This window comes from Hordeum vulgare, chromosome 5H, assembly GCF_904849725.1.
Source record: "Hordeum vulgare subsp. vulgare chromosome 5H, MorexV3_pseudomolecules_assembly, whole genome shotgun sequence".
NCBI classification, from domain to species: Eukaryota; Viridiplantae; Streptophyta; class Magnoliopsida; order Poales; family Poaceae; genus Hordeum; species Hordeum vulgare.
This window is the reverse complement of record NC_058522.1, coordinates 480,426,230-480,498,318: the sequence shown is the minus strand read 5'-3', so window position 1 is coordinate 480,498,318 and position 72,089 is coordinate 480,426,230.

The following is a 72,089-nucleotide window of genomic DNA, read 5'->3' as shown; positions in this document are numbered from 1 at the left end:
CAATGAACTATTCATGTGCCAAATATATGTCGACAAAATTATTTTTGGTTGTACTAGCAAAAGTTACAGTGATGAATTTGCCTACATGATGGGTGAGGAATATCAAATGTCCATGATGGGGGAGATGAAATTCTTCTCAGGTCTGCAAATTCGTCAACAATGCACTCGCATCTTTATTTCTCAAGAGAAATACCTCAAGGATGTTCTCAGGAAATTCGGCATGCATGAATGCAAAGGTGTCAAGATACTGATGCCTACCAACGGCCACATCTGTGCTGACGAAAATGACATAGATTTTGATCAGCAGGTATATCATTCTATGATTGGCTCTTTGTTGTACTTATGTGCATCTAGGCCAGACATTATGCTTTGTGTTTGCATGTGTGCATGTTTTCAAGAAAAACCGAAGGAATCACACCATAAGGCTGTGAAACATATTCTTCGATATCTAGCTCACACACCAGCACTAGGATTATGGTACCCTAAGGGCTCAAATCTTCACCTCGTTGGATATTCTGATTCTGATTATGCTGGTGAACGTGTGGATCACAAGTCAACATTACACACATGTCATTTCCTCGGACAATCTTTAGTTTCCTGGTCCTCAAAGAAGCATAACTGCGTATCACTCTCCACTGCTGAAGGTGAATACATTGTTGCTGGATCTTGCTGTGCTCAACTGCTATGGATGAAGCAAACCCTCAGAGATTACAACATCAACATGAAGAATGTGCCCCTCTACTGCAACAATGAGAGTGCAATCAAGATCGCCTACAACCCAGTACAACACTCGAAGACCAAGCACATCCAGATTCATCATCATTTTCTTCGTGATCATGTACTCTAGGGAAATATCATCATAGAGCATGTAAAGACTGATGGCCAGCTAGCAGATATATTCACAAAGCCCTTGGATGAGAGAAGGTTTTGCAAGTTGCGGTGTGAACTAAATATCGTACAATCTTCAAATGTTTTGTAAACATGCACACATCCTAACACTTCTGCAAAATTGATGACTTAGATGTGCAAGACACGAAGTAACGATTTTCTTCAATCAATGGAGAATATCATTCTAAGTGTGAAGAAATTAATGAAGAATTTGGTTCTCAGGGCCCTACGACAATTGTATGCGGTGCCTGAAATCATCATTCTTATACGGTGGCTCACGCCACCACCAAAATTTGAAATTCTTAAAATCAGAGACTTTTCACAAAATCCTTAAAAAAATTCAAAGTCTTCAAAATTTTCAAATTCTTCAAAAACATTCTATGATGATGTTCATTGACTATATATTATATATTCAGCTTTTAATGTCCTCAAGAGCATTCACTTATTGCTAAGTCTTCAATTAGGTATTTCTTCTATGTGAATGTTATCGGACCCGTCTACCCTCTATGCTAAGCTCAACCTAGTCTATTCTCAATTCTTCATATGCGTTCTATTTGACACTTGTTCAAAGTCCTCACCGAGTCCTTGTCAGTTGAGGACATTGCAAACAAAATCCTCAAACTTCAAATTTTTTTAACATTACCTCTATAACTTCACCCACTACTCACCGTAGGATAACCAAAATCTCCACCACTTTGATCGTGGGAAGCACGTGTCATGTGGAGACGAAAGGGCAAGGGCAGTTTCGTCCGAAGTTTTCGCTTCACACCGTTTTCACCTGAGATATAAATAGCCCCTTACCCCCTTCATTCAAAAACTCCTCACTCCCTCTCGAATCCTTCGCTCGAGCTCAAAACCTAGCGCCGCCGCTAGCATCCTCGTCGCCGGTGAGGAACAACTTCACTACCCCGACCTCACCGTTGTCGGACTCACGCCGACTCCGGACCATCTTCCTCCAGCGCCACCGTAGCTGTCTTCACTCGCCAAGTTAAGGCACTGAAGATCTGAGCCGAAGAACTTATGTTTTTTCTTTCCCAGTTCATCGAGTTCTTCATACAGGGTAATTAAAATCTTATTTTACTGTCCCTATTTGATCCATTTATTCTCTTTAGATCATGAAATCAACTTTTCCTTAGAAAATCTCTCAGCTGTGCACACCCATGTCTAGAACACTTGATGAATTTTACTAAGCCCCTAAATTCTTCACGAGATTCCTCAATTGTGTAAATTTTCGAATCTACACAACTCTAGAACCCAAGATCAGAATGCTTAGTCAAATGAAGAATCCAAAGATCTTAGAAGTTTCTTCACAACTTCGTGATCAGTAATGTCTCGAGCTCCCAGTGCTTGCAGTTCATTTGATATGTCAGTGAGGCGTTCAAAGGTATCTTGGCAGCTTTCATTGTCATGCCTCTTGAAGCGATTGAAGATATTGCGAAGAACATCAACACGAGAATCACGCTGGGTTGATACTCCTTCATTTACTTTGCACAGTCTCTCCCAGATAAGTGTTGCTGAGCCCAAAGCACTCACTCTTCCAAACTGGCCTGGGCTTAGATGGCCACAGATGATATTCTTCGCTTGAGAATCAAGTTGCTTGAATTTCTTCACATCAGCAGCAGAGACACTAGCAGAGATGATGGGGACGCCATGTTCCACAATATACGAGAGATCATTATCAATAGCTTGTAGATGCATTTGCATCTTTGTCTTCCAGAAGGGAAAGTTCTGTCCTTCGAAAGTAGGACATGTTGCAGTAACCTTAATCATGCCTGCAGTCGACATAACTAAAACTCCAGGTGGTTAAACCAAAATCACACAGAACAAGGGAGTACCTTGCTGTGATACCAATTGAAAGTGCGTTATATCGACTAGAGGGGGGGGGGGGTGAATAGGAGATTTTTAGAATTTCATCACCGAGGAAATTCCTTTTGAGGAAATTCCTCACTGATGACTAACTTACAGTGGAAACAGTAAAGGATCAGGAGTGCAAAGTTTCACAACAGTAGTTTTTCAATGTGAGGAATGTGAAAAAAGATTGCACAGTGAGCAGGCACGCAGAAAATAGATGAGGATTAACTAGCGTGAAGAATTTGGGGTTGAGGAATTTCAGAGAAAGTCTTTAGCAAATTCTTCAAACAGTGACAGTGAAAGTCATCAACACATAATCTGAGGAATGTAAAGAGATGAGGAATTAGAACCCGTTTCACAGCGAAGACAGTAGTTGATGACCCAGTTCCAACTACTGTGACAGTTGTACATCTAGTTTGGAGCGGCTTGGTATGGAAACCAAAAGACACACAGTCCCGGGACACACAGTCCCTACCGTATTCTCCTTGGGCTAAGGACACACAGTCCTCACCCAACACTCATGGTAAGTCTTCAGGGCAGACTTCCAAATCCTCACAAACTTGGTCACCCCGCGATCCACAATTGACTGCTGGATTGCTCTAGACCATGACGCCTAACCATCTGGAGGATGCACAATCCTCAAACGTAAAAGGCTTCAGTCCCACACAGGAACAACTTCTTCAGTGATGCTGAATCACTTGGTTCTAGGTTTGTGGTTTGGTGTTTGGGGTATTTCCTCACTGATGAATTACTCTCGAAGACTGTGAGGAATTGGGTTGCTCTTATGACAAGTGTTAGTTTCTAACGGAGCAGCCAACTAGCTAATGGTTGTGGGGGGCGGCTATTTATAGACTGGGAGCATCCTGACATGATTTGACACTAATGCCCTTAAATAATATGACCGTTGGTGTGGATAAGACCAATGATGTGGCGTGGCTATCGAAACGGTCGTAACCCTCAACTGTGAGAGTCCTCATGTCACTCGTATTCCTCACTTGAGGCTTTTGGTAGGATTAGGCTTGGGTTGAGCATCATGAGGAAATTCATTCCAAAGTGTAACTTCGACCCCCTTTAACAGTACGGTGTTCCTATTACTCAAGTTTGAAGAAAACAAAACAGAAAGAGTAAATCTTTATGCTTCAAAGTCTCCAGAATGATTTACTTCAGAAAACACCGAATTCCTCAATTTCAATATCTTCATGAGGAATATCAATTTCATCGCAGATTCTTCGCGATTCAATTCTTCAGCTTCGGACCAATTTCTTCAACCGAAGATATACATTTTTAGGGGTCGATATTCATCAAATATTTCAAACTCCTCAGTGACTTATAGATCCTGTGTACACTCATGAACACATTAGATACTTAACCTATAAGTCTTCAAACCACCAAAATCACTAAGGGGCACTAGATGCACTTACACAACACACTGGTCAAATTCCTCAACTTAAGTAATTTTTCAATTTCCTCAAATCTGAGAACCCATATGACCTCTCCAAATTCTTCGCACCTATACTATGTTCACAGGTACAAAATGTCAGCTGATGAATCACTAGGTTCTCATCAACTTTACTCATTTGTAGCATTTCTCGAAGAAACATTACATGTGTCCTCAGATTCCTCAAGAATACAAATTCCTCAGCAAAAACCTTAGCTGAAGAAAATGGAGGAAGACAGAAAACAGAATGGTGGCAACAAACTGGAACAGAACACTGCTAAAAAATCCCAGAGGAGATATATGTTGAGTACTGCACGCTAGATGAAGAAATTCATGCAAAAGAGACCATGGAAAAACGCAAGATAAGGCTTCAAATGATTGAACGCGGATGGGCAAAGGAGTGGAAGGAATACAGGCATGTCACTCCAAAGTATGCCAAGAAGTTTGCCCTCAAACCTCCTTGCAAAAGATTGCCACGGGGAGACAAACAAACAACACATCCCTCCAGCGTAGCCACAATTGAGGACTATCCTGATGAAAAAGACAAGTATTTGTCTAAGCTACAGAAAAAGGCAAAAGTTGTTGTAACACAGTTTAATGAGGATTCTGATGCTGCAGCTGGTGCTGCCACTTGTTCTGCTGCCGAGGCTTCTTCTACAGAACAACCTCAGAAGAAGGTCCTGATGAAGAAACCAGGTTCCAAGACAAAACCCTCAACAACATTGTCAAAAGAGCAAATTCCTTAAAAAGAAGCAACAACGGCTGCCAAGTCCTCAACTGCAGCAAAATCTTCACCTCCTCTGCAGTCACAACTCAGGCAGCATCAAACAGGAAATCTAAATTCCTCAGTACCATCTGCCTCAGGTTAGTTCCCAAATCTTCACGTGACATACTGAAGACAAAGATGACTGCTGGAAGAGGAACATGGCCAAGCCCAAGAAAGGTTGTCAACATCCCTTCTGCGTCAGAAGGAAGTGAGGAATATGATGATGAAACTCTTCAAGCCATCATCAGAAACAAGCAAGAAAGGGTTTCACAAGCTACTGGCAACACCATTCCTCTCGCACTACATCCGAAAGCTGTGCTTAACTTCATCGATCTTTGGTATGAGGATCCAAACACACCTGTTGATGATTTAAAAATTCCACCTAGACTCAGTCACATGGTTACATCATTCATCAATGAAGCAAAATGGAAGGATCAACAAGCCAAACAAGCTCGGGCTGCAAAGGATAAAAAGGAGAAGTACTTGAAGCAAAACATCCTTAACCTGACGCTTGAGAAACTTGTTTCTACTTAGGCAGAGCTGAAAACCCTCACTGACGCATACACAAGTCTTCATGCGGACCAAAAGGGTGTCAAAGTGAGGTTTGTCAAAGCCGCAACTCAAGCAATTGATGAATACAACAGAAGGGTTGCAACCCCAAAGCAACCAACAAATCCTCAACCCAGCTATATTGTGCAACTGGCTGATTCTGATGAAGATGAAGAACGAGCTGCTGATGAAATTACACAGAATATTCATGCCGAAGAATCTGCCAGGCCTGACACTGCTCATGCAATGCCTGATGAAAATGCTCCTTCACCAATGTCTTCAAAGGTGAAGAAAGTGACTCTTCTGTCTGCATTAGACGTGAAGAAAACAAAAGCTGCTGAGAAGAAAGCAAAGAAGAGAAAGGCATCAACACCTTCAAAGTCTTCGGAGAAAAAAACGCCTGAAGACTTTGCCTACTATATCATCAGCTCCAGTGGATGCGACTCCCCTCAGTTTTGCACCATTTGGTGAAGAGCACATCATTCCAGAAAAGGATGAGGAAATGGATGACAATCGCTCTGCTACATCACACCAATAGATGAGGAAATTCAAGCTGATTAAATTCCTCGAGTCTCAACACCCTCCTCAAAACCCAGAAATGGCTAGTGAAGAAAAGGAGGCTCATGAAGACATTGGCAGCAGCACACCTGTTATCCATGATGAGTTTTGGGAAAAGGCTCACCCAAACTCGCCAATGACCACTGAAATTCCTCAAACTCCTGCACCCACTGAAACTCTAACTGGCTCTGAAGAAAAGAGCTCACATGTGAAATCAGCACCAGACCAAGAATCAACTGAAGAAACTGAAAAGGAAACCGTTGTACCTGAAACTGCATCTGCTCCTTTGGCACAACAAATTCTCAAACTGAAGAGCAAGCTCCTGATGAAAATGCCTCATCACAGGATAAAAATACTATTGATGAAACTACAATTGTGGTTGCAAATCCTGAAACTGCAATTATGGTGGACAAAACTCCTCAAGATGATCAACATCGTAATCTTCAACCAAAGCCTCATGAGCCCTTCTCAAAGAGGCCAAAGTTTCTGAAGGAAGACTTCTATGATGAACATCATTTCTTCACTGGAGAAAATCCTTACGATAAGCTTCGTATCAGGCGCAGAAAATTCTAGACCAGAACTCAACTTAATTACTATGCTTCTGTGCTTTGTGGGAAAAGGAAGATATTTCATGACATGCTCATTCCTCATTGTATTATGGAGGAAATTCCTTGCTTCACCCTAGTACTGAGTGTTCTTCACGAAGCAGGGCTACTGCCATTCTGCACAGATGTCGGTGACTGGAATACAAACATTATTCTTCAGTTCTATGCCACACTGCATATCTTAGGTGACCCCAAAAACATCAACTCTTGGGTCCTGGACTGGATGACACAACACACTCACTACAAAGCTCCAGCCACAGAATTGCTTCGAGGTCTAGCTATGTCAATTCCTTCAGATGATGCAATCAACCTGTATGATGAAAGAGAGTTGTCAAATCAGCTCATGGAGGTCCTCATGAAACCTTTGGCTCTGGTCCAACCTCCAAGGACTAGATTCCTAGTGAAGGAATTTAAGTATGTGCCTATAACTGTCTACATAATATTGGCATATTCATCGCACTCGCACCTATCAAAGGGCATGACAAGGAAGAAGGTGTTGTTGGTATCATGAAGAACATCTTGTTCAACGTCATTCATGGCATCAAAATGAACCTTCACGATTTCTTCTTGAGGACTTTGGCTGATAATGCTTTGTCACCATTTGAGCTGAAGATTTATGCGCCTTGGATCATTAGATTCATTAGAACTAGATCCACCATCAACTATCAAGTAGACTATCCGAATCACCTCAGTTATCTGCCGCCTCTCAAAGTCATCAAGAAATCTTTTGAACCAGTTGAGGGAAAAGGCAAGTCAGTAATTCATGAAGGAAATCGTCCACTAGTTGGTCAATTTCGCAAGGCTGCGTCCTACTCCTCATATGATGACACTGACACTCAAGAATCGGATGGCAGAGCAAAACCTCTAAACCCAGATGCCCCAAGGGTGATGACTAATAGAGAGCTTCTCCTCAGTCTTCATCAGAAATTCGATCACAATCATATGTGGATGAAACGCTAGTTTGGCTCTATTGTGAAAACCCTCAATGATACTCAAAATGTTGTGAAGAAAAATCACTATTATCTTCATGAGGTATTTGATCGCACTTGGGCCATATTGTCCCATCTGAAGACTCCCAAGGAACTTTAAGAATTGGAATTCACTCGCGACTTTGATTGGTCATAGCCACCAAAGAAGAAATTCAAGAATATTCCAGTTCCTGACTTGGTGGACAACTCATTTTCTTCATTCCGCACTACTGATTCCGATGAAGAACCTGCAGATACTGCAACTGGCCCAACAAGGAAGTCTGACTCGAAGAATGCTCACGCCTCTTCCTCAACACAGAAGTGAAGTTCTTCATGGGTGTTAGTCCTTAGTTTCATACCTTTTCGTCACTTGATGAAAAAGGGGGAGAAATCCGAGAGTTAGTCTTCAGGCGGATTAAATTTATGGGCTTATAAACTTTATTAAGTTACAAACTCTTGGTTCTTGTGAAGTTTTTGATGTAATGAGTTGTAACTTAAGCCCGATGATGTTTTGCCACTTTTGAACATTTTTCCTTGCATGCTTATTCCTCAAGTTAATTAATGCATGCATGCTGAAATTCGTCAGACACCATTTTTCATCATGCATTCCAAATTCCTCATACTATATGTCAAATGCATGCATGAATTACAAGATAGAGGGGGAGATCTCCATGATATATATCATAAATGTGCATTTGTTGTTCAAACCAAATTCCTCAAAACATGCACATCTTCAGGGGGAGTTTCTTTGTATCTTACCTTCAAATTCCTCAAACTCAGCACATACATTTCATATTATTATCCTCGTTGAAAACTTAACCTATTTGTTATCAACCACCAAAAAGGGGGAGATTGTAAGTGCATCTAGTGCCCCATATTGATTTTGGTGGTTTGAAGACTTATAGGTTAAGTGACTGATATGTTTGTGAGTATACCCATGCTCTATAAGTCGCTCACGAGTTTGAGTTATTCGATGAATATCGACCCCTGAAAATGAATGTCTTCGGGTGAAGACTTTGGTCATTCCTTGAAGACTTTGATCGCAAAGAAATTGCAAAGAAATTGATATTCCTCATGAAGATATTGAAGATGAGTAATTCGGTGTGTCCCAAAGAAAGTACACTGAAGAGTTTGAAGCTTGAAGATTTACTCTTTCTGTTTCATTTTCTTTATACTTGAGTCATAGGAACACCATACTGTTAAAGGGGGTCGAGGTAAAACTATGGAACGAATTTCCTCGTGATGCTCAAACCAAACCTACGTCCACCAAATCCTCAAAGTGAGGAACATGAGAGACATGTGGACTTTCACAGTTGTAAGTTTCGACCGTTGCCGCGCCACACGTCCTGGATCTTATCCACCTAACGGTCATATTATTAAAGGGCATTTATGTCAAATCATGTCGGGATGCTCCCAGGCTATAAATAGCCCCCCCAAAAACCACTAGCTAGTTAGCTGCTCCCATAGAAACTAACAATTGTCATTTAGAGCAACCCAAATTCCTCAGAGTCTTTGAGTGAAAAGCATCAAGTGAGGAAATATCCCAAACACCCAAACCCAAACCAAACCGCAAGTGATTGAGCATCACTGGAGAAGTTATTCCTGTGTGGAACTGACTCTTGTTACCTTTGAGGACTGTGCATCCACCACACGGCTAGGCATCATGGTGTAGAGCATCCAACAGTCAATTGTGGATCGCCGGGTGACCGAGTTTGTGAGGGTTTTGGAAGTCTGCCCTGAAGACTTACCACGAGTGTTGGGCGAGTACTTTGTGTCCTTACCTCAAGGAGAATATGGTAGGGACTGTGTGTCCTTTGGTTTCAATACCAAGTCAGTCCAAACCAGATGTATGATACGTCCATTTTGCATCATGCTTTCATGTTGATATTTATCGCTTTATGGGATGTTACTACACTTCACGGTACAATACTTATGCCTTTTCTCTCTTATTATACCAAATTCACATGACTACTTATAGCATGACTTATCCCATGTCCTTAGGAACAAAAGTAACTACTCACAAAGCATAATCATAATCATGACCAGAGAGGTAATGAGTAGCATCAAATATCTGAACATATAATCTTCCACCAAGTAATCCAACTAGCATCAACTTCAAAGAGTAATTAACACTACTAGCAACCTTACAAGTACCAATCGGAGTCATGAGACGGAGATTGGTTACAAGAGATGAACTAGGGTTTGGAGATGATATGGTGCTGATGACGATGTTGATGGTGATGAGTCCCATCTGATGAGAGGAGTGTTGGTGATGACGATGGCGACGATTTCCCCATCCAGGAGGGAAGTTACCCTGGCAGGATCGTCCTGCCGAGGCTCTAGATTGGTTCTGCTCAAGTTCCGCCTCGTGGCGGCGGCGAATCCTCCGAAAAGCCTCCTCCTTATTTTTTATGGAACGAAACCCTTCTTGTAGCAAAAGAGGGGGGCCAGAGGGCCAAGTGGGAGCCCACAAGCCCCCTAGGCGTGGCTAGGGGGAGGCCGCGCCTAGCAGGCTTGTGGCCTCCTGCTGGCGCCCCTCTGGTACTTCTTCGGCCCAGTATTTTTTATAAATCCCAAAAAATTCCTCGTTGATTTTCACGGCTTTTGGAGTTGCGCAGAATAGGTATCTCAAACTTGCTCCTTTTTCAGGCCAGAATTCCAGCTGCCGGCATTCTCCCTCTTCATGTAAACCTTGCAAAATAAGAGAGAAAGGGCATAAGTATTGTACGGTGAAGTGTAATAACAGCCCATAAAGCGATAAATATCAACATGGAAGCATGATGCAAAATGGACGTATCAACTCCCCCAAGCTTAGACCTTGCTTGTCCTCAAGCGAGAGCCGAGATCAATAAACATGCCCACATGTTTAGAGAGAGATGTGTCGACAAAACAAGATACGAACATGCAGGCATCATGATCATTGTCAGAACAACAATACCATCATATGATCTCTATGCTAAAGTGGCAATTCCTTCACAAAGTAAAGCATGGATCAAGAACCTTACCGAGAATTAACAACCGATAGCCTTTAGTCATTGAAGCAATTGCAATTTATCACAACATCGGAAAGAGTCAAATAAGAGCTTGTAAAGCAAATCCACATACTCAATCATCCTTTTGTCTTCTACAATTGCTACAACTCACGTAGTACTCATGAGATCAAAGTTTCAGTCGGACACAGAGAAAGATAGGGGCTTATAGTTTCGCCTCCCAACCATTTACCTCAAGGGTAATGTCAATAATAATAATTCATGAATACTTACTTCCAAGTTGTCATAAGAATATAGATCTTTCCCTAGCATATGACGTTAGCCAAGATAAAGGCGAAATAAGGAATTAGTGAAGATCACCATGACTCTTTCAAGCGCAAAAAGTAAAGGTACAAGATAGGCCCTTCGCAGAGGGAAGCACATGTTGTCATGCACTTTGAGGTTTGGATGTGTGTCCTCTTAGTGTGGAGGACCGTCAATTTATATTGCCTCATGTGATAAAGAACTTTATTATGCAGTCTGTCGCTTTTATGCCTTCCTCATCACAGGTTCGTACAAAGCTTATTTTCCACACACTAATAGATCATACATATTAGGGAGCAATTTTTATTGCTTGCACCGATGAAAACTTACTTGAGGGATCTTATTCAATCCATAGGTAGGTATGGTGGACTCTCATGGCAAAACTGGGTTGAAGGTTTATGGATGCACAAGTAGTATCTCTACTTGGTGCGGAAGTTTGGCTAATATGAGGTGGAAGCAATCGTCACATGCTAAGGGATCTCTAGTCATATAACATTGTTCGGAACCAAGCAAACACAATTCATTATGTTGCCTTCCTTGTCCACATTTACTTCCAAGCATGCAATAGTTTAGTGAGTGTTCACAATCATAGATGGTGTTAAGGATGATATATTTATATGTGAACCTCTCCTTCTTTATCACTTCCTATTAATTGCAACAATGACAAAGGTCTACGTTTGTCTACCCTCAACAAGTTTCAATCATCATTCTTTTAATATGTGAATCCATCACTTCCCATAAGATCATTACATGATCTTTCATGCTTTTGTTCTTTTCTCATTCTCTTGATCATGGCATGAGGCAAGTCCCTTCAACTAAGACACTCTTTATTATATGGCTCACGAGCTCGAATACATCAGGGGTGACACAAAGCAAAACTCAAGCCTAAAACACTAAGACCTTTATTCTACTAGAGAAAGATAAAACCAGAAAGGAACAAACTAAAACAAAGGTAAAGGCAAAAGATGTGATGGTGATATGATACCGGGGCAACTCCCCCAAGCTTGGCACCAGCCAAGTGGATTGCCCATACCCATGATTAGTTGTCTTCCTTTGGAGGTGATAGTGATGGAGTCGTTTTGTCCTTTGATTCCAAGAGGGCCATCAATCTTTGATTTATACCTTGGAGATCTGTGATATGTTTCTCCAGCAAAACAACTTCACGAGTGAGATAAGTATTGCGAGCACGAGTTGTTTCACAAAACCTCAAGAGTTCAATCAAGGATGGAGACAGTAGGTGGAGGTAGGGTTGGAGGAAATCTACTTCTTCAACTTCTTCCTTGTTGAACACGGATTGTACTTCGTCCCACGCTTGATTCTTCTCCTTAGTTTTGCCCTTGGCTTCCGTGACTTCCACTCTTTTTAGATCATCATCTACTTCTTCATAGACTTGAGGGAAACTGTTCTCCCCGACAGATTCCTGAGACGACATCCTTGCTCTAAATCTGCGGCAGAAAACAAGCTCAAAACGAAAATAGAGGAAATTTGTGTGATACGAGGGTCAGACCTTTTGGGAGAATATATAATGATTTTTTTTCGACCAGAAGGAGTACTCCGCAAGAAAACGGAGTCCGGGAGGCACACGAGGTGGCCACAAGCCCCCCAGGCGTGGCCAGGGGGGTGGCCCGCGCCTGGCAGGCTTGTCGCCTCCTCGTGCGCTTTCCGGACTACTTCAAATTTTTCTATTTTTTCAAAAATTCCAAAACGGAGAAAAATTCCTTCTGGAAAAGTTTTGGAGTCTGTTTACTTACCGAATCACATACCTCTTCGTTTTCGGAGTCTGAAACAGGCTGATAAATATCCCTTATGTACTCCTCCGGAGTTATGGTATTGATGATATTGCTTTCATAATTTATGGGAGTACCTGAGATATAATGCTTGATTCTTTGCCCATTTACCACTCTCGGAAAACTACCTTCCGTGTTTTTGATCTTGATGGCACCGGAATGGTATACTTCCTCAACAATGTAAGGACCTTCCCTTTTAGAGAGAAGCTTGCCTACAAAAAATCTTAAACGAGAATTATATAGCAAGACATAATCACCTACATTGAACTCACGTTTCTGTATCCTTTTATCATGCCACCTCTTAACCTTTTCTTTGAACAACTTGGCATTTTCATATGTCTGAGTTCTCCATTCATCAAGTGAGCTAATGTCAAATAACCTCTTCTCACCCGCAAGTTTGAAATCAAAGTTGAGCTCTTTGATTGCCCAATAAGCTTTATGCTCTAGCTCAAGAGGTAAATGACATGCTTTACCGTACACCATTTTGTACGGAGACATGCCCATGGGATTCTTATAGGCAGTTCTATAAGCCCACAGTGCATCATCGAGCTTCTTAGACCAATTCTTTCTAGACCTATTGACAGTGTTTTGCAGAATTAGTTTAATCTCTCTATTGCTTAGCTCTACTTGACCACTGGACTGAGGGTGATAGGGAGACGCAATTCTATGGTCGACATCGTACTTAGCAAGCGTTTTACGGAAAGCACCATGAATGAAATGTGAACCACCGTCAGTCATTAGATATCTAGGGACTACAAATCTAGGGAAATAACTTCTTTAAGCATCCTGATAGAGGTGTTGTGATCAGCACTACTAGTTGGGATAGCTTCTACCAACTTAGTGACGTAATCAATAGCAACTAGGATATGAGTATACCCGTTGGATTTTGGAAAAGGTCCCATATAATCAAAGCCCCAAACATCAAATGGTTCAATGACAAGTGAATAATTCATAGGCATTTCTTGACGTTTACTGATATTACCTATTCTTTGACATTCATCACAAGACAAGACAAACTTACGGGCATCCTTGAAGAGAGTGGGCCAATAGAAACCTGATTGCAATACCTTGTGTGCAGTTCTATCTCCCGCATGGTGTCCTCCGTAGGCCTTGGAGTGACACTTGTGTAGGATCTGTCCATGTTCATGTTCAGGTACACAACATCTAATAACACCATCTACTCCTTCCTTATAAAGGTGAGGATCATCCCAAAAGTAATGTCTCAAGTCAAAGAAGAATTTCTTCTTTTGATGGTATGTGAGACTAGGTGGTATATATTTGGCAACGATATAGTTTGCATAATCAGCATACCACGGTGCACTACGTGAAGTATTGATGACATTGAATTGCTCATCAGGAAAGCTATCATCAATAGGTTGTGGGTCATCAAGAACATTCTCCAACCTAGACAAGTTATCTGCTACGGGTTTGTCAACACCCTTCCTATCGACAACGTGAAAATCAAATTCTTGTAGCAAGAGAACCCATCTGATGAGTCTAGGTTTAGCGTCTTTCTTCTCCATGAGGTACTTAATAGCAACATGATCAGTGTGAATAGTAACTTTGGAATCAACTATGTAAGATCTGAACTTTTCACATGCAAACACGACTGCTAAAAATTCCTTTTCCATAGTACCATAGTTTCTTTGGGCACTGTCCACAGTTTTACTGGCATAGTGAAGAATATTCAACTTATTATCAACTCTTTGCCCTAGGACAGCACCAACAGCATAATCACTAGCATCACACATGATTTCAAAAGGTAAGTTCCAATCAGGTGGTTGAACAATAGGTGCAGTTATCAAGGCCTTCTTTAGTGTCTCGAAGGCTTCCTCACAGTCATCATCAAAGACAAAAGGAATATCCTTTTGCAAGAGATTGGTAAGAGGCCTAGAAATCTTAGAGATGTCTTTAATGAACCTTCTATATAAACCAACATGACCAAGGAAACTTCTTATACCTTTGATATCTGTGGGGCATGGCATTTTCTCGATTGCATCAACCTTAGCCTTATCGACTTCAATACCTCTTTTGCAAATTTGATGTCCTAAGACGATGCCTTCATTAACCATAAAGTGGCACTTCTCCCATTTCAAGACAAGATTGGTGTCTGTACATCTCTGCAAGACTCGGTCAAGGTTGCTGAGGCAATCATCAAAAGAAGACCCGTAAACGGAGAAGTCATCCATGAAAACCTGAACAATATTTTCACAAAAGTTGTAGAATATAGCCATCATACATCTTTGAAAGGTGGCAGGTGCATTACATAAGCCAAAAGGCATACGTCTATAAGCAAAGGTACCGAAAGGGCAGGTGAAAGTGGTTTTCTCCTGATCAGATTGTGCAACAGGTATTTGGGAGAAACCAGAATAACCATCTAGAAAGCAGAAGTGTGTGTGTTTAGACAGTCTTTCTAGCATTTGGTCGATAAAAGGCAAAGGGTAATGATCTTTCCTAGTGGCTTTATTCAATTTCCTAAAATCGATCACCATCCTATAGCCAGTAATAATCCTCTGTGGGATCAATTCATCCTTATCATTAGGGACAACGGTAATACCTCCCTTCTTAAGGACGCAATGCACCAGACTCACCCAATCACTATGAGCAACAGGATAGATAATACCTGCTTCCAGGAGCTTTAGTATTTCTTTTCTTACTACCTCTTTCATCTTAGGATTTAATCTCCTTTGATGATCAGCAACTGGTTTGGAAACATGATCAGTTTTAATCTTGTGATGGCATAGAGTGGGACTAATGCCCTTAAGATAATCAAGAGTATATCCAATAGCAGCACGGTGCTTCCTCGGAGTTTTTAGTAACTTCTTTTCTTCATGCTCTTAGAGGCTAGCACTAATAATAACAGGACATATCTCTTTTTCATCAAGATAAGCATACTTAAGAGTATCTGGCAACTGTTTAAGCTCGAATACAGGATCACCCTTTGGTGGGTGTGGATCCCCAAGCAGTTCAACAGGAAAATTATTCTTAAGGATATGATATTATTCTAAGACAACTCTATCTATCTCATCCCTTTCATCCATATGCATATCATTTTCATGCTCAAGCAAGTATTGCTCTAAGGGATCAGTAGGAGGCACGGCAATAGAAGCTAGGGAAATAATTTCATCCTTACTAGGCAACTCTTTTTCATGAGGTTTTCTACCAAACTTGGAGAAATTGAACTCATGTGACACACCTTCAAAGCCAACAGTGTCAGTTTGCTTCTCACAGTCAATATGAGCATTGACAGTATTGAGAAAAGGTCTGCAAATATGATGGGACAAAAGCTATCTTGTGTGGTAGCAAGAACAAGGAAATCAGTAGGATACTTTGTTTTACCACACAAGACTTCAACGTCTCTAACAATTCCCACACGGCAGATAGTATCTCTATTGGCAAGCTGAATAGCGACATCAATGGGTTCTATCTCGACAGGTGCAATCTCGTCTTTAATTTCATCATATAAGGATTGAGGTATTGAACTAACACTAGCACCCACGTCACATAAACCATGATAACAATGATCTCCTATCTTAACAGAAACAACAGGCGTGCCAACAACAGGCCTATGTTTGTCTCTAGCATGTGGTCTAGCAATTCTAGGAGCATCTTCACAGAAGTGAATTCCATGGCCATCAACATTGTCAGACAGGAGATCTTTGATAATAGTTATGCTAGGTTGAACTCTAATTTGATCAGGGGGTGTAGGTGTTCTAATGTAGCCCCTACGTATCACAGTTGAAGCTTTAGAATGATCCTTTATCCTAATAGGAAAAGGTGGTTTCTCAATGTAAGCACTGGGAACAATAGGATCATTATAGGCAATGACTCTCTCTCCAAATGTATTGGGTTTAACTACATTGACTTCTAAGGGAGGATGATATTTAAACCATTTATCTTTGGGGAGATCAATATGAGCAGCAAATGATTCACACAATGAAGCTACTATCTCAGAGTCAAGTCCATACTTAGCGCTAAAATCACAAAAAGTATTTGTTTCAACAAAGGATTTAATGCAATCAAACTTGAAATTCATACCTGACTCCTTACCTTCATCAAGCTCCCAATCTTCAGATTTGCGTGTAATTCTCTCCAATAAATTCCATTTGAAGTCAATATCTCTCTTCATAAAAGAACCGGTACAAGAAGTGTCAAGCATGGTGCGATCATCATGAGAAAGCCGAGCATAGAAGTTCTGAATGATAATTTCTCTCGAGAGCTCATGGTTGGGGCATGAATATAACATTGATTTAAGCCTCCCCCAAGCTTGAGCAATGCTTTCTCTTTCACGAGGCCAAAAATTATAAATATAATTCCAATCACTATGTACTAAATGCATAGGATAAAACTTTTGATGAAATTCCAATTTCAACCGATTGTAGTTCCATGATCGAGTACCATCACATAGCCTATACCATGTCAACACCTTATCCCTCAAAGATAAGGGAAAGACCTTATTCTTGACCTCATCCTCGGGCAAACCTGCAAGCTTAAATAAACCACAAACTTCATCTACATAGATTAGATGCAAGTCTGGATGTGATGTTCCATCTCCTGTAAAAGGATTAGCCAGCGGTTTCTCAAGCATACCCGAAGGAAATTCATAGAAAATATTTTCAGTAGGTGCAGCAGGTTGAGGAGCAACTATTTTTGCTTCCGTTCGAGGTGAAGATACCCCGAACAAGCCCCTCAAAGGATTAGTTTCCATAGTGACAAGTGATAATATATTTCAGCACACTATATAAATGTTTCATTACCAAATTCCACTTACCAAAGGCGCTTCACTCCCCAGCAACGGCGCCAGAAAAGAGTCTTGATGACCCACAAGTATAGGGTATCTATCATAGTCCTTTCGATAAGTAAGAGTGTCGAACCCAACGAGGAGCAGAAGGATCTGACAAGTGGTTTTCAGCAAGGTAATATCTGCAAGCACTGAAATTATCAGTAACAAGTAGTTGTGTGGTGAGATGATTCGTAGCAAGTAGCAAGTAATAAAAGTAACATAGGTACAGCAAAGTGTCCCAATCCCTTTTGTATCAAGGGACAAGCCTGGACAAACTCTTATAGGAGGTAAAACGCTCCCGAGGACACATGGGAATTTCTGTCAAGCTAGTTTTCATCATGTTCATATGATTCACGTTCGCTACTTTGATAGTTTGATATGTGGGTGGACCGGCGCTTGGGTACTGCCCTTTCTTGGACAAGCATCCCACTTCTGATTAACCCCTCTCGCAAGCATCCACAACTATGAAAGAAGAATTAAGACAAAGTCTAACCATAGCATTAAACTAGTGGATCCAAATCAGCCCCTTACGAAGCAACGCATAAACTAGGGTTTAAGCTTCTGTCACTCTAGCAACCCATCATCTACTTACTACTTCCCAATGCCTTCCTCTAGGCCCAAATAATGGTGAACTGTTATGTAGTCGACGTTCACATAACACCACTAGAGGAAAAACAACATACAACACATCAAAATATCGAACGAATACCAAATTCACATGACTACTTATAGCATGACTTATTGTTGGAATTATTCCCTAGAGGCAATAATAAATATAGTTATTATTATAATTCCTGTATCAAGATAATCGTTTATTATCCATGCTATAATTGCATTGAATGAAGACTCATTTACATGTGTGGATACATAGACAAAACACTGTCCCTAGCAAGCGTCTAGTTGGCTAGCCAGTTGATCAAAGATAGTCAGTGTCTTCTGATTATGAATAAGGTGTTGTTGCTTGATAACTGGATCACGTCATTAGGAGAATCACGTGATGGACTAGACCCAAACTAATAGACGTAGCATGTTGATCATGTCATTTTGTTGCTATTGTTTTTCTGCGTGTCAAGTATTTGTTCCTATGACCATGAGATCATATAACTCACTAACACCGGAGGAATACTTTGTGTGTATCAAACGTCGCAACGTAACTGGGTGACTATAAAGATGCTCTACAGGTATCTCCGAAGGTGTTCGTTGAGTTAGTATGGATCAAGACTGGGATTTGTCACTCCATGTGACGGAGAGGTCTCTTGGGGCCCACTCGGTAATACAACATCACACACAAGACTTGCAAGCAATGTGACTTAGAGTAAGTTGCGGGATCTTGTATTACGGAACGGGTAAAGAGAATTGCCGGTAAACGAGATTGAAATAGGTATGCAGATAATGACGATCGAATCTCGGGCAAGTAATATACGGAAGGACAAAGGGAATGACATACGGGATTATATGAATCCTTGGCACTAAGGTTCAAACGATAAGATCTTCGTAGAATATGTAGGATACAATATGGGCATCAAGGTCCCGCTATTGGATATTGACTGAGGAGTCTCTCGGGTCATGTCTACATAGTTCTCGAACCCGCAGGGTCTGCACACTTAAGGTTCGACGTTGTTTTATGCGTATTTGAGTTATATGGTTGGTTACCGAATGTTGTTCGGAGTCCCGGATGAGATCACAGACGTCACGAGGGTTTCCGGAATGGTCCGGAAACGAAGATTGATATATAGGATGACCTCATTTGATTACCGGAAGGTTTTCGGAGTTACCGGGAATGTACCGGGAATGACGAATGGGTTCCGGGAGTTAACCGGGGGGGGGGGCAACCCACCCCGGGGAAGCCCATAGCCCTAGGGGGTGGCACACCAGCCCTTAGTGGGCTGGTGGGACAGCCCAAGAAGGCCCTATGCGCCATAGGAAGAAAATCAAAGAGAAAAGAAAAAAATAGGAGGAGGTGGGAAAGGGAAGGACTCCACCCACCAAACCAAGTTGGACTCGGTTTGGGGGGAGACCTTCCCCCCTTGGGGCTCCTTGAGCCCCAAGGCAAGGCTCCCCCTCTTCCCCCTATATATACGGAGGTTTTAGGGCTGATTTGAGACGACTTTTCCACGGCAGCCCGACCACATACCTCCACGGTTTTTCCTCTAGATCGCGTTTCTGCGGACACTACAAGGAATATGCTAATACACGACGCTATTTTTTCGTCGCTACACCGTCACGATTTTTAATTTACGACGATCTCACGACGAAAAACCAAGCGTCGAAAACGGAGCGTCAGAAATGAACGACAGCGATGTTTTGATCAAAATCGTCGTAACTTTTACGACGATTCCTGGATTGTCGTAACCTTTACGACGATAATAAATCGTCGTTGACAATCTAACCCAATCCTACATGGCAGTCCTACGTGGAAAAATTACGATGAAATCAAAATGTCATGGTTGAAATCAGCCCAGTCCATTTCAATTGATCACATGGGCTGCTTTTATTTGTTGGGCCTTTTTCTTGTTGGACTTCTTTTTGGGCCTTAGCTTATTTACAACCACTTTTAATATATTTTTTGAATTTTTTTGTATCATTATAATTTGGGTCCTAGCCTTTTAGTGCCCAAATACATTTGATTCAGTTTAGTTTTGGCCTTTTTCATTTTTGAATTCAGCAACATTTTTTTATGCTATTAATGGATCTATAAATAACAGCCCATACAACTTTGAAGCCCATACACATAAATCTGAAGCATCTCTAAATGACAGCCCACACCACAAAATTTAAAGCATATTTCAAGATCTGATAATATAGCCAAAACATGTAGCACAACCAAAATCAACTACCAAATCTATAGCACAAGCTGGTACAAAATTACACAACCAAGTGCACAAAATTTGTTACCAAACCAAGTGCTATCACAAAATCTGCTACCAGACCAAGTGCTATCACAAAATCTGCTATCAAGTATACAAACACGGCTACCAAATCTGTTTTGCTTGATGGGCGATGCTTGGTCAGAATTTCCGCAACAACTAAAAAAGAAGACTTTCGCTCTTCGCCTTCTTGTACAGGAGCAGTCATCTTCGCCTTGTTGTACAGGACCCTTTCACAGAAGCAGATCAGATGGGAGCAAACTACCTGCACAAACCGGATGCTCGAATCAGACCATGTGTGTTAGTTACACACATACACCACAAAGTACCCATAACACATATAAAGATGCATATTATGATCATTCTGTCCTATAAAACCTGGACTTAACATAGATATATGTGTAACACTACTTCATATGACAAAAAAACTGCATGACATGCACATATACTACTATCAATAGGAGTCAAGTTACCAGGAACTGAATTATAGGAACTGCTAGTGGTTCTACTGCAGCATAAATTGGCTAGGCATCATCACTTGCTAAAGCAAAAATTGGAAATGTTGTAATAATAACATACAAGACACATTTCCATAAGTCTGAATCCTTGTACAAACCTACTTCAAGTGATATTCCCATTGATCGGAGAGTTACTATGAAAGTTCAGTCATCGTGTGTCCTATTATGTTAAGCCAGCTCGTGTCCTAGTAGGTTAAGTTTAGAATTCGAGTAGATTCCCTATTAGTGGAAGATTTTGTTCGTGAATGACCTCTACCAGCACAGAATATAGAATTTCAGAAGTGGTCTAGGCGTCTAGTGACGAGTTACTCGTACAATTAATAATTAGGTAAATGAACCCCGCTCTCAAAGTTGTACAAAAGTTTCAGAGCACATCATCCAATTGATGGTTTCAGTATGATACAGAAGATATTATGTGAGGTTTACACAAAGGAAAATGAATAAACATGACAGTAACAGTTAGCTAACCTGATAATTAGAGTTGCTGCTATGTGCATTTAATGAGACACAATCTTGCTTACATGATTGAAAATGATCAAGACACATCTGCATAATTGTGTAAACATGATCTTGTGAGTATCAGCATCAGCACCAAATCTCATTGTGTATGATAACAAGATTAAATCTCAAAAGAACCACATGGTGAAAGTTTCAACAAAAGATGGTGCTTCCAACGTGAGGAGGCCGACGAAACTGCGGAGGTGCTTACATTCATTATATTGGGATTCGCAAGATCTTTCATGTTTAGAGCAAGGATATGCCTCTTGGCCGCAAGCACGGGCTGAAGGTCCTAGTTGGCTGAGGACAACAGAATCTGATCATAAGTCACATTAGTTGCGAGGAAGCGATCATCAGACGAACAGAGAAACACAAGAGTCAAACAAACACACTCGTGGAATAGGAGGGGAGACATGCTGACAGAAATGGTTCGAGTTGCACGCAGGAAAGACATGCTGACATATCTGAAAAAGGCAGAGAAGGTCAATGTACATTGGGAGAATTATTGAAGGAAGTGTGAAATCTTAGTAAACAATTAAGCAATATTAATAGGCGTCTCTGTCAAAAAAAAGTTTAGAGTAACGAAAACTATGTGAATATCCTAACATAAATAACAGTAACATCACATCACATCTCAAAGATAGCTGGAATGCAGAGAACATCTGTCTAAGCAGTTGCACCAAAACCCTTAATTACCACTGACTATGCTAGTTAGATAGCTAGTTCAAAGTGCATTCACATATCACTTTTCCTATCTTCAGTTCACCAGAGGCCATTGCCTTTCTCTAAAAAGAAGGATCACTGTGAAAACATTAAACTTTCAGTATGTAAGGCCTTAATGACATAATCATAAGCAGGAACCCACTATGAACTTTCAGTATGAAACATTGACTCAATAGTGTGCATCAGCCTGGAATGAATATCTATCAGAAGAGTAGAAGTGTCTATAATACACCACAAATTATACATACTGTATCTATCAGCATTATTTAGTTCTGAATGTTCTATCCAAGAAGAACCACACTGATGCAAATTTGAAATGCAGCAATTTCCTCTGCTAATCAGGAGGGTTCACAATGTGGTAGTACTTGATGGCCTGGTACTCCGAGTCGGGGATGCCGAGGTGCTCGCTGTCGATGTCCATGAGCTTCATCTCGAAGTCGGCAATCTTATCCTGATCTGTCCATCCATCCATCCATCCAGATCGGGGTCACCGACTAACCACAAGGAGCAAAGGGGAGAAAATAGATCGAGCGGGGGGGGGGGGGGGTCGCTTACTTGACGACTCGAACATGAAGGTGACAGTGTCGGAGCCGTCGTCGGCCTTGATTGTGATGATGTCGTTGCTACCGGCGCAGCGGAGCATCTTGGCCATGTTGCCGAGGTTCATGCCCATGGAGAGGTTGCGGTCGCAGCGGTAGTGCTCGAAGCCCTCGGAGCGGAGGAGGAGGGCGACGAGCGTGACGTGAGAGGAGTCCATAGCCTGCAGCGAGAACCCGGTGCCGGAGCAGTCGAAGTTGGTGTCCGTCACCAGCTCCATATTCAAGCAAGTAGTAGTACCATAGTAGGCTACACACACATTCAAACAACTAGAGAAGCACAACATGAAAAAGTAAACTGTTGAGATCAGTGACTACAGCTACTGAAACGAAGCGATTCAACCATCAGGAAAAAGAAGCACAACTACTGCTTGCAAAACAGAAACAAAACCACGGCCCATTTTTCTCAAAACAAATTCAGCAACCGCGATGAGATTAAGAGCCACCAAGCCCGATCGTGGATCACGCGCCGAGAATGGTCAGCATCCATGTTCATAAAATGAAATCAGATGGTCAGCATCCATGTTCAAAAACTAGCAAAACAAAAAATCAGCTGCTACCTGAACTTGTTTTGACTTGGTACTGATTAAACCACTTTTCAGTTTCTTCTTCACTTGGATTGCAGGATTGTAAATCTGCAGATATATTCTCTGTGAGAAAGACAACTCAAGAGAATATGTCATTCAAATAAGAGGGGGAGTTGAAGGTTGTCTTAGTTGGCTTCACCTCACGTCTAACCGGCCCAAAATTTAACATGCCTGTATGATTACAGTAATAAGGACTGAAACCTTTTAGTTGGTCAAAAACTGAAACACGACGGCAAGCGGCGCCATGAGAATTCACAACTAATAGCCAAATGCATTCTCAGAGCTTTTGGTATGCATAAATCTGTGAGACATCGAAATGGCGTGCGAAACCATGCTAGGCGCATATCCGAATGGATACTGAGAGCTCCTGGTAACAACATGATTTGTTCTCATTTGCGCTCTCCTGTAACCACGCTGCATCAAAATGTCATCCTTAACTCCTTTATGCATGGAAACGAGTTGATAAATGAGCTACGCTATGTCAAAATAAATCTTATTTCATTTTTTGGTCATTTCTTGATGTATAGGAATCACAAATGAACATGCATATGCTACTATGCTTGAACACGAGGAAGCAAGATGGGCTCTAAAGTTTGTATTCCCAATTCCAAAACTACCACCACTCCCCAACGTATTGTACGCCTTGTCAAAGCCGAAGCAAAACGGAACTCGAATTCAGGGGATGCATCCTACGTATCCCCCACCGACACTGAAATATTCAGACTGTACGAAAACAAAATCTGACAGGCCATAGACGACAGCACGAATTCGGCAGCAGCGACGACAAAGCTAAACATGGGGAGGAGCAAAATGCACATCGATGCCCTCGATCTTGACGGTGGTCTACATCACCCCCTTGAGCTCATCTCCTTGTTGGCGGCCTTCATCGCGCTCATCTGGACAGACCAACAAAAATCAAGAAAAATCAACAACCGGACTGCAGATGAACTGAACTACAGCAATCAGCAGTGGGGAGGAGGAGGACTCTGTCGACTGCATCGGCTTCCCCCCCCCCCCCCCCCCCCCCCCCCCCGCGGACGAGGAGAGGACGGGAAGTCACGAGAAGGGGTTTGGCGCACCGGGGAAGAACTTGCCGACGATGTGGATGACGGCCCGGTCGGATCTATCCGCGCCCTGCACGCAGACGACCTGGAACTCCTCAAGGTCGGAGAAGTCGTCGCCGAGTTCTAGGACACAGTCCTGCCACTCCTCGCGGTCGGCGGGGGAGGTGACGAGCGTCGCACCGGCATCCACAGGGAAGAGCCTGATGCGAGCGCCATGGCTGCCCTTCCTGCTGCAGACTGCCCGCAAGCCCGGCGGCGTGCGCGGGTACGGGGACTGTGGGAGCCGCAGCGGGTGCGGTGCGAAGGGAGGTGGCGGCGGCGATCTGGAAGGGGAATTTCGCGAGGACGCGTTGTGGGGATGGGATCTGAGCTAGGGTTTGTGCGGGTGGGGTATCTCTTTTTCATTTTTTTATTTTTTTCTGTGGATAGATGAACGTATAGATGTGAGATGAAGAGATGGATGGATGGGTGCCATGTCATCGATCCGTGGGTTCGGAAATCAGTAATTTAAAATAGTTTTCAAGTACTAAAAATAGAGTAATTTTGTGAAACATCTATCAAAAATCTTTCCCTAATAATAAAGCACGGAGTGCTTCTGTCGCCCGTCGTTTTCGCAGTTCACCGTCTGATTTATGTTATCCCATGCGAGCCTTTTCTATCACGGACAACCAAGTAGCAGGGTGGTTTCTCTCTTTCTAAGCTAGCCTGAACACCTGAGTTCGAGTCCCACCTTACACCTTTTTTCGTTTTCAGTTTAAAATCAATTTTTTTACCTTGCAGTTATTAAACTACGAGACCGTGAAGACTTAAGAGTACACACGAGTTGTGGTTGCAAGAGAGAACACATCCAGGTTCGATCCCTCGTTGCCTCATTTTTTTTCATCCCTCACTTTTACTATTTGTTATGTAATTAAAATGCATATATGTATTGTATTGTCCCACCTCGCTCCCTTCCACAGAATACCATCAACTTATGTACCTTTATAACTTGATATCAATATAAGCAGCCCATAAATTCTGTATGGAGTTAATCCGTCTCTCCATAGGAAGAAAACTTGTGGGATTATTATGGGGGAGATTACAGGAAAAAAATTGACACGCAAAAAAAGATGACATGCTTAATGTTTCCAAAGGTAGACACGCTAGAGGTGGTATGGAGGAAAATTGTTAAAAAAATATTCACAATTAAAAAGTTGTTTGCAAAAAAAAATGTTCTTGATTTTCAAAAATATCAAAAGATTGTAAAATTGTTGATAAATTTGAAAAATATTCACGATTCCAAATATGTTCAAGAGTTTAAAAAAAATTCTTGATTTCACGGAATTGAGAATGATAGTGTATCTCGATAATGCAGCAAAATGTGATCATGATCATTGAACATTATGAATTTTTTTTCCCGTTGCAACGCACGGGCCTTTTTGCTAGTAATTTACAAAAGGGCACCATATAAATTTTCACTAGAATTAGACCACATTTTATGAATGAGAACCAATTTGTATCCATTTTTTATATTTCTAGCTATTTTTAATCATTTTTTGAGTGATAAAAATATTATCAGAAGCAAAGATTGGATGATGAGCTCACATGGATTGTTATATGAGGCTAAAAATTTGTGGAGAGCTATGTTTTGGGCACATAGAAGATGTGGAAAAAATTCAACTAGTCAGAATATTCCTATCTAGTACTTCCTTCACAAAGTAGTTAGCTGAACGAAAACTTTGGAAATTTGTTCAGAAATATTTACTAGGAAAATGGTTTCGAAAGTTTTCATGTGGCGCTGATTTCGATAGGAAAGAGTGCCCAAAAAATATGACGGTAATCAAATAAATAGAAATATCACTTCCTTCACAAAGTGTTATTCTGAACAGAATAGGAAAATGAATATTGCTGAATTATTTTTGAACTATGGAAGGAAGAGTTTTCACATACTTGAGAATATATGATCCAAAGTATTTATGAGAATTTTTCGAGAATTTTTGGAATGACAGAATAGTAGGTTGCTTCACAAACTAGACGGGTTTGGCGCGTGACATAGAATGGACCCACGAGTGACATGTCAACATAGTTAGAACATGTTACGACATTTTTATAATCGTCGTAAAAGTTATGACGATCTCATATTATGCAGTTACGACGTTTTTGACTCACATCGTCGTAATTTATATGTAGATTTGATCCCTCAAACGGTTTACGACAATCTCGGATGAAATCGTCATAGATTTATGACGAATTCATCAACGACGTCTTAAAAAACATCATGTATGAGCATATTTCTTGTAGTGGGAGCTCGGGCGGAGCCCTGCTGAGACAAGATCATCACCAACCTTCGGAGCGCCGTCACGCTGCCGGAGAACTCTTCTACCTCTTCGTCTCTCTTGCTGGATCAAGAAGGCCGAGATCATCGTCGAGCTGTACGTGTGCTGAACGCGGAGGTGCCGTCCGTTCGGCACTAGATCGTGGGACTGATCGCGGGACGGTTCGCGGGGCGGATCGAGGGACGTGAGGACGTTCAACTACATCAACCGTGTTCACTAACGCTTCTGCTGTACGGTCTACAAGGGTACGTAGATCACACATCCCCTCTCGTAGATGGACATCACCATGATAGGTCTTCGTGCGCGTAGGAAATTTTTTGTTTCCCATGCGACGTTCCCCAACACTTATCCCATGTCATCAGGAACAAAAGTAACTACTCACACAGCATAATCATAATCATGACCAGAGAGGTAATGAGTAGCATCAAAGATCTAAACATATAATCTTCCACCAAGTAATCCAACTAGCATCAACTACAAAGAGTAATTAACACTACTAGCAACCTTACAAGTACCAATCGGCGTCGCGAGACAGAGATTGGTTACAAGAGATGAACTAGGGTTTGGAGATGAGATGGTGCTGATGAAGATGTTGATGGTGATGAGTCCCCTCTGATGAGAGGAGTGTTGGTGATGACGATGGCGACGATTTCCCCCTTTGGGAGGGAAGTTTCCCCGGCACGATCGTCCTGCCAGAGCTCTAGATTGGTTCTGCTCAAGTTCTGCCTCGTGGCGGCGGCGAATCCTCCGAAAAGCCTCCTCCTTATTTTTTCTGGAACGAAACCCTTCTTGTAGCAAAAGAGGGGGGCTAGAGGGCCAAGTGGGAGCCCACAAGCCCCCTAGGCGCGGCCAGGGGGAGGCCGCGCCTAGCAGGCTTGTCGCCTCCTGCTGGCGCCCCTCTGGTACTTCTTCGGCCTAGTATTTTTTATATATCCCAAAAAAAATCCTCGTTGATTTTCATGGCTTTTGGAGTTGCGCAGAATAGGTATCTCAAACTTGATCCTTTTTCAGGCCAGAATTCCAGCTGCCGGCATTCTCCCTCTTCATGTAAACCTTGCAATTCGTTCGATATTTTTATGTGTTGTATATTGTTTTTCCTCTAGTGGTGTTATGTGAACGTCGACTACATAACACTTTACCATTATTTGGGCCTATAGGAAGGCATTGGGAAGTAGTAAGTAGATGATGGGTTGCTAGAGTGACAGAAGCTAAAACCCTAGTTTATGTGTTGCTTCTAAGGGGCTGATTTGGATCCACTAGTTTAATGATATGGTTAGACTTTGTCTTACTTCTTCTTTCGTTGTTGCGAATGCTTGTGAGAGGGGTTAATCATAAGTGGGATGCTTGTCCAAGTAAGGGAAGTACCCAAGCGCCGGTCCACTGATACGTCTCCAACGTATCTATAATTTTTGATGGTTTCATGCTATTATCCTGTCAAACTTTGGATGTTTTATATGCCTTTTATATATTTTTGGGACTTACTTATTAACTCAATGCCAAGTGCCAGTTCTTGTTTTCTCCGTGTTTTTGACCCCTTTCAGAGGAGGATTTTAAACGGAGTCCAAACGGAACGAAACTTCCAAAAAGATTTTTTCCGAAACAGAAGAAGATCGAGAAGCTTGAGAACCAAGGCAGGGGGCCACCAGGGACCCCACAAGCCCCTAGCCGCGGCCAGAGGGGACGCGCCTCCCAGGATTGTGGGCTCCCTGGGCCACCTCTGCCCTAGGTCTTTCGCCTATATATTCCCAATAATTCCAGAAAAAATCAGGAGATCATCGAAAGTAATTTTCCGCCGCCGCAAGCTTCTGTCTCCGCAAGATCCCATCTGGGGCACGTTCTGGTGCCCTGCCGGAGGGGGATTCGGATACGGAGGGCTTCTTCATCAACACCACGACCTCTCCGATGAGGCGTGAGTAGTTCACCATAGACCTACGGGTCCATAGCTAGTAACTAGATGGCTTCTTCTCTCTCTTGGATCTTCAATACAAAGTTCTCCATGATCTTCATGGAGATCTATCCGATGTAATCTTCTTTTGCGGTGTGTTTGTCGAGATCCGATGAATTGTGGATTTATGATCAGATTATCTATGAATTTTATTTGAGTTTCTTCTGATCTCTCTTATGCATGATTTCATATCCTTGTTATTCTCTTCGAGTTGTGGGTTTTGTTTGGCCAGCTTGATCTATGATTCTTGCAATGGGAGAAGTGCTTGGTTTTGGGTTCATACCGTGCGGTGACCTCACCCAGTGACAGAAGGGGTAGCGAGGCACACATCGTGTTGTTGCCATCAAGGGTAAAAAGATGGGGTTTTCATCATTGGTTTGAGTTTATCCCTCTACATCATGTCATCTTGCTTAAGGCGTTACTTTGTTCGTCATGAACTCAATACACTAGATGCATGCTGGATAGCGGTCGATGTGTGGAGTAATAGTAGTAGATGCAGAAAGTATCGGTCTACTTGTCTCGGACGTGATGCCTATATGTATGATCATTGCCTTAGATATCGTCATGACTTTGCACGGTTCTATCAATTTCTCCACAGTAATTTGTTCACCCACCGTAATATTTGCTATTTTGAGAGAAGCCTCTAGTGAACACTATGGCCCCGGGTCTACTTCACACCATATTTTGAGCCTTAAACTTTTTCTTCGTTGCACTTTCCGCCTTCATATCTCACTTTGCAATCAATCTTGAAGGGAATGACAACCCCTTTGTAGGGTTGGGTGCAAGCACTTTTGTGTTTGTGCAGGTACTCTGGACTTGACGAGATTCTCCTACTCGATTGATACCTTGGTTCTCAAACTGAGGGAAATACTTACTATTCCTATGGTGCATCGCCCTTTCCTCTTCAAATGAAAAACCAACGCAAGCTCAAGAGACGACAGAAGATTTTTGTCTCTGTAGCATCCACCCACATATCAAACTATCAAAGTAGCGAACACGAATCATATGAACATGATGAAAACTAGCTTGACAGAAATTCCCATGTGTCCTCGGGAGCGTTTTACCTCATATAAGAGTTTGTCCAGGCTTGTCCCTTGCTACAAAAGGGATTGGGCCACTTTGCTGCACCGTTGTTACTTTTGTTACTTGCTACTTGCTACGAATCATCTCACCACACAACTACTTGTTACCGATAATTTCAGTGCTTGTAGATATTACCTTGCTGAAAACCACTTGTCAGATCCTTCTGCTCCTCGTTGAGTTCGACACTCTTACTTATCGAAAGGACTACGATAGATCCCCTATACTTGTAGGTCATCAATGTACAACTTTCACAGCAGTTGGAACTGGGTCATCAACAACTGTCTTCATCGAGCTACTCGTTCTATTTCCTCACCACTCTCATTTCATCAATTGCATGTTGAAGATTTTCATCTCTACTATTTGAAGAATTTGACTGAAGACTTTCTGTGAATTCCTCACCTCAAATTCTTCACTTGAGTTACTCTTCACATACTTATCCTGTACCTGTGACCTGTGCAAACCGATTCTCTTAAATCACGCTGAGTACTTTGATGTAGACGTTTTTGCACTTCTCACTTTGTACTATTTCCGCTGCACTTAGTTCATGACTATGGACTTTCCTCACTAGGAATTTCCTTAGGGATGAAATTGTAAAAATCACCTATTCACCCCACCTCTAGTCGATATTACGCACTTTCAGTCGTTCTTCTACGTCTGCAACATCGGCAAGGGGCAGTATTGTGTCAATGTCCCACTATTTTTTGATGCGCCGTTGACTGGCGCGAATTGGCTCCTCGAGCCACGTGGAAATGAGATCACATCGATTTCGAGCCGGCTACAACATCTTAAGGCTCCCCTCGGGCTTCTACCCCCGGATCTGGTGGCGGCGTTCATCTCGTGCCGAGTGATGCCGTTGCAGGAGCAGACGCACCGTATATGCGACATCGGCCACCGGAATGACCCCTGCCGGTTGTCGACCATCGACTTGGCGCTGGCCAAGATAGCCGCTCGGGTCAACGCCATCACCAATTTTCCGGCTGTGGGTGCATGGCTTGTGGTTCGGCATAGAGCCATACTATAGCGGCATTCCTACGCCACCGGTAAGTGTCCTCTAGCTTGTCTTAATTTTAATTTCTTGGCATGGTGACCAACACGTGGCCGTGCGTTTTTAAGCTTTTCAGCCGGCAGCTAACGTCGGACAGCTCGAACCCGCGGCACTTCGCGACTAACCATGTGGACTCCGACCGTCTTGACTACAAGATGGATGGAGAGGAATCCCGCGCTTGTGGGAGTTCGGCCGTGCCGGTGGCAGAGGAGGACGACGAGGAGGACGTTCCGGCCGATGCCACGACTAGTAGGGCCGGGTCAGCCAGTAAGTCTCCCACCGATGTTAACTTGAAGGACTGGACTGATGACCATGACGATGACATGCATATTATGGATATGCCGCCTACTGTAATGGAGCCGCCCTAGCGCCGTCGGTGAGGAGGGAGCGTGGACCTTCAGGCTGGGAGCCAACCGGCTGGGGCCAGCCGGCCTGACGGTAGAAGGCGAAGGAACAACGAAGGTACAAGCGGCTGATCGAGGAGCCGCCGATTGGCCCGGCCGCCAAGAAGGCGCGATCGGCCACTCTACCGCCGGGTGCCTGTCTGCCGGTGCAAAGGGCGTCGAGGCATAACGACCGTCCACTCCCCCTCGTGTTGGGGTATGTTTTTTAAACATTCGATCTCATACTCTCTTTCTCTTTGTCTCAGGTTCATGATGATGAGCCCGTGCCCTCTTCTTTTCTTTTTCCTTGGCAGCGAGGCCATCGAACTTTCGCCGACGGCCCTGTCAGGTCCCGAGGGCGAGGGGCCGCGAAGCTAGCCGCAGAGAATGCCGCAATGGTGCAGCTCAAGAGGGAGTGTGCTGCCCAACTTCATTTGGCAAAGGTGGTAACCGCAGTAGCCGCCCCGAGCGACCCTTCGGCCAAGGAGGCCAGCAACGCCACAACGTCGATGGCCCCTGAGGCTCGTGCCTCGGAAGCCTCGTCGGCCCACATGGAGCCACGCCAAGATCCGGCCCCGGAGAAGGAGGTGTCCCTGACTTTGGAGCTAGTGATGGTGGAGGAGGTGTTGAGCTCGGTGTCCGAGCCAACGTGCCGGTCCGAGCCTGAGGCCTGGGGCGGTGACAACCGGGCCCTGGTGATTTGGTTGGCGCGGTCAAATATGGATGTGCTGGGAGCCTCCGGCGATGGGACTAGCCGGACGGGCCGGTCGATGTCCGTCATGGTCGAGGATTGGGCGAAGTTGAACCGTGCCACGGGAGCGACCGGGGCTAGTGCGTCGGCCGGTCAGCAAGCCTTCGTGATAACCCACAAGTGTAGGGTATCTCGACAGTCTTCACCGGTAGTATTTCACCCTAATTTATTGATTCCACACAAGGGGAGGCAAAAAATATTTATTGGCCATAACTGTTGAGTTGTCAATTCAACCGTACTTGGGATAACCTTCTGCAACGAATATTTAGTAGCCCAACAAGTGATAGTAGTAAGAGTAACAGTGACAATAACAACAACAGTAGTAACTTAGCAAGATTCAATATATGTAATGGATAGGCACGTGGATCAGTAGTGAATAGTGATTTAGATGGCATTGATCACATAACAGTTACACACTAGGGCGACCCAGAACTAGCTCCAGTTCATCAATATAATGTAGGCATGTATTCTGTATATAGTCATATGTGCTTGCAATAAGAACTTGCATGCCATCTTTTGTCCTACCCTTCCGTGGCAACGTGATTCTATTGGAAACTAAGGGATATTACGTCCTCCTTTTAATAGAGAACGGAACAAAGCATTAACACATAGTGAATACATGAACTCCTCAAACTACGACAATCACCACAAAGAATCCTAATTGTTGTCAGCTTGGGGTTTGCGGATCAATACACGTAATAGGTAACTATAACTTGCAACATAGTATCCAAATCACTCTTATAGTCACGAAAACATAATAGGTCCAGATATGAAATCATGGCACTCGGGCCCTGGAGACAAGCATTAAGCATACCAAACTCATAGTAACATCGATCTCAGAACACAGTGGATACTAGGGATCAAGCCCTATCAAACTTAACTCGATTACATGATCAATCTCATCCAAACCTCATCACCATCCAGCGATCCTACTAAGGAATTACTCACACCTGGTGGTGAGTATCATGAAATTGTTGATGGACAAGGGTTGATGATAACCACAACGACGAATCCACAGCTGTCCAGCAAGCCTACAAAGTAATTACTCACACCCAGTGGTGAGCATCATGGTGGTATTAATGGAGAAGGGTTGGTGATGATGACGGTGATGAATCCCCCTCTCCGTAGCCCCAGACGGACTCCAGATCAGCCCTCCGGAGGAAGAACATGAGGTGGAAGCGGCTCCGTCTCCTAAAACGCAACGAAAGCTTTATTGTAATTTTTTTCTCGGCGAATATGAATTTATAGGACTTTAATTAGGGTCACACGATCCACAAGAGCCCCACAAACTATATGGTCGCGGCCTAGGGGCGGCATGTTGGCTTGTTGCCCCCTGGCACTTCCCCTCTAGTAGGTCTTCGCTCCATAAATCCTTATAAATCCCAAAAATAATTCACAAAAAGTTTCATCTGATTCCGAGAACTTTTATTTGTGCAAAAAAATAACACCAAGGTAGTTCTCCTGAAAATAGCAACAGTCCGAGTTAGTTCCATTCAAATCATGCAAATTAGAGGCCAAAACGATAGGAAACGTGTTTGGAAAAGTGTATACATTGGAGACGTATCAACTCCCCCAAGCTTAAATCATTGCTTGTCCTCAAGCAATTCAGTTTATAAACTAAAAGTGATAAAGAAAACTTTTCCAAACTCTTTTGTTCTCGTTATTATACAATGCTTAGCTAGTGTTCAAATTTTTAGCATAAATCATAAATAAACACATCCATGATAATAATTGAAGGATCATATCCAATCATGGCAATACATAACCAACTAGTAAGCAATAATAAGATATCTCACATGCCAAAAAAATGTCAAAACAATCACGATATAATATGGTGGCATGATATCTCGCTAGCCTTTTTTGAGATTGCAAAACATAAATGGAGAGCACCTCTGAAATTCAAGAAGTGGCTAAATATTATAATTCAGAATAGAAAAGATCCTAGTCATACTCATAACCAATATTGACTAGGGCAAATGCATAAAAAGGACAGTAGTGCTCTCTCGTGAGGTGCTTTTAGTAAGAGGGTCATGACTCAACATAAAAGTAAATAGATTGGCCCTTCGCAGAGGGGAGCATTTATTTACAGAGGTGCGAGAGGTGTTCTTTACTATCAATGTTATGACAAAGGTTCTTAGTATCTTCCATGCTAAACTCATAATAGGCGGTTCCCAAATAGAATTGTAAAGTTTTACTCCTATCCACCATCCATACACAACCATGGCTAGCCGAATTCGCGGTTCACCTCCAACATATCATCTTGCTCCAGGAGTTTTGTTTTGATTTAGTTTTGGTTAAGCACGGTTGTGCACCCTTTTTACCAACCTCCCTCGTTCAATGACAGCGAATAAACGTCTCTCTTGAGAGTAACTTACTTAGCATGGAAGATATCGATTGTCGTGTCGCTCCATGAGTGGTACAAGTGCACAAAATAGATGTTTATTTGAAGGTTTCATAGGTGGCAGATGCAAATTTACTTGGAATGGCAGGGTAATACCGCATATAGGTAGGTATTATGGACTCATGTGGAATAACATGGTTTCAGGATGTTGGATGCACAAGCAGCATTCCCGCTTAGTACAGGTGAAGGCTAGAAATAGGTTGGGAAGCGCCCAACTAGAGAGCAACAACGGTCATGAGGATGCATTAAAAATAATCAACATTGAGCATTAGCGTGAGTAGGATATGAACATTCTGAAGGCTATATTGGTTTTGAATCAACTACATGTTTGCACATGGGCCAAGTCAAATCACTTGAATTACTCAGGGGAAAATACCATACTACCATATCACATCATAACCATTTTAATGCATGTTGACACACAAGGTAAATCATTATTAACTCCTAGCTACTTACGCATGGCATGAAAAGCTATGATCTCTAATTTTCATCACAAACATGCTCACTCATGATACACTAAACCAAGATCGAACGAGCCAACATATTTACAAAAACAAAAAACAAGAAGAGGTCATACATGTTTGCCTTCCCACGATCACTTCATCTAATAACGTCATTATTGCCTTTCACTTGCACGACCGAATGATGTGATAATAATAAATGTGCAAGGGTGCCATGGACTAAGCTGGAATCTGTAGGGTAATTTTATATAAAAAAGGAGAAGACATGGTAATATTGTCTCTTTGTTAGATCGAAAGTAAAGCATATGACTGCCACTCAACATTTTCATCATGGTCTTCTCCATTATAACTCAACAAATGGGAAAGAAGTTCGGAGAAACAAGCCTGGAATATTTTTGGAGTTTTTGTTTTTCTTAAGCAAGAAGGGTAAAGTACGGGAAAACAAGAACGAGAAAAAAATATTTACATGGGATAACTCCCAACAAGCAAGAGGAAATCTTTTTTGGGTTTTCTAATGTTTTTTAAACACACAAGAAGAAAGTGGGAAAATAAAGCTAACATGGACATAGAATGAAAGAGGACGAACACCGACATTTTGTATGAAGTGTCTGAACATGAATGTAATGTCGGTGAGAAATATGTACCCTCCAAGCTTAGGCTATTTTCCTAGTTTGGTAATCACCACTGGTGGTTTGGAAAGTGGTTGAGATGGTATCTTGTCGGTACGTTCATGGCTGCTTCTTCTGCTAGGCGAGCGGCTTCTACTGCGGCATTGTATTCCCATACTTCATTCTTAAGAACGTAGTACCTCTGGCGAGCCTGAAAGCTAAGGAGGGCATGCACGTGCAAAATAACAGGAAGTGACGTGTACTTATCAAAAAATAAGTTATACTCATATCTTATAGCATGCATTACAATAAATTCATGATACGCATAGCTTCAAAGTCTAAATATCTATTAGGCAAAATAGGATCATTAAATTGGGGTGTCACTCCTAATTGTGCATAAATTCCTCCATATAAATCTCCATTGCTAGAAATGGAGTGCAACCTTCTGGCGACAATTGCACCAAGGTTATAGTGTCGCTCTCCACTTAAATCATTGTGAATAATGCTTAAGTCAGGACCACATAACACAGTCAAGGAAAAAAATAGCGCGCTATTTGAAATAGCGCAGCCTTCAAAAAAAACGCTATGAACGAAATAGCGTGCTAATAGCGCTCTATTTTGCAAAATAGCGTGTCACAAAACATTGTTCAGGTTTCAGCATATAGCAACACAAATGACAGATTTCAGCAGTTAAAACCGAGGAGGCGACAAGAGGAGAGGAGGTTGCGAGCGGACGAGGCGGCAAGAGGCGGTCGGCCATGGCTGGAGGAGACGAGCGAAGCACCGGTGGCCATCGCTGCCGCCATCGCTCAATAGATTTGGTTAGGGATTTAGGGTTCGCTTGGTAGGTCTGGTCGTCGCTATAGGTTTGGTCGCCGCTGGTTAGGGTTACTCGGCCGGAAAGCCCAAAAGAATAGTGGGCTGATGAAAAATTCGTCTGAGAAAAATAGCGCCGTGTCGAAAAAATAGCGTCGATACGCGCTATAGCGCGAAATTGCCGTATTTAGCATGAATATCGCCATAGCGAGTGAAATATGCATAGCATAGCGTTTAGTTTTCAAATATGCTATTAGCGCGCTATAGCGGCGTTTTAGCGTGCTATTTTTTTCCTTGAACGCAGTGCAATCTTGTTTCCCAACTATGCATTTTACATTAAATAATGAGAAGTAGCAGATAGAGAGAAAACAAATGCTTTTAATTCTATCCTTTGTTACTCCTCTATTTTCTCCAAGACAGAAGCTCTCAAGAAACATATCATAATCAGTTTGTGAAGGCTTCTCTAGTGAACCCCAAAGTGGGAGCTTGCATGCAATGGATAATTCTTCTAAGCTCATGCTATAGGCTTTATCATAGAGGGTGAATAATACTCTAGAGGTACTAGAGAAATAACAAAATCCATTTGGGAAAGTGTGTGTAAGGTTGTAATGTTGGGCACACTATTCTTCGAGGAAGTCGGTGAGGCCAGTATTGTAAATGAAACGATCAAATTTCTCCTTGATACCTGCACTATTTATGAACTCATCACTTGGCCACCGGCATGATTTTGCATCATCCATGACTACTTGGTCGTCTCAAGGCTCAATGTAAGCTTGTCGTGTCGAGCCCTCACTCGAAGATTCACAAGGATTACACCTTCTCAAGGAGCTCCTCCTAAGAAACTCATCTCCCTCCACACAATTTTTTGATTTTTGGGACAGAAAAATTATGTTAATAAAACATTGTAAGATTAGTATCAACTACTCATATGATTACGGAGAGGCTATATCAAGCATTCATTCTACTTGGAACTCAAAGATTTCACAAATCAAGATCATATTCTACAACACCAAGTGAAGCAATTTAAGCAATATATAAACTACTAAAGCAAAACTAATTGAAGGGATGGGGGAGTACATACCAAGGAGCAATTCCCTCAAAGCAGTTTCAGAAATGGAGTCCCAAGCAAAGAGATCAAAAATTTCAGTTTCTAAGGGAAGAACACGGGAAAGAGAGTGCTAGGAATTTTTTAGAGGTGGGAGACGAAGTGAGTTAAAGAGATAAGACAGGGGGCCATGTGGGCCCCACAAGCTATCATGTCGCGACCCCATGGGGGGTCGCAACCTATTCGCTTGTGGCCCACATGTGCACCTCTCTTCTGCACTTTTTATTCCAAAAATTCTTATTTATTCCAGAAACAATCATGTTAAAATTTGGTGGCCATCTAAGAATTTTTATTTTTCTATAGCTAAAATAATAGTGAATAAACTTGGGGTAGACAGATATGTGAAAACTAAATTCATCAATCCCATGTCTTTCGAAGAGGATCCATTAATAAGGTTGATCAAGTCTTATTATTAACCGATTCTGATTAACATGAAACTAAAGAACTTTAGTATGACACTAGGTTACCCGAGTGGAGATTTGCATATCCCCAACAACAAGATTATAGTAATTATTTTTCTTGGCAGTAGGTAGAGGGATTTGAAAGTCTTCGATGATGACCATGGCACAAGGCTCAAGAACATTAATATTATTCACCAAAATTAGTTTCTTTGGAAAATGCACGGTATGTTGCTTTGCATTGACATTGAAGGTAACCTTGATTTTGTTGCAATCAATAACTTCAGCTGCAGAATTTAAAAAGGGTCTACCAAGGATGATTTACATATTATTGTCCTCGGGCATATCAAGAATAACAAAGTCTGTTAAGATAGTAACATTTGCAACCACAACAGGAACATCCTCACAAATTCCAATAGGTAGAGCAGTAGATTTGTCAGCCATTTGCAAATATATCTCAATGGGTGTAATCTTATTCAATTCAATTCTTTTATAAAGGGATAAATGCATAACACTAACACCGGCTCCTAGATCACATAAACTAGTTTTAACATAATTTCTCTTACTGGAGCAAGGTATAGTGGGGATACGAGGATCTCCTAACTTCTTAGGTACTCCACCATCAAAAGAATAATTAGCAAGCATGGTGGCAATTTCTGTTTCAGTTATATTTCTTTTGTTTGTAATAATATCTTTCATATACTTAGCATACGAAGGCATTTTCAATATATCACTCAAGCGAGTGCGCAAAAAGACAAGTCTAATCATTTGTGTAAAGCGTTCAAAATCTTCATCATCCCTAATTTTGGAAGACTTTTGAGGGAATGGCATAGGTTTTTTAACCCATGGTTCTAGTTCCTTACCATGTTTTCTAGCGACGAAGTATCTCTTATCATAGCTTTTATTCTTAGGAGGTGGGTTATCAAGACCCCCAACAGGTTCTATTTCTATAGCATTGTCATGATCTTTATTACTTTCAGGTGGAACATCTACATGCACCCTATTATTCTCACTTCCATTTTCGTTATCACTAGGTGCATGTTCACTACCATATCGTGTCTCAGCATTAGAAATAGAAACATCATGGTGATTCTCTACATGTTTTTCTATATCATTCACTAGGGGCATGCAAAGTCCTATCATTTTTCTCTTTCTTTTTCTTCTTAGAAGGACTACATGTATCATCATTCATTCTCTAAGAATCTTGTTTAATTCTTTCAGGGTGACCTTCAGGATAAAGAGGTTCCTCAGTCATTCCACCTCCTCTAGTCACTACTCTAATAGCATGAACATTAATATTATTCATCTATGTAAGTAAATCATTTTGTGACTTAGCTACTTGATCTAGTTGGGTGTGAAACATAGAGGCGTATTTACCTAGACCTTTCACATCATTAGCAATTCTAAACATCAAGTCACTCAAACGATTTATCATCATGGAATTATTCCTCAATTGACTCTTAATATAGTTATTGAAGTCCTCTTGCTTAACAACGTAATTATCAAATTCATTCATGCATTGATGAGGAGTCTTAGCATCAGGTATATCATTCTCATTAAAGGAACGGAGATAGTTTACCTCTACTACTTGTGTCGGGATATCAAGTCCATGCATTTCTTCGATCGGTGGTATTTTCTTAATATCCTCAATTTTAATACATTTCTCCTTCATAGTTCTTTTTTGCTTCTTGCATATCTTCAGGGCTGAGAAATGGAATACCTCTCTTTTTTTGGATAACTTCAGGTGGTGGTTCACGGAGTGCCGAATCGTCAGCATTTTGTAGCATATTATTGAATAGCTTTTCGGCTAGTTCAATGGTTCTTTCCTTGAAAACATAACCAGCACAACTATCTAGGAAATCCCTAGAAGGGTCTGTTAGTCCATGATAAAAGATATCCAGAATTTCATTTTTCTTAAGAGGACAATCAAGAAAAGCTCTTAGTAACTAAAAAAGCCTCCCCCAAGCTTGAGGGATACTATCTTCTTTAATTTGAGCAAAGTTAAAATTTTCCTGTAAGGCAGCTTGTTTCTTATGAGCAAGAAAATATTTTTTAGAAAAGTGATAGAGCATATTTTAGGGACTACGCATGCAGCCAGGAGCAACACAAAGGAAGCATTCCTTGGCCTCGCATTTCAGCGAGAAAGGAAAGAGCTTAATGATATAATAGTATCGTATCTTTTCAAATTTGGTAAACAAGGCATCAATATCATTTAGTTTCATAAGGTGTTTGATAACTGATACGCCTCCAACGTATCTATAATTTTTGATGGTTTCATGCTATTATCTTGTCAAACTTTGGATGTTTTGCATGCCTTTTATATATTTTTTGGGACTAACTTATTAACTCAATGCCAAGTGCCAGTTCCTGTTTTTTCCATGTTTTTGACCCCTTTCAGAGGAGATTTTGAAACGGAGTCCAAACGGAATAAAATCCCCGAAAATATTTTTTTTCCGTAACAGAAGAAGATCAGGAGACTTGAGAGCCAAGGCAGGGGGGCCCAGGGGCCCCACAAGCCCTCACCCTGCGGCCAGGGGCGAGGCCGCGGCCCATAGGCTTGTGGCCCCCTGGACCTCCTTTGCCCTAGGGTTTGCGCCTATATATCCCAAAAAATTCCACAAAAAATCAAGAGATCATCAAAAGTACTTTTCCGCCGCCGCAAGCTTCTGTCTCCGCAAGATCCCATCTGGGGCACGTTCTGGTGTCCTGCCGGAGGGGGGATTCGGACACGGAGGGCTTCTTCGTCAACACCATGCCCTCTCCAATAATGCGTGAGTAGTTCACCATAGACCTCCGGGTCCATATCTAGTAACTAGATGGCTTCTTCTCTCTCTTGGATCTTCAATACAAAGTTCTCCATGATCTTCATGGAGATCTATCCGATGTAATCTTCTTTTGCGGTGTGTTTGTCAAGATCCGACGAATTGTGGATTTATGATCAGATTATCTATGAATCTTATTTGAGTTTCTTGTGATCTCTCTTATGCATGATTTCATATACTTGTAATTCTCTTCGAGTTGTGGGTTTTGTCTGGCCAACTAGATCTATGATTCTTGCAATGGGAGAAGTGCTTGGTTTTGGGTTCATACCGTCCGGTGACCTCACCTAGTGAGAGAAGGGGTAGCGAGGCACGCATCATGTTGTTGTCATCAAGGGTAAAAAGATGGGCTTTTCATCATTGGTTTGAGATTATCCCTCTACATCATGTCATCTTGCTTAAGGCGTTACTCTGTTTGTCATGAACTCAATACACTAGATGCATGCTGGATAGCGGTCGATGTGGGGAGTAATAGTAGTAGATGTAGAAAGTATCGGTCTACTTGTCTCGGACATGATGCCTATATGTATGATCATTGCCTTAGATATCGTCATGACTTTGCGCGGTTCTATCAATTGCTCGACAATAATTTTTTCACCCACCGTAATACTTGCTATTTTGAGAGAAGCCTCTAGTGAACACTATGGCCCCCAGGGTCTACACCACACCATATTTTCAGCCTTACACTTTTTACTTCGTTGCACTTTCCTCCTTCAGATCTCACTTTGCAAACAATCTTGAAGAGATTGACAACCCCTTTACAGCGTTGGGTGCAAGCTCTTTTGTGTTTGTGCAGGTACTCTGGACTTGACGAGATTCTCCTACTCGATTGATACCTTGGTTCTCAAACTGAGGGAAATACTTACTCCTCCTGTGCTGCATCACCCTTTCCTCTTCAAGGGAAAAACCAATGCAAGCAAGTCTCCGTCAACGTGTCAATTTCTGGCGCTGTTGTTTGAGAAGTAGCAGAAGGATTTATGGCGCCGTTGTCGGGGGGATCAAGTCAAGAACTCATCCAAGTAGGTGTCGCAAACTCATCTCTTGCATTTACTTTGTTTGCTAGTTGCCTCTCGTTTTCCTCTCCCCACTTCACCAATTTGCCTTTTTCGTTTGCCTTTTCGTTCGCCTTTTCGTTTGCCCTTTTTCCTCGCTTGCTCTTTGTTCGCTTGTGTGCTCGCTTGCTTGTTGAAGTCACCATGAATGAAAACACCAAACTTTGTGACTTCTCGAATACTACTAATAATGATTTTATTAGTACTCCGATTGATCCCGCCACTAGTGCGGAGTCATACAAAATCAATGCTGCTTTGCTGAATCTTGTTATGAAAGAGAAATTCTCTGGCCTTCCTAGTGAAGATGCCGCATCCCATCTCAATACCTTCATTGAGCTTTGCGATATGCAAAAGAAGAGAGACTTGGATAATGACGTGCTTAAATTGAAGCTTTTTTTCCTTTCTCGTTGCGAGATCACGCAAAAACTTAGTTTTCTTCTTTGCCCAAAAATAGTATCGATTCTTGGGATAAGTGAAAAGATGCTTATATATCCAAATATTTTCCGCCGGCTAAGATTATCTCTCTCCGTAATGATATCATGAATTTCAAGCAACTTGATCATGAACATGTTGCACAATCTTGGGAGAGAATGAAATTAATGATTAGAAATTGTCCCGCTCATGGCTTGAGTCTTTGGATGATTATACAAATCTTTTACGCTGGATTGAATTTCGCTTCTAGAAATATCTTGGACTCCGCCTCAGGTGGAACGTTCATGGAAATCACGTTAGGGGAGGCCACAAAGCTCCTAGACAATATCATGACGAACTACTCTCAGTGGCACACTGAAAGGTCACCTACTAGTAAGAAGGTACATGCTATAGAAGAAATTAAATCGTCGAGCGCTAAGATGGATGAGTTAATGAATTTTGTTGCTAGTAGAACTTCTCCTTTAGATCCTAATGATATACCCTTGTCTTCTTTGATTGAGAGTAGCAATGCTAGCTTGGACGTTAATTTTGTTGGTAGGAATAACTTTGGCAGCAACAATGCTTTTAGAGGAAACTATGTTCCTAGGCCTTTTCCTAGTAACTCCTCTAATAACTTTGGCAACTCCTACAACAATACTCATGGAAATTACAATAGATTACCCTCTGATTTATAGAGTAATATCAAAGAGTTCATCAACTCTCAAAAGATTTTCAATGCGTCCATAGAGGAAAAACTACTCAAAATTGACGATTTGGCTAAGAGCGTTGATAGAATGTCAAGTGATGTTGATGCTTTGAAAGTTAGATGTGCTCCTCCCAAAATCAACATGGATGAAACTTTGAAAGCTATGCGTGTTTCCATGACTGAGAGCCAAGAAAGAACCGCCCAAATTCGTGCTAGACATGAATGGCTTAAAAAGGCGTCTTCTCGTGATGAGAATCACGAAGATCTTAAAGTGTTGGTGTGACTCCCATTGAATATTTGTTTTCTTGTGTCAAACCTAATGATTATGGGGCTGGATATGAATCCACTTTGGTTGAAAAGTGCCCCAATGATTCGGAGTCCATCTATCTTGATGCTAAAAGCATTGAAAGTGGAGTAGAAGATGTTAAAACTTTGAGTAGTAATGAAATTACTACCGTGGATTTCAAGGAATTCAATTATGATAGTTGCTCCTTGATTGAATGCATTTCTTTGATGCAATCCATGTTAAACTCTCCACACGCTTATAGCCATAACAAGGCCTTTACCGATCATATCATCGTAGCTATGATAAAATCTCTTGAAGAGAAACTTGAATTGGAAGTCTCTATCCCTAGAAAGCTTCATGATGAGTGGGAACCTACCATCAAAATCAAAATCAAAAACTATGAATGCAACACTTTGTGTGATTTGGGTGCTAGTGTTTCTGCGATTCCAAAGTCTTTATGTGATGTTCTGGGTTTTAGTGAGATTGAAGAGTGTTCTCTTAATTTGCATCTTGCTGATTCTACTGTCAATAAACCCATGGGAAGGATCAATGATGTTCTTATTATTCAAATAGGAACTATGTACCCATGGATTTCATTGTGCTTGACATTGATTGCAATCCTACATGCCTTATTATTCTTGGTAGACCTTTCCTAAGGACTATCGGTGCTATCATTGATATGAAGGAAGGGAATATTAGATTTCAATTTACTTTAAGGAAGGGCATGGAACACTTTCCTAGAAAGAAAATAATATTGCCTTATGAATCCATGATGAGGGCCACTTATAGTTTGAGCACCAAAGACAACGATACTTGATTCTGTCGCTTTTATGCCTAGCTAAGGGTGTTAAACAATAGCGCTTGTTGGGAGGCAACCCAATGAATTTATCATTTTCTTTCTGTTTTGTTGCGTCCACACCATCACAATTCTGTTGTAATTGTGTTTTTTGTGTTTCTTTTTGTGTTTGAGCCAAGCAAAACCTTTATGACTAGTCTTGGTAATGGTTGTTTGATCCTGCTGGAAAAAGACAGAAACTTTTTGCTCATGAGATGATTTTTAATTTTTATTCAGAAAGAGATTTTGAGTTGATTCTTTTTGCTGCTGGTTGATAAGCCGTTTTCCTAGGACGTCGTAAAGGATCAGATTTTTTGAGGTACCAGAAGTATACGAAGTATACAGATTGCTACATACTGGTATGTTTTTGACAGATTCTGTTTTTGTTGAGTTGGTTGCTTGTTTTGATGAAACTATGGTTAGTATAGGGGGGTACTAGCCATGGAAAAGTGAGAATACAGTAGCCCAACACCAATATAGATAGAATTCAAGTTTGCTAGAGTACCAAAAGAAAGTGGTAGTTTGTTTTCTTGTGCTAATGTTATCACGAGTTTCTGTTTAAGTTTTGTGTTGTGAAGTTTTCAAGTTTTGGGTGATGTTCTCATGGACAAAGAGATAAGGAGTGGAAAGAGCTCACGCTTGGGGATGCCCAAGGCATCCCAAGCCAAATTTAAGGACACCAAAAAGCCTAAGCTTGGGGATGCCCCGGGAAGGCATCCCCTCTTTCGTCTTCAATCCATCGGTAACATTACTTGGAGCTATATTTTTATTCACCACATGATATGTGTTTTGCTTGGAGCGTCTTGTATCTTAGGAGTCTTTTCTTTTTGTTGTGACACAATTATCCTTGTTGCACACCTTTTTGAGAGAGAGAGAGACATGCACTCATCGTGATTTTTGCTAGAATGCTCATAGTGCTTCACTTATATCTTTTGAGCGAGATACTTTTGCTCTATTTGCTTCACTTATATCTTTTAGAGCACGACGGTGCGTGACTTGCTAGTTGGTTTATGCTATGAAAGTAGTCCCAAATGTGATAGGTACCCAAAGATGATGCAAAAACCTCCATCTTCATGTGCATTGAGTAGAAAGAGAAGTCTTGATTCCTCTCAATTAGTTTTGAGACGTGGATTTGGTAATATTAAGAATTATGTTAGTAAGGTGTTGTGAATCTAGAAATACTTGTGTTGAAGTTAGTGATTCCCGTAGCATGCACGTATGGTGAACCGCTATGTTAGGAAGTCGAAGCATAATTGATCTATTGATTGTCATCCTTTGTGTTGAGGTCGGGATCGCGCGATGGTTAACACCTACCAACCCTTCCCCTGGGAGTATGTGTTTAGCACTTTGTTTCGATTACTAATAAAAACTTTCGCAACAAGTATGTGAGTTCTTCATGACTAATGTGAGTCCATGGTATAGATGCACTTTCATCTTCCACCATTGCTAGCATCTCTAGTGCCGCACAATTCTCGCTGGTGCACAAACCCACCATATGCCTTCCTCAAAACAGCCACCATACCTACCTACTATGGCATTTTCATAGCCATTCTGAGATATATTGCCATGCAACTCCCACCGTTCCGTCTCATGACTTGTGCCGCCACTCTCATATTGCCATTGCATGATCGTAAGATAGCTAGCGAGATGTTTCAACATCATACGCCATGCTAGATCGTTGCACATCCCGGTACACTGCCGGAGGCATTTCCTATAGAGTCATTTCTAAGCTTTGAGCTATGAGTAAATAAAGGTGTTATGATCATCATTATTAGAGCATTTTCCCATGTGAGGAAATAAAAAAAAGGCCAAAGAGCCCAAAAAAAAGAAAAAAGGAAAAAAAAGAGGCCTAAGAGCCCAAATAAAAAAAGAGAAAAGGAGAGAAGGGACAATGCTACTATCTTTTTCCACACTTGTGCTTCATAATAGCACCATGTTCTTCATGATTGAGAGCTTCTTGCTTCGTCACTACCATATGCTAGTGGGAATCTTCATTATATAACTTGGCTTGTATATTCCAATGATGGGCTTCCTCAAAATTGCCCTAGGTCTTCGTGAGCAAGCAAGTTGGATGCACACCCACTAGTTTTTCTTTTGAGCTTTCACATACTTATAGCTCTAGTGCATCTCTTGTATGGCAATCCCTACTCATTCACATTGATATCTATTAACGGACATCTCCATAGCCTTTTGATACGCCGAGTCAATGTGGCTATCTCCTCCTTTTTGTCTCACAACCACCACCACACTCTATTCCACCTATAGTGCTATATCCATGGCTCGTGCTCATGTATTGCGTGATAGTTATAAAAAGTTTGAGGAAGTAAGGGTGCGAAAACAATTACTTGGCCAATACCGGGGTTGTGCATGATTTACATTAGTTGTGTGAGGATGATGGAGCATAGCCACACTATATGATTTTGTAGGGATAACTTTCCTTGGGCTTGTTATTTTGAACGTTCATGATTACTTTGCTAGTCTGCTTGAAGTATTATTGTTTTCATGTCAATAGCGAACTATTGTTTTGAATCTTACGGATCTGAACATTCATGTCACATGAAAGAAGTTGCAAAGGACAACTATTCTAGGTAGCATTCCACATCAAAAATTCATTCTTTATCACTTCCCTACTCGAGGACGAGCAGGAGTTAAGCTTGGGGATGCTTGATACGTCTCCAACGTATCTATAATTTTTGATGGTTTCATGCTATTATCTTGTCAAACTTTGGATGTTTTGCATGCCTTTTATATATTGTTTAGGACTAACTTATTAACTCAGTGCCAGTTCCTGTTTTTTCAAGTTTTTTGACCCCTTTCAGAGGAGATTTTGAAACGGAGTCCAAACGGAATAAAATCACCGAAAAGATTTTTTCCGTAACGGAAGAAGATCACGAGACTTGAGAGCCAAGGCAGGGGGGGCCCAGGGGCCCCACAAGCCCTCACCCCGCGGCCAGGGGGAGGCCACGGCCCACAGGCTTGTGGGCCCCCTGGACCTCCTTTGCCCTAGGGTTTGCGCCTATATATCCCCAAAAATTCCACAAAAAATCAAGAAATCATCGAAAGTACTTTTCCGCCGCCGCAAGCTTCTGTCTCCGCAAGATCCCATCTGGGGGACGTTTTGGTGCCTTGCCGGAGGTGGGATTTGGACACGGAGGGCTTCTTCATCAACACCATGACCTCTCAGATGATGCGTGAGTAGTTCACCAAAGACCTCCGGGTCCATAGCTAGTAACTAGATGGCTTCTTCTCTCTCTTGGATCTTCAATACAAAGTTCTCCATGATCTTCATGGAGATCTATCCGATGTAATCTTCTTTTGCGGTGTGTTTGTCGAGATCCGATGAATTGTGGATTTATGATCAGATTATCTATGAATCTTATTTGAGTTTCTTCTGATCTCTCTTATGCAAGATTTCATATCCTTGTAATTCTCTTCGACTTGTGGGTTTTGTCTGGCCAACTAGATCTATGATTCTTGCAATGGGAGAAGTGCTTGGTTTTGGGTTCATACCGTGCGGTGACCTCACCCAGTGACAGAAGGGGTAGCGAGGCACGCATCATGTTGTTGCCATCAAGGATAAAAAGATGGGGTTTTCATCATTGGTTTGAGATTATCCCTCTACATCATGTCATCTGGATTAAGGCGTTACTCTATTTGTCAAGAACTCAATACACTAGATGCATGCTGGATAGTGGTCGATGTGTGGAGTAATAGTAGTAGATGCATAAAGTATCGGTCTACTTGTCTCGAACGTGATGTCTATATGTATTATCGTTGCCTTTGATATCGTCATGACTTTGCGCGGTTCTATCAATTGCTCGACATTAATTTGTTCACCCACCGTAATACTTGCTATTTTGATAGAAGCCTCTAGTGAACACTATAGCCCCCAGGGTCTACTCCACACTATATTTTCAGCCTTACACTTTTTACTTCGTTGCACTTTCCGCCTTCAGATCTCACTTTGTAAACAATCTTGAAGGGATTGACAACCCCTTTACAGCGTTGGGTGCAAGCTCTTTTGTGTTTGTGCAGGTACTCTGGACTTGACGAGATTCTCCTACTGGATTGATACCTTGGTTCTCAAACTGAGGGAAATACTTACTGCTCCTGTGCTGCATCACCCTTATCTCTTCAAGGGAAAAAACCTACGCAAGCAAGTCTCCGTCAACGTGTCAATTTCTGGCGTTGTTGTTTGAGAAGTAGCAATAACCCACAAGTATATGGGATCGCAATAGTTTTCGAGGGTAGAGTATTCAACCCAAATTTATAGATTTTACACAAGGGTAACCAAAGGATATTTGCAGGTATTAGCAGCTGAGATATCAATTAAGCCACACCTGGAGATTTAGTATTTGTAGCAGAGTGATCAGTAGCCTAGTAATATGATAGTTTTGATAGAAGTGGTAACAGTAGCAATAGTAATGGTAGCAATGATAGCAGTTGTGTAGCAGTTGTAACAGTAGTAGAAACATTAGTAACTTAGCGAGAACAATATGTGAAAACTTGTAGGCACTAGATTGGAGATAGTGTTGGCTACTATTCATCATGTATCAGTCATAACATAGGCGACACAAAACTAGCTCCTGTTCATCGATATAATGAAGGCATGTATTCCATAAATAGTCATACGTTCTTATGGGAAAGAACTTGCATCACATCTTTTGTCCTACCCTCCCGTGGCAACGGGGTCCATAAGGAAACTAAGGGATATTAATGCCTCCTTTTAATAGAGAACCGGAACAAATCATTAACACAAAATGAATACATGAACTCCTCATACTTTGGTAATCAAAGGAAAGAATCCCAATTATTGTCACCTTGGGGTATGTGGATCCTAACACGTAATAGGTGCATATGACTTGCAAGATCGGATCAAGAACATAGATATAATGGTGAAAACGTAAATGGTCCAGATCTGAAATCATGGGACTCTGGCCCAAGTGACAAGCATTAAGCATAGCAAAGTCATAGCAAAATCAATCTCCGAACATAGTGGATACTGGGGATTAAGCCCTAACAAAACTAACTCGATTACATGATGGATATCATCCATCTCTACACCGACGAGCAATCCTATGAAGAGATTACTCACTCCCGGTGGAGAGCACCATGGAATTGGCGATGAAGGAGGGTTGGTGATGACGAAGACCGTAGATTCCCCTATCCGGAGCCCCAAACAGACTCCAAATATGGCCTCCCGATGAAGAACAAGAGGTGGCGGCGGCTCCTTATCGTGAAACGTGATCAAACTACCTCTCTGATTTTATCTCCAAATATAGAATTTTATAGCACTGGAATTAGGGTCAGGGAAGCCCCGTGGGCCCCACTAGACACCAGGTCACACTAGGGGGATGGCACGCCCTCGTGCCTAGTGGGCGCCTAGGGCTTCCCCTTCGGTGGGTCTTGGTTCCAGTATTTTTCTTTTATTCTGTAAAAAATCTCCAAAAAGTTTTGTTCATGTCCGAGACCTTTTATTTGTGTACAAAAACAACACCATGGTAGTTGTGCTGAAAAAAATCATCAGTCCGGGTTAGTTTCATTCAAATCATGCAAATTAGAGTCCAAAACAAGAGCAAAAGCATTAGCAAAAGTAGATACGATGGAGACGTGTCAACTCCCCCAAGCTTAACCCATTGGTTGTCCTTAAGCAATTTAGTTGACATACTGAAAGTGAAAAAAATCTTTTACGAACTCTTTTGTTTTTATTTACATATACATGCTTATAGAGCACCCAGGTTTTCAGCCTAAATCATGACTAATCGTATCAACAATAACCATTAGAAACTATATTAGCTCATATGAGTGTCATAATCAACTAGCGAGCAATAATAAGATAAGTCAAACGCCAACACTTGGTCAAAACAATCATGATATAATATGATAACAATGTTATCTCGCTACCCCTTTCTAAGACCGCAGAACAAAAATGCAGAGAACTTCCAAAGTTCCAGCCGCGACTAGACATTGTAATTCATAGTACAAGAGATCTAGTCATGTTGCAAACAACATCTAACTAGACACAAAGCATGAGGATGACAGCATGGCTCTCAAATCTAGTCCATATTTGAGAAGGTGATGAATCAAAGTAAAAAATGAAATAACATGAAAGTAAATAGAAAGACCCTTCACATAGGGAAGCGGGGATTTGCAGTGGTGCATGAGCTCAAAAGCGACAATTAGAGATAAATTATTATGGGAGGTACATCCTTCCTATCAATGTTACGACCAAGAGTTATTGGTATCTTCCATGCTAAACAAATTAGTGGTGGTTCCCAAGGGTAAAAGTAAAGGTTTACTCCCTCTTCACCAACAAACACTCCCGGTGGAGAGCATCATGGAATTGGCGTTGAAGGAGGCTAGGTGATGACGAAGACCGAAGATTCCCCTCTTCGAAGCCCCAAACGGACTCCAAATTTAGCCTCTCGATGAAGAACGGGAGGTGACGGTGCCTCTGTATCATGAAACACGATGAAACTTCATCTCCGATTTTTTCTCCAAAAATAGGATTTTATAGCGCTAGAATTAGTGTTAAGGGAGCCCCGTGGGCCCCACTAGCCACCATGCCGTGCGAGGGGGCTCTCGCGCCCTGGTTCCTAGGGGGTGCCTGGGGTTTCCCCTCCGGTGGGTTTTGGTTCCAGTATTTTTCTTTTATTCCATAAAAAATCTCCAAAATATTTCGTTCCATTCCTTGAACTTTTATTTCTCCACAAAAACAACACCATGGTAGTTCTGATGATAACAGCGTCAGTACGGGTTAGTTTCATTCAAATCATGCAAATTGGAGTCCAAAACAAAAGCAAAAGCGTTAGGAAAAGTTGATACGATGGAGAATTATCACTCCCCCCGACCAGGACTAACCCTTGCTCGGCTACAAACCACAACATGGGTGTCCGGCCGATGGGCACACAAGAAAAGGGGTGGGATGGATAGGGAAAATGACAAGGGGCGGGACGATGGAGAGGTATCAGTGTTCTACCATAGTTTCATTTTCCTAGCCATGGAAAGGATTACATTCCACTATAGGAATCATTTTAGGGTCTATAGCAAATTCATAATATTTACGAGTAACAAGTATAGGAGAAGTAGCAAATTTAGGATCATATTTCATTTTCTCCATCATAGATTTTTCTTTTAGTTTGCCTAGTAGTTTCTTCAAATCATCTCTGTCATTACAAGCAAGAAAGTCCCTAGCTACTTCACCATCCATAACATAACCTTCAGGTACATAAGGCAATTCATATCTATTAGGTAGACGGGGTGTAGCCAGTAATTCAAAGTCTTCATCAGTTTCAACATTTTCAAGTTCACTGGCTCTAGCAATATGAGCATCAAGTAATTCTCTGAGCGGCACAGTTTTAGTTTCATCATGTGTAGTAGTAGTATCATCATTAATTTCCGAAGTAGCATCATCAAATTCATGCAACATATCAGGTCGAGCAACAGGTGGCGGTGTAACAAGCCGATTCAAAAGAGTAGGTGAATCAAAAGCAGAGCTAGATGGCAGTTCCTTACCTTGTATCGTGCGACAGGGGATGATCTCAGTTCGATTGTCTTTCACATTCTTCATAATAGCAATTGAATATCCTCAAGTCAATACAATAAATAGAGCTATGCTCTCCGGTAACAGCGCTAGAAAAAGCTCTTGATAACTCACAAGTGTACGGGACCGTGATAGTCTTCACGGGTAGTATTTCACCCTGATTTATTGATCCGACACAATGGGAGACATATAATATTTATTGGCCGTAACAGTTGAGCTGTCAATTCAACCGCACTAGGAATATCCTTCTGCAGGAAATATTTAGTAGCACGGCAAGTGATAGTAGTAACAGTGATAGTAGCAATTTTGGTAACAGGTGTGACAGTAATAGCAACATTAGTAATTTGGCAAGATTCAATATATATAATGCGTAGGCATGTGGATCAGTAGTGAATAATGAATTAGATGACATTGACCGTATAATAGTTACACACTAGGGCGACAGAAAACTAGCTCCATGCATTCTGTATATAGTCATACATGCTTGCAATAAGAACTTGCATGACATCTTTTGTCCTACCCTCCTCTGGCAGCAGGGTCCTATTGGAAACTAAGGGATATTAAGGCCTCCTTTTAATAGAGAACCAAAACAACGCATTAACACATAGTGAATGCATGCACTCCTCAAACTATGACAATCACTGGAAAGTATCGCAATTATTGTCACCTTGGGTATGCGGATAAAGACACGTAATAGGTAACTATAACTTGCAAGATATCATCCAAATCACACTTATATTCATGAAAACATAATAGGTTCAAATCTGAAATCATGGCTATCGGGCCGTGGTGACAAGCATTAAGCATAGCAAAGTCATAGTTACATCAATCTTGGAATCTTGGGCATAAGTTGCGCCATGCCTTCAACCGCACGGTGTCCAACTGGACTAGGTTGATGCCTGGGTACCAAGAAAGGTCAAAGTCCAAGGCCATCAAGATGCCGTCCCACGTCACTAGGGCCCAGTTACCCAGGTTCCAAGATTGATGTTACTATGACTTTGTTATGCTTAATGCTTGTCACTAGGGCCCAACTTCCATGATTTCAGATCTGAACCTATTATGTTTTCATGAATATAAGTGTGATCTAGATGATATCTTGCAAGTTATAGTTACCTATTATGTGTCTTTATCCGCATACCCCAAGGTGAAAATAATTGCGATACTTTCCGGTGATTGTCATAGTTTGAGGAGTGCATGCATTCACTATGTGTTAATGCGTTGTCTTGGTTCTCTATTAAAAGGAGGCCTTAATATCCCTTAGTTTCCAATAGGACCCTGCTGCCAGAGGAGGGTAGGACAAAAGATGTCATGCAAGTTCTTATTGTAAGCACGTATGACTATATACAGAATGCATGGAGCTAATTCTGTGTCACCCTAGTGTGTAACTATTATACGGTCAATGTCATATATTTCATTACTCACTACTGATCCACATGCCTACGCATTATATATATTGAATCTTGCCAAATTACTAATGTTGCTCTTACTGTCACACCTGTTACCAAAATTGTTGTTATCACTGTTACTGTTACTACTATCACTTGCCATGCTACTAAATATTTCCTGCAGAAGGATATTCCTAGTGCGGTTGAATTGACAACTCAACTGTTACGACCAATAAATATTATATGTCTCCAATTGTGTCGGATCAATAAATTAGGGTGAAATACTATCCGTGAAGACTATCACGGTCCCGTACACTTGTGAGTTATCAAGAGCTTTTTCTGGCGCTGTTGCCGGAGAGCATAGCTCTATTTATTGTATTGACTTGAGGATATTCAATTGCTATTATGAAGAATGTGAAAGACAATCGAACTGAGATCTTCCCCTCTCGCACGAGAGGAGGTAAGGAACTGTCATCTAGCTCTGCTTTTGATTCACCTACTCTTTTGAATCGGCTTGTTACACGGCCACCTGTTCCTCGACCTGATATGTTGCATGAATTTGATGATGCTACTTCGGAAATTAATGATGATACTACTACTACACATGATGAAACTAAAACTGTGCGGCTCAGAGAATTACTTGATGCTCATATTGCTAGAGCCAGTGAATTTGAAAATGTTAAAAGTGATGAAGACTTTGAATTACTAGCTACACCCCGTCTACCTAATAGATATGAATTGCCTTATGTACCTGAAGGTTATGTTATGGATGGTGAAGTAGCTAGGGACTTTCTTGCTTGTAATGACAGAGACGATTTGAAGAAACTACTAGGAAAACTAAAAGAAAAATATATGATGGAGAAAATGAAATATGATCCTAAATTTGCTACTTTTCCTATACTTGTTACTCGTAAATATTATGAATTTGCAATAGACCCTAAACTGATTCCTATAGTGGAATGTGATCCTTTCCATGGCTAGGAAAATGAAACTATGGTAGAACACTGATACGTCTCCATCATCCCGCCCCTTGTCATTTTTCCTATTTGTCCCACCCCTTTTCTTGTGAGCCCATCGGCCGGACAGCCATGTTGTGGTCTGATACGTCTCCATCATATCTACTTTTCCAAACTCTTTTGCCCTTGTTTTGGACTCTAATTTGCATGATTTGAATGGAACTAACCCGGACTGACGCTGTTTTCAGCAGAATTGCCATGGTGTTGTTTTTGTGCAGAAATGAAAGTTCTCGGAACGTCCTGAAAATTTACGGAGAATTTTTTTGGAAAATATGAAAAATACCTGCGCAAAGATCCACCAGAGGGGGTGGGTGATACGTCTCAAATGTATCTATAATTTTTGATGGCTTCACGCTGTTATCTTGTCTTCTTTGTATGTTTTATGTACCTTTTTATATCGTTTTGGGGACTAACTTATTGATTCAGTGCCAAGTGCCAGTTCCTGTTTTTCCGTGTTTTTGACTCTTTTCAGATCTGATTTTGGAACGGACTCCAAACGGAATAAAATCCCCGAAATGATTTTTTCCCGAACGAAAGAAGACCAGGGAGCCTTTGGGCCAAGCCAGGTGGGCCCCAGGGAGCCCACGAGCTTGCACCACGCCACCAGGGGGAGGCGGCGGTGGGCAAGCTTGTGGCTTCCCTGGCCGCCTCCTAACCTAGGTCTTGCGCCTATATATTCCCAAATATTCCGCAAAAAATCAGGGGAGCCTCGAAAATACTTTTGTGCCGCTGCAAGCTTCCATTTCCGCGAGATATCATCTGGAGACCCTTCCCGGCGCCCTGCCGGAGGGGACTTTGGAGGTGGAGGGCTTTTTCATCATCATCATCGCCCCTCCAATGACTCGTGAGTAGTTCACTTTAGACCTACCGGTTCGTAGTTAGTAGCTAGATGGCTTCTTCTCTCTCTTGGATCTTCAGTACAAAGTTCTCCATGATCTTCATGGAGATCTATCCGATGTAATCTTCTTTGGTGGTGTGTTTGTCGAGATCCGATGAATTGTGGACTTGTGATCAGATTATCTATGATATATATTTGAGTCTTTGCTGATTTCTTATATGCATGATTTGATATCTTTGTAAGTCTCTTCGAGTCTTGGGTTTTGTTTGGCCAACTAGATCTATGATTCTTGCAATGGGAGAAGTGCTTGGTTTTGGGTTCTGCCATGTGGTGACCTTTCCCAGTGACAGTAGGGGCAGCAAGGCACACATCAAGCAGTTGCCATCAAGGATAAAAAGATGGGGTTTTTATCATTGGTTTTAGATTATCTCTCTACATCATGTCATCTTGCTTAAGGCGTTACTCTGTTCTTATGGACTTAATACACTAGATGCATGCTGGATAGCAGTCGACGTGTGGAGTAATAGTAGTAGATGCAGACAGTATCGGTCTACTTGTTTCGGACGTGATGCCTATAGAAATAATCATTGCATAGATATCGTCACGACTCTGCACAGTTCTATCAATTGCTAGACAGTAATTTGTTCACCCACCCTCTACTTGCTTTCATGAGAGAAGCCACTAGTAAACACTACGGCCCCCGGGTCTATTCACATCCATCGTTTACACCTCCGCTTTTACTTTGCTTTGTTACTTTGTTGCTTTCAGTTCTCACTTGGCAACAATCTATAAGGGATTGACAACCCCTTCATAGCGTTGGGTGCAAGCTTTTGTGTTTGTGCAGGATCTTGAGATACTCTTCCGCCGGATTGATACCTTGGTTCTCAAACTGAGGGAAATACTTACCACCGCTACGCTACATCACCCTTTCCGCTTCAAGGGAACATCAACGCAAGGCTCCAAGGCCACGGGGGAAATCCTTTGTATACTTGCCTAGGAAGTCCCTTAAGGCGTAGCCGCAGCTGAAGGATTCCTAGTGCCATTGCTGAGGAGTATCAAGCAACACTCCTAATTCTGGCGCCGTTGGAAGGTCTTTTGTTGTAGTAGTAGATGAATTTCTGGCGCCGTTTCCGATGATCTTTTTGAAGTAGCAGTGGGCCAGTGGGCCACAAGCCCTGTTGCGTGGCCACCCCCTGGCCCCGGCAACCAAGCTTGTGGGGCCCACGTGGCTCTGTTGCCCCCAATCTCAGCTCTATAAATTCACTTTCGCCCAAAAAAAAATCAGAAGAGAAGATTTCGTCGCGTTTGCGATATGGAGGCGCCGCCACATCCTGTTCTTCATCTGGAGGACAGATCTGGAGTCCGTTTTGGGCTCCGGAGAGGGGAAATCGTCGCCATCGTCATCATCAACCTTCTTACCTCTCTAATTCCATGAAGCTCTTCATCGTTCGTGAGTAATCTATTCGTAGGCTCGCTGGGCGGTGATGAGTAGGATGAGATCTATCATGTAATCGAGTTAGTTTTGACGGGGATAGATCCCTAGTATCCACTATGTTCTGAGATTGATGTTGCTACTACTTTGCCATGCTTAATGCTTGTCACTAGGGCCCGAGTGCCATGATTTTAGATCTGAAATTATTATGTTGTCACCAATATATGTGTGTTTTAGATCCGATCTTGCAAGTTGTAGTTACCTACTATGTGTTATGACCCGGCAACCCCGGAGTGACAATAACCGGAACCACTCCCGGTGATGATCATAGTTTGAGGAGTTCATGTGTTCACCAAGTGCTAATGCGTTGTTCCGGTTCTTTATTAAAAGGAGAACCTTAATATCCTGTAGTATCCTTTTGGACCCCGCTGCCACGGGAGGGATGGACAATAGATGTCATGCAAGTTCTTTTCCCTAAGCACGTATGACTACACACGGAATGCATGCCTACATCACATTGACGAACGGGAGCTAGCCACATATCTCTCCGTGTTATAACTGTTGCATGATGAATATCATCCAAACGAATCACCGACCCATTGCCTACGAGTTTGTCCCACTCCTGCTGTTACTTGTCTTGCTCTTCTGCTACTGTTGTTACTTGTCTTGCTCTGCTGCTACTATTGTTACTACTGTCGCTTGCTACTGTTGCTACTTGCTGCTGCTGTCACTACTGCTGTTCCTTGCCACTTCTATTACTCGTTACACTGTTGCTACCTGCTACAATTTTGGTTCGCTGGTTGTTGACGGGAACAGACAATTTCCGTCAACGGGCAACTTCTGGCGCCATTGATACAATCGTTAGGAATAGTCTGCCGTCAACACATCGTTTCTGACACCGTTGTTATCATACTACTTTGCTGCTGACACTTTGCTTGCAGATACTAATCTTTCAGGTGTGGTTGAATCTGACACATTCAGCTGCTAATACTTGAGAGTATCCTCCCACCTCCTATTGGTGTATCAACAAATTTGGGTCGAATACTCTACCCTCGAAAACTGCCTCGATCCCACACGCTGGTGGGCCGTCAACAACATTCTTCTAGTTTCGTTGCCGGGGAGTGCTAGTAGCATTCTTCTGGTGCCGTTGCAGGGGATGGTCTGTTGTCACAGAGTCAACATTTTTCTGGCGCCGTTGTCGGGGAGGTATTGCTATATTCTCTGAGCCAATTGGGATTTATATCTGTTGATCACTATGAAGAATCTGAAGGATCCAAAAACCAAAGTCTTGCCCTCAACTACGAGGGGAGGTAAGGAACTGCCATCTAGCTCTGCACTTGATTCACCTTCAGTTATGAGTAAGTTTGCGACATCACCTCCTGCTAGAAATCTTGATATGTCGCCTGTGCTTGATGATGCTATTCCTGATACTGCTAGAGATGCTATGCCTGATACTGCTAGAGATGCTATTTTGCCTGATGATACTATGCCTGATACTGCTAGAGATGCTATGCTTGATACTGCTAGAGATGCTATGCCTGATACTGCTAGAGATGCTATGCTTGATACTGCTAGAGATGCTATGCCTGATACTGCTATGCCTCATACTGCTAGAGATACTACTTTGCCTGATGTGCCACTAGGGGTATTCCTTGATGCTCATATTGCTAGAGTTACTGCCAATGCTCGTGATGCTTCTGAAATTACCGATACTATTGAGATAGAACCTGCTTTTGCTCCTGCTATATCTAGCTCTCCTAGATATGAATTGCGTGATATACCTGAGGGTTACGTTATGGAGGGAGAGATAGCTGAGGATTTTCTTGCATGTAAGGATGCCTATGACGCTGAGAAATTACTTCTCAAGTGGAAGGAAAAATCTCTGAAAGCTAGGATGAAATACGACCCAAAGTTTGCCACTTCACCTATCTTTATCACCGCTAAGGATTATGAATTCTCTGTCGATCCTGAGATAATCTCTCTAGTCGAATCTGATCCTTTCCATGGTTATGAGTCTGAGACGGTCGTAGCCCATCTTACCAAACTACACGATATAGCCACCCTTTTCACTAGTGAGGAGAAGATCCGCTACTACCATATCTGTAAGTTGTTTCCTTTCTCTCTAAAGGATGACGCTAAAGCCTGGTTCACTTCTCTTGCTCGTGGATGTGTGATTAGTCCCTAGGATATGGTCTATTACTTCTGTGAGAAATATTTCCCTGCCCAAAAGAAGCAAGCTGCCTTGCAGGAAATATACAACTTTGCTCAACTCAAAGAAGAGAGTCTCCCACCAGCTTGGGGGAGGCTCGTCCAGCTACAGAATGCTTTGCCTGATCACCCTCTTAAGAAGAACGAGATACTTGATATCTTCTATAACGGACTTACCGATGCTTCTAGAGACCACCTAGATAGTTGTGCCGGTTGTGTTTTTAGGGAACGGACTATAGAACAAGCTGAGACTCTACCGAATAACATCTTGATCAACGATAATGCTTGGACTATTCCCGAACCACCTCCTAAGCCAACTCCAAAGAAATGAGGTATTCTATTCCTCAGTCCCAAAGATATGCAAGAAGCCAAGAAATCTATGCAAGAGAAAGGCATTAGATCTGAAGATGTCAAAAATCAACCACCTATCGACGAGATCCATGGTCTCGATAACCCGATACAGGTAGTGGAAGTAAATTCTCTGCCTAGGTTTGATGAGAGTGATATTCCTTTTGATAAACCTGCTAGCCTATGCTTTGATGAATTTGACAACTTTGTTGCCAAACAACAGAGTTTCAATGATTATGTTAGCAGACATTTGGAACAAAGCACTCGTATGCTTAGCCATTTAAGTGTTTGTGTAGACAGAAATGTCAACGATCTGAAGCTTCTGAGTAAACATGCCTCTATGATTACTACTTGGGTAGAACAAGTACTTAAAGCTCAGAATGACTTGCTCAATGAATTAAATGACAACTCTGTCAGACTCATTACTAGAGGAGGCAAAATGACTCAGGAACCTTTGTATCCTGAAGGTCATCCTAAGAGAATTGATCAAGATTCTCAAGGAATTAATGCAGATACACCTAGTCATCCTAAGGAGAAGAAGAAGGATGATAGAAACCTGCATGTTAGTTCACCAAATAATGTTATACCCGAAGAACCAAATGATATTTCCGCGTCTGATGCAGAAACACAATCTGGTGATGAACATGAACCTGGTGACAATATGGAGAGCGATGTTCATAATGATGCTCAACCTAGCAATGATAAGGATGTGGAGATTGAACCTACGGTTAATCCTGATAACCCACAACCTAAGAGATACGATAAGAATGACTTCACTTCTAGGAAGCATGGTAAAGAAAGAGAGCCATGGGTTCAGAGACCTATGCCCTTTCCTCCTAAGCCATCCAAGAAAAAGGATGATGAGGATTTTGAGCGCTTTATTGAAATGATAAGACCCGTCTTTCTGTAGATGCGGTTAGTTGATATGCTCAAAATGTATCTGTATGCCAAGTACATGAAAGATATCATGACCAATAAACGGAAGATACCAGATCTTGAGATCTCCACCATGCTCGCCAATTACACATTCAAGGGTGGAACTCCAAAGAAACTTGGTGATCCCGGAGTGCCCACTATACCTTGCTCCATTAAAGGAAACTACGTAAGAACTGCCTTATGTGACCTTGGAGCCGGAGTTAGTGATATGCCGCTCTCTCTTTATCGTAGACTTGAACTGGATAAGTTGACACCTACTGAAATCTCTCTGCAAATGGCCGACAAATCAACTGCTTTCCCTGTTGGCATTTGCGAGGATGTGCCTATTGTGGTTGCTAACACCACTATCTTAATAGACTTTGTTATCTTGGATATTCCCGAGGACGATGCCATGGCTGTCATCCTCGGAAGACCCTTTTTAAACACTTCGGGGGCTGTTATAGATTGCAACAAAGGCAATGTCACTTTCCATGTCAACGGTAATGAGCATACCGTGCACTTTCCGAAGAAACGATATCCAGTACATTGCATCAATGCTATCGAAAAAACTTCATTGATTCTTATTGGGAGCTTTGAATGCCCTATTCCTCGTGTCAAGATGAAGTATGAATTGCTTGTTGGGGAGATTCATATCCCAATTGATATGACTTAGTGGCTATTCGAAAATTCTCCGTTCTCTCTTGCGATTCGAGAAAGTTTTATCCTAAGGATTTGATCAACCCATTGATGGATTTCTTTCGATGACCATGAAATGGATGAATCAAAGAGTCACATACCTCTGTTTTAAGCTTTCACTTTCTGTTGCTTAGAAGAATAATGATAGGTTTAGTTTAGTTTCTCCTGTATTCTGTTTTAGCGTCCCAAAAAAAATACCTCGAAAATAAAAGTTCTCCTATGGTCCTGAAAATCTATTATGATTTTTTCTGGAATATTTGAAAAATACTGGGACAGAGAGCTGGCATGGGGCCACCCCAGTGGGTCACAAGCCCTGTCACCGCGGCCACCCCCTGGCCGCGGGGAGCAAGCTTGTGGGGCCCACAGGGGCCCCCTCCACTCACTCCAGCTCCCACCCTCTTCTTCTTCCTCCAGAAAAAATTGTTTCGCAGCTCAAACCCGTGTTCTTGCTCATTTTGCTGTGATTTTCGATCTCCTTGCTCAAAGCATCATTCTCCGAACCGTTTTGGAGAAATTACTCCTTGGTAAGTGACTCCTCCATTGGTCCAATTAGTTTTTGCTCTAGTGCTTTATCCTTCGCGTATTCTTGCTACCTTGGTGACCCTGTTCTTGAGCTTGAAATGTTGATTTTAGCTGGTCCCAAGTAGTTTTAGCGCGTGATACGGTCTCTAGGCACTAGTAGGAGCAGTTGCTACAAGGTGTGGTTGGTCTTTATTCACTTTTCTCTTGAACTTCAAAATTTCAGCAAATAGAAATTATGTTCAGGAGGAAGTTTCATGGTGGTTCCTCAAGTAAGAAGGGTCCCCGTCTTTATTTTCGGGAGCCCGATCCTTATCAACTAAGGGACGCACCGGTACAACCATGTGAATGGCCTTCCGATGAGTTCATGATCGAAGAAGGCTTCAAGGATGAGTTTGATACACTTGTCCGCAATGCCGGGTTAGAAGAATTTCTCTCAGATAAATGTGAACAGTATGCTATGCTCACTGCCTCTTTCGTGCGTAGATTTAAATTTTCAGTTGGTCGTGACTCATCCATACTGTTTGACTTGTATGATAAATCCTATGCCATGGATTTGGAGGATTTCAATAGGATTTGCAAAATATCCTATGGGGGTAATCTTAAAGATCCTGCTAAATCTTCGGTTAGAGATTTTTTCTCTCTAGTATATCTGTTGGAGAAACTAGAGACATCACGCAAGCTACCATAGGAAGTATTCATTTCCCTGCCTTGCACTACTTTGCCCTCTTCATAGGTAGATGCATTAACGGTAAGGTTGAACATTGTCACCTGTGCGCATCCAACCTTACTATCCTTAAGAGCACAGTTACGGGTGACAAAATCTTCAACACGGGAGCTATTATAGCAAGGAGGCTGAATAAAAACGCTATTGAGGGAGATTTCTTTGGCGGCATCTATGCCACTCGCATAGCAAATTTTCTTGGAGTACCCATCCGTGCAGGAGATCCCCCGCGCCATACAGCTTTCCTTGACCGCCTCGCTTTGACATGCTACCAGTTTCTTGAGAGGGATGATGAATCCCTCCTATACTGATTGATATTTAACCGGCAGCGTGTCTTCCATATTACCCTTCCTACTCCTGCTTTCTTAGACTTTCAGGTAAAACGGAGATACTACATAACCATAGGAGAGGCAGAGGAGTATGAGAGGGAGGCGACGGCTGCTCGTCTTCGTGAGGCAGCTATTCAGGCAGTGGCTGCAGCACTCCCGTATAACCCAGATTATGATTTTGGGTTTCGCCAGGACCATCCTTGGGAGTAGACCAAGCTAGGCCAAAATCCTAAGCTTGGGGGAGTACGTGTTCTCACCGACTTTACATTCATGCTTATGCTTTTACTTTGTTCGTCGGTGTTCACACTTTGCCACTGTATTATCCATGCTAGTTTATTTTTGTTTTCTTGTTTTCTTGTTTTGTGTCCTTTTGAGAAAACCCAAAAAGATTTTCCTCTCTTCTTTTTGCTTGTTGGGAGCTCTCCCGTGTAAAGAGTTTTCTTTTTCTTTGGGTCAAGGTAGAAGATATTGGTTACAATGTTTAGTGGCTCTTGCATGCATACCTGTTTAGCTTTCAAAGAGCCATATTACTTTGTCTTCTCCTTTGTGTTTGCCTGCAGATTCAGCTTAGTCCATTGCACGAGCCCTCTTATTATTGTTCACATCGTTCGATCGTGCAAGTGAAAGGCAATAATGATGATATATGATGAAGTGACTGAGACAGGAAAAGCTGGTATGAACTCTATCTATTTTGTTTTTGTAAATATGACTAGCTTGTCGTCCCAGATTAAGCTTTGTTGTGAGAGAACCATGTTTGCAATGACAACTTAGAGATCATAGTTTCTGATGCCATGCTTATTTAGCTAGGAGCTTATAATGGTTTGTCTTGAATGCCAACATAGATTTTGAGATGACTATGAAGTAGTATGATAGGATGGTATTCTCCTTTGAATGATTCAAGTGGCTTGACTTGGCGCATGTTCATGCATGTAGTTGAAACAAAATCAACATAGCCTCTATGATGTTCGTGTTCATGGTGATTTATATCCTGTTCATGCTTGCATTCCATGTTAGTCAAACTCATTGCATCTTGATGACTGTTGTCGCTCTCTAGTTGGTCGCTTCCCAGTCTTTTGCTAGCCTTCACTTGTACTAAGCGGAATACTGCTTGTGCATCCACTTCCATAAACCCAAGAGTTTTTCCATGACAGTCCACCATACCTACCTATTTGCGGTATTTATCTGCCATTCCAAGTAAATTTGCATGTACCATTCTCTAAACCTTCAAGAAATAATCTGTTTTGCATGCCCGAACCGCTCATGTGGTGACAGGGGGCTATTGGTATCTTCCATGTTAGGCGTGTTATCCTCGACATGTGTTTATTCACTGTCATTCACGAGAAAGGGGTCGGTAATTGGAATGCCTAGTTCCACGCTTAAATCGAAAACATAACTGTAAAACAAGACTCCCCCTGGATTGATGTTAGTATGGACGGTACCCGAGGATTCGGCTAGCCGTGGAGTGTGATTAATTGGTGGTGGGGGAGTTAAAACTTTACTTTTCTGTTTGGGAACCGCCTATAGCATTAGTAGCGTGGAAGATATTGAGAACTCTTGGTCATTGCGTTGACAATGAAAGCATGCCACCAAAAATTATTATCTCTGTTTTCAAAGCTTGAGCTCTGGCACCTCTGCAAATCAATGCTTCCCTCTGCGAAGGGTTTGTCTATTTATTTTCCTGTTGAGCTATTCTCTTCTTATATAAGCACCAATTAGAGAGCACCTATGTCATCTTTATGCTTTGCTTTTGATTGATATTGAGTATGACTATGACTGGATCTTCGTTTCTATGAATTACAATGTTTAGTCAGCCCTTGATCTTTGAAAGTGCTCTGCATTTATGTTTTGCGGTCTCAGAAAGAGCTAGCGAGATACCACCTATTCATATTGCTTCATGCTTGTTTTGATTGAATTGTTGGTACCTGAAACTCATTATTATTTGCTCGCTAGCTGATTATGCCATTGATATTAGTTTACCGTGAGACCTTGTGTCACTTGCTTATGTGGTTAACTTGTGATCTTGCTGAAATTCTGGTTACGAGTTAGACATAGTTGCAACAACAAGATCAAACAGAGTTTGTCAAAGTTTTTTTCTTTCTCTTTCAGTTTGTCAACTGAGTTGCTTGAGGACAAGCAAGGTTTCAAGCTTGGGGGAGTTTGATACGTATCCATCGTATATACTTTTCCAAACTCTTTTGCCCTTGTTTTGGACTCTAATTTGCATGATTTGAATGGAACTAACCCGGACTGACACTGTTTTCAGCAGAATTGCCATGGTGTTGTTTTTGTGCAGAAATGGAAGTTCTCGGAACGTCCTGAAAATTTACGGAGAATTTTTATGGAAAATATGAAAAATACCTGCGCAAAGATGCACCAGAGGGGGTGGGCTAGTGGGCCACAAGCCCTATTGCCGCGGCCACCCCCTGGCCGTGGCAACCAAGCTTGTGGGGCCCACGTGGCTCAGCCACCCCCAATCTCAACTCCATAAAATCACTTTCGCCCAGAAAAAAATCAGAAGAGAAGATTTCGTCACGTTTGCGATATGGAGGCACCGCCACATCCTGTTCTTCATCTGGAGGACAGATCTGGAGTCCGTTTTGGGCTCCGGAGAGGGGAAATCGTCGCCATCGTCATCATCAACCTTCTTCCCTCTCCAATTCCATGAAGCTCTTCATAGTTCGTGAGTAATCTATTCATAGGCTCGCTGGGCGGTGATGAGTAGGATGAGATCTATCATGTAAACGAGTTAGTTTTGACGGGGATTGATCCCTAGTATCCACTATGTTGTGAGATTGATGTTGCTACTACTTTGCCATGCTTAATTCTTGTCACTAGGGCCCGAGTGCCATGATTTCAGATCTGAAATTATTATGTTGTCACCAATATATGTGTGTTTTAGATCCGATCTTGCAAGTTGTAGTTACCTACTATGTATTATGACCCGGCAACCCCGGAGTGACAATAACCGGAACCACTCCCGGTGATGATCATAGTTTGAGGAGTTCATGTGTTCACCAAGTGCTAATGCGTTGTTCCGGTTCTTTATTAAAAGGAGAACCTTAATATCCTGTAGTATCCTTTTGGACCCCGCTGCCACGGGAGGGATGGACAATAGATGTCATGCAAGTTCTTTTCCCTAAGCACGTATGACTACACACGGAATGCATGCCTACATCACATTGACGAACGGGAGCTAGCCACATATCTCTCCGTGTTATAACTATTGCATGATGAATATTATCCAAACGAATCACTGACCCATTGCCTACGAGTTTGTCCCACTGCTGCTGTTACTTGTCTTGGTCTGCTGCTACTAATGTTACTTGTCTTGCTCTGCTGCTACTATTGTTACTACTGTCGCTTGCTACTGTTGCTACTTGCTACAGCTATCATTACTGCTGTTCCTTGCCACTGCTATTACTCGTGCACTGCTGCTACCTGCTACAATTTTGGTTCGCTGGTCGTTGACGGGAACAGCCAATTTCCTTCAACGGGCAACTTCTGGCACCATTGATACAATCGTTAGGAATAGTCTGTCGTCAACAGATCGTTTCTGACACCGTTGTTATCATACTACTTTGCTGCTGACACTTTGCTTGCAGATACTAATCTTTTAGGTGTGGTTGAATCTGACACATTCAGCTGCTAATACTTGAGAGTATCCTCTCACCTCCTATTGGTGCATCAACAAATTTGGGTTGAATACTCTACCCTCGAAAACTGCCTCGATCCCACGCGCTGGTGGGCCGTCAACAACATTCTTCTAGTTTTGTTGCCGGGGAGTGTTAGCAGCATTCTTCTGGTGCCATTGAAGGGGAAGGTCTGTTGTCACAGAGTCATGGTCTATAGCCGAGCAAGGGTTAGGCTGGGCCGGGGTGATAATTCTCCATCGTTTCAACTTTTCGTAACGCTTTTGTTTTGTTTTGGACTCTAATTTGCATGATTTGAATGAAACTAACCAAGACTAATGTCGTTTTCACCAAAACTACCATGGTGTAGTTTTTGTGCAGAAATAAAAGTTCTTGGAATAGAATGAAACATTTTGGATATTTTTTATGAAATAAAAGGAAAATACTCGAACCAAGATCCATCGAAGGAGAGGCCCCATGTGCCCACTAGGCACCAGGGCGCGCGAGACCCCTCGGGTGTGTCCTAGTGTCGAGTGGGGCCCACGGGGCTGCACTTACCCTAATTCCAGCGTTATAAAATCCTATTTTCAGAGGAAAAAATCAGAGAGGAAGTTTCATCACGTTTCACGATACGGAGCTGCCGCCACCTCCTGTTCTTCATCACGAGGCCAAATCTGGAGTTCGTTTTGGGGCTCCGGAGAGGGGAATCCTCGGTCTTCATCATCACCAACCCTACTTCATTGTCAATTCTCTGATGCTCTCCATCGGGAGTGAGTAATCCCTTTGTAAGCTTGTTGGTCGATGAAGAGGTGCATGAGATCCATCATGTAATCGAGTTAGTTTTGTTAGAGCTTGATCCCTAGTATCCACTATGTTTGGAGATTAATGTTGCTATCACTTTGCCATGCTTAATGCTTTTCACTAAGGCCCGAGCGCCATGATTTCAGATCAGAACTGATTATGTTTTCAGCATTATATCTATGTTCTTGATCCATTCTTGCAAGTTATATGCACCTACTATGTGTTAGGATTCGCATACCCCAAGGTGAAAATAATTGGGATTCTTTCCGGTGACTATCGTAGTATGAGGAGTTCATGTATTCACTATGTGTTAATGCTTTGTTCCAGTTCTCTATTAAAAGGATGCCTTAATATCCCTTAGTTTCCTTATGGACCCTGTTGTCATGGGAGGGTGGGACAAAAGATGTTATGCAAGTTCTTTCCCATAAGCACGTATGACTATTTACGGAATACATGCCTACATTATATCGATGAACGTGAGCTAGTTCTGTGTCGCCCTATGTTATGAATGATACATGATGAATATTATCCAGCAATATCTCTGATCCAGTGCCTAAATTTTTTCCACATATTGTTCTCGCTAAGTTACTATTGTTGGTACTGTTGTTACAACTACTACAAAAATGCTATAATTGTTACCGTTACTATTGCTACCGTTACTACTGCTATCAAAACTATCATATTATTGTGCTACTGACCACTCTGCTGCAGATACTAAATCTCCAAGTGTGGCTGAAGTGACAACTCAACTGCTAATACCTCCTAATATTCTTTGGCTCCCCTTGTGTCGAATCTATAAATTTGGATTGAATACTCTAGCCTCAAAAACTATTGTAATCTCGTATACTTGTGGGTTATCACGGGGGTATACTAGTCTTGTGTCATGATCTAGCTACATAATCACTATCCTCCCACTGCTCTACTAATGACAAAAAGTCTCGCCGCCGTTGATTCTCCAGAGGTGGAGGGCGAGGTTGCCAACAAGTGGAGGCGGGCTGAGCGAGAAACACTAGCGCTTCCGGCAGGCCTAGACTTCATCAACAGCCTCCCCGATGATATGTTGACAGTGATCATCTCCCTCCTCACAATCAAACTTGGCGTGCGCACAACCATCCTCTCCCTGTGACGGCGCCCCTATGGTGTTGTGCACCTCTCGGGCTCATCAACAAGCACATGATCTGCACCGGCTTTCGCAAGTGCTTGGATGCATTGTGCCAGATCCTCGTCGCACACTATGGCCCAATCAAAGGCCTTACGATGGGCAAGTTCCGTTCCAATGGCAAGGACCGAGCCAAGCTTGACGAGTGGTTCTTATCGATCACCCTAGATCATCTCTAGGAGCTCACTTTTAATGATGGACACATGTGCTAACTGCCACCCTCCGAGCTGCGCCTCACGCCAATGTTGCGCATCGCTAGGTTCATGAACTGACATTTCCCCTAGATTAACGCTCATCCCGCTCTTTTGCTACCACGATTGAAGCACCTCGAGCTCGTCGCCGTATGCATCCCCAATGATGACATGGAGCGCCTCCTCCACGGCTATATTGCGCTCGAGTACCTTCGTCTTCAAGAGATCAATGGGTTGAGTAGCCTCAACATTGCCTCCATAAGTCCCCGAACAATTTGTGTGTATTGTTGGTGCTGCAACAAGAGATCACACAAGGTGAATCACCAAATGGTCATTGAGGATGTGCCTTTACTTGAGAGATTACTTGTAGTTGATGAACAAGGTCCAACAACAATCAAGCTCATTTATGCGCCGAAGTTGATAGTGTTTGGCTACTCACCTGTCAACTTCTCTCAACTTGTTATTGGATCCATAACCCTCCACATACAATAGTCTCCTTCTTCTCCTTCTTGAAATTAACATTTATTTTTCTCTTTAAAGATGTATGTTTGTGTGTCATCCAGAAAATGACTTCAACAAGTTTGACCCCATATCTGCACAAAGTGAAGGTCTTGGCACTAGAATCTATCGGCCCCGGCCTCGACCAAGTTGTCAGATTCCTGAGATGAATTCCATGCTTGGGGAAGCTATATATCGAGGTGATGATCCTCTAATGTTAAATGTTAACCAGCTTGGAGATAAATTTTGGAAACCCTGCAAATCAAATAGGTCCCTTGTATGTCCAAGCACTAATACCTTCTCTTCTTTTGCAGATACAATTAGGCGAGGTAGTGGATAATTTGATACAATATAACAATCCCATCGAATGCCTCGATCTCCATCTCTCATAAATTACTTTGAACTCCTATCGAGGGACCTTACCGGAGATTATATTCGGCAGGTTCTTTGTTGTGAGAGCAAGTGTGCTAAAGATAATGTGATTTTGCCTACATTTACTCTGCAAAAAAGAATGGTTTGTTGATCAGCTCTAGTGACTAGGACGGAATGCAAAAGACTCTCAATAAGGTCAATTTCATTTTGTAATTTTAGCTAACATACTATACGGAAGTCTTTGTGTCAAGCCCATACATGACATGTTAGTGGCGGATCCCTTTGCGGAAATATTGAAGTTGTGAAACTAGTTGCAATATCAGCATGAACCTCTCATATGTTCATGTACAGTTGATCAGCATGGGCGTCTAGAGCTGCATGACAAAGTTTTAGCATAAGCTGAATTTCATTTCTATTATCAGTTTGGACCTTGTAATCTTCGAATTTGAGCCTTCTAATGCTGGAAATTTAATATTTGTATTATTTCTGTCATTGTGATACAATCATTCAAATGGCATCGTATGAGACTCGTATTTTGGTAGTACTATTTTTCTCCATAGTATGCAATGGACGATTAATATAGGATATGCCATTAACGATTAATATAAGGACCTTAAGGATCACAACCACGACCGAGGGTATCCTACGCGGCCCGATGTTGCTCCCAGTGGCTACCGATCACGAGCGCCAGTTCACCATGCATGCCATAGTGGACACGCACAAAAGGTTCACGTTTTGGACATGTTACTTCATGAGGACAAGTACAAAATGGTCCGGTTCGACCTCGTATTCCTCCTGGCGCTTTGCTCTCATGTCCCTCCGCGTGCTCTGCTCTTGTGCCCCTCCGCACACGCTCTGACAGTAGTTCGGGCCTGCCCACGATCACGTTTGGGGCTCCATATGCATGCGGTTGTGCCATGCATGTTACCTCATGTAGTTACGTGCTCCACGATTGAATCACGTGTTGCAAAAACTTCCATCCGGACATGCCGGTTTTCCAAGAGTTTGGCCCCCATTTATACCCGCGCACATTAACCATAGTTTCTTCACGCTTTCAATCACACCACAAAACACAATAAAAGAACCCTTGATGACACATACAGAGAGGATATGGAGCGGAGCTCCAATGGACTTCGGCGTACATCCTGTGGAGACCCATATGAGGAAGACGGACCTCGTGGTGGTGTACACCAACGACCCGGTAATGGTGGAGAACTCCATCAACACTATGGAGCGGTTGCTTGCTAAGGATGACAAGTACAAAGTGGTCGGCTTCGATTTTCTTACACCGGCGATCGTGCCGGGCATGATCACAACGTTGTCGTCGCCCAGTTGTGCGCGCACCATCACATCCTTCTCTACCACTACTGCCTGGCCATAGTGCCTTGCGAGCGTTTCACCAGGTTTGTCAATAGCCCCGACTACAGGTTTGCTATAGTGGACACCACCAGCAATCCAAAGGTTCTCAAGACTTCAGGCTTGGCCTACCAGAAGCTTGTCGACATCCGCGGCCACTACAAGATCTGGAGCAGCAAGAAGGACATGGACTCTCATGTTGACCTGGTCGAAGCTGTCATCCACCTCTACTATTGAGGCATGAAGGTTGAGTGCGACAAGAACAAGCCTACCTCGCACATGGCCTGGGTGAAGATACTGGATGAACATCACATCTAGACCGCGGCCAAGGAAGCGTACATATGCCACGAGATGTTCAGGTGGATCGTTGACATGAGGAACTACCTCCTACCTGAATATGTCGAGGTATTGAGCCGTAAGCATAGCGGTGGCGGTAAGCGTCACAAGAAGTAGATGATTTTATGATTGTTTTCACATGCTCACTCTTTGTAAAAATATTTATAGTTTTAGTAGGCTAAGTTTATTATGGATGTAATAGTTTATTAAGGTGTGTGCCAATGTTATGTGTGTAGTCACTTATGTCTTTAGATGCTTAATTAGGTTATGCAATCATGTTGTTATGTGTGTAATTGTTTATTGAGGTGTGCTATGTGTAGTTACTTATGTATTTGGATGTTTAATTTGGTTATGAAATCATGTTCTTCTACACACATCATACATATTTGTGTGCAGAGTGAGCAAATCACACCGCATACGGATTAAACTACCAAATCTGTCGGTGATGATTTCATCAATCGCTCGTAGTTCTTTACCAGCAACTGGTTGCCCACAACACATCCGAGAGTGACTTGTAGAGTATACATCACACACATCTTCATTTGAGAAAAAAATTGTGTTATTTTGTCTCATCGCAAACAGTTCATACAGGCAACGTGTTTGCCATCTATCTCACACATCTTGATCTGGGTAATCGGATGTGTTATTTTATGTCATCGCAAATGGTTTGTCGGGATGACCTATATGCCGTCTATAATACACTTAATCATCTCGTCAATCATTTGTGTTCTACTCTATCAGCGCAAACAGCTTATCACGGTTAAGTGTATGTCGTACATCGCACACACTTTCATTTTGTTAACTGTTTGCGTTATTTTGTACCGTCGCACATAGTTTATCTTGGTAAACTATTTGCCACCAATTGCATACGTAACTTTTTTCTCAATCGTATTTTATGGATCCGCCATCGCACATAGTTTTTGTTATTGGTAACGGAGATCTAACTATACCGTTTGTGATTCATGCATTGCACATAGTTTCGTCGAAGGTACTCTGATTGATGTGTCGTCTTTGGACCATCCTGTAGTAGTGCACTGGCATGAAAAGTAACCTTGCTTTTTTGCAATGAATAACATCCCCAATAGTATTTAAAAAGGGTCTACGAAGGATGATCGACATATTGTCGTCCTCACACATATCAAGAATAACAAAGCCAGTTAAGATAGTAACATTTGCAACCACAACAGAAACATCCTCGCAAATTCAAATTGGTAAAGCAGTGGATTTATCAACCAGTTGCAAAGATATCTCAGTGGGTGTGAGCTTATTCAAATCCAATCCTCTATAAAGAGATAAAGGCATAACAATAACACTGGCTCCTAAATCACACATAGTAGTCTTAACATAATTTCTTTTAACAGAGCGTGGTATAGTGGGCATGCCGGGATCTCCCAACTTCATAGGTACTCCACCATCAAAATAATAATTAGAAAGCACAGTAGAAATTCCAGTTTCTGGTATTTTTCTTTTGTTGGTAATAATATCCTTCAGATACTTAGCAAAAGAAGGCACTTTCAATATATGAGTCAAGCGAGTACACAAAATATAGGTCAAATTATTTCAGCAAATGCTCAAATTCCTCCTTGTCCTTATCTTTAGAAGGCTTACGAGGGAAGGGCATGGGTCTCTAAACCCATGGCTCTCTTTCTTTTCCATGCTTTCTAGCAATAAAGTTTCTTTTGTCATAGCGTTTATTCTTAGAGTGTGGGTTATCAATATTTTCAACACGTTCTACTTCCACATCATTATTAGGTTCCTTACTACTATCTGGTGTATCTTCTACATGAACATCATTATTATCATTATCATTATCACTAAGTTCATGTTCGCTACCACATTGTGTCTCAACATCGTTATGATTCTCAATAGGTTTTTTGTATAACAGGTTCACTAGGAGCATGCAAAGTCCTATCATTTTTTTTATTCTTAGAAGGACTAGGGGTATCATCATTTATTCTCTAAGAATCTTGTTATATTCTTTTAGGGTAACCCTTAGGATAAACAGGTTCCCGAGTCATTCTACCTCCTCTAATCA